The sequence below is a fragment of the Dermochelys coriacea genome, chromosome 1 (assembly GCF_009764565.3).
Source record: "Dermochelys coriacea isolate rDerCor1 chromosome 1, rDerCor1.pri.v4, whole genome shotgun sequence".
NCBI classification, from domain to species: Eukaryota; Metazoa; Chordata; order Testudines; family Dermochelyidae; genus Dermochelys; species Dermochelys coriacea.
The window spans coordinates 178,590,297-178,662,385 of NC_050068.2; the positions used below are offsets into that span (position 1 = coordinate 178,590,297).

A 72,089-nucleotide genomic window follows, 5' to 3' on the forward strand; every position below is an offset into this window, starting at 1 on the left:
TAAATTACTGTGACGTTAAGAAAAGGGCAGAGGGCAAGGGACACCTAGATAGCGGGTAATGAATTGCACCAGGCTTAACCAGTTCACGCGTACCCCGATTCTTTAATGTCATGAAATGTGGCTGATAAGTGTCATGAAAGGTGTCAATGAAAAGCTCATGTGCAATCTAGGTGCAAGCAACCGAAGCACAGTTATGAACATAAACTGAAATCAGAATTATTATGATGCGATTGTCAGCCAAACAGGAATTACCCCACCCTATGAAAGGAATGTGGTTTCACTGCCTGGGGAGTTACTTCCAAACTACTTTGAAAGAATTAGAATGTATATACATATCATATAAACAGGCCCATCAAGCTAACAAGGGATGAAGTCAAGCCTCACACTATCACGGCAAGAGAGGAGATTGACAATCCCATGTCTAATGTTCATTCAGTTATGCTGGAGGAGGCAGGAATTAAAAAAAAAATCATTTTAGCAGAAACAAGTAAAGTGGAAAACACATGGTACGAAACTTCCTTCAAGACAGACTCTATGTTTACTACTTCATTGCTGGAAATAGACTTTTATCTGGAGGTATCTTTCTGAAGAATCAATTTCAAAGATTCATTGGACTATAAAGGAGAGGGGCCAAGAAATCCTGTGTTATCTATCTTTCACCTAGCACGACAAAGGTATGAGCTCTTTAACTTTGGGTGACAGATCATGACCCAGGAATTTGTTGAGCCATCTTGATGGAAACATGTGAGGATTTTGCCTTGAAACAAGTCTAGCTTGTTACATTTTAGTTACTAAAAACCTTTATTTATCTTGTAACCATTTCTGATTTTAATTCTTATAATTGTACTCCTTTAAAATCTGTCTCTTTGGAATTAAACCTGTTTTATTTTTAATCTAAACCAATCCAGTGCTGTGTTTAAACTGAACTATTTTGTAACTCCAGTTTAAACAACAAACTGTTGAATATTGACTCCTTTAAAGGAGCAATGAACCTTAATTTTTTTCTGATTGTCCTAGGACAGTATTAGAATACAGGTTTTGGGGGAAATTAAAGATTGGGGAGAGTATGGAATCATTTTATCAGTTGTTACCCAAAGTTGATTGAAACCAGTGGAAGTCTATGGTATTGTTGGCAGGCTCTGAGATCCATTACATAGTCAGAGTGTAAATTTGCTGCTGATGGTGGGCATCCCAGGAGGAGAGCTACTGTAGAAAGGCATTGTGAGACATTCGGAGTTACAGGGTAAGAGGTGACAGAACTCTTCGCTGGTCTGGATTGCATCCCAGAATGTGACAACATTATCCTTGCTGCCTTTTGCCTGCACTTCTAATAGTGATCATACAGTGAGAATATGTTGTTGTTAAGAGAGTTTGGGATTACAGACTTCATTTTCCGCTAGGACCACATGGATACCATTTCCTTCAGACACTGGAAGGGCCCCTCATATTCTGTAAATATCTTTATTTCTCAGCTCCCTTTAATGTTAATTTCCTAGCATATAAAAGCTGGTGCATGTCAGATAAGATAACTATCAACTTGCAATCAACACACACCACAGGAATGTATAGTCTCGTAGAACATGAACAGAGCAGGTCATTCTGTAATAAGCGAGTGCTGAGGGAGGACGAGTTAACTCAAAATGCTTTGTGTTTGTCAGATTTAATTTGAGTGTTTGACTGTTTGCAGCTTCAGAAACACTTGTCAGAGATGGTCAAGACATGCTGAAAGGTACTGCAGTGAATAATAAAGTTATCCTGCAATAAAAGTACTATAATCTTCAAAATTGCTTTTATAATACTGAAGTGAAATTATGACTTAGACCTGCTCATGGATTCTGTGAAAGCGAATCAACATCACTAACACTTGTGGGTGTTATTATTTTCTCCTGTCTATGCTCAGTTTCGTCTCACTCGCTGGTACATTAAAAAGAAGGTGGCAGTCCATTATCAGCATGGCACTATTAATAAAGCTCTGCTGGATGACAGCGCTGTATAAAAGATGTTCCCTTAGAAAATATTGTTTAAAACAGAAACAGTATATTTTCTCTAATGTCTATGTAGCTCTTTTATGGTTTGTCTACATGGCACATGAGTACGTGGCGAGCCACGATGTGAATCTACAACACATCAGCTTGCCAGCAGTAATGTCCCATGTGGGCATGCTACAGTGCAATTATAATCCCAGAGTGCAGCTTGGTGTACTACACTTTCAAAGAGGAGTAGAGTCAATGCAAACTGAGTTAGTGCACACTGTTATTTGTGTGCGCACAATGTTTCTGCACACTATTTGTGCAGTCCTCCATCTGCTATCCTACACTGCTTTGCCCAGATGTCCCTTCTCCCATTTAAAACCTGGCACAGGGCCAAGGTCATCCCATTTGCTCCTGGAATCAAATATGTCAGCCTTACAGATACTCCATCACACCACGCCTCATGAACCTACTTGCTAGCATGCAGAGATCCTTGATCTCCTTGCCATATGGGGAGAAGCGCTGGTATACCAAACTCTTGTGACCGACCACTGCATTAAGCAATGTTTCAAGGATATCACTAAGCAGATGGCCAAGAAGGGTCACAGCCAGGACACTGACCAGTGCCATGTAAATAGTGACAAGCTCAGGAAAACTCACAAGAAAACTAGAAACAAGTTTGGCAGTGCTCATTGAACCTGTTCATTTTGTGAGGAGCTGGACAGGATTTTTGCCAGCATGCTACTGGCAGATTACAGAGGCGGATTACACTTTTGTGAGGCCCTGGGCCAGAGCGAGTAGGGACCATTCCCCACCCCTTTTACCTGCAGTCCCCATACACATACACACACCCCACTCGCCCCCTGCACTCCTGCCATAGAAATAGAGTCAGGGTGTGAGGGCTTCCCTCACCTGGAACTCCTGCCAGGGAGTGGGGTTTGGGCTCAGGGGCTTCCTCTTTGTCCGCCCAGCGTTCCTGCCAGGGAGTGTGGTGGCTTGCCTCGCTCCGCCTGCCCGGCACTCCTGCTGGGGGGTGGGGGAAGCCCCTGCGCCCACTCCCTGGCAGGCGGCCCTAGTGTGTTAGGGTGCAAGGGTGCCCATTTTTCTGGATCCCCCAATTAGCCAGGGCCCCTGGTCATGGGTCCAGTTGACCCAGTGGCTAATCCACCACTGTACAGACCCAATGACATTGGGGAGAGTTCAGAGTAGCAGCCGTGTTAGTCTGTATTCGCAAAAAGAAAAGGAGTACTGGTGGCACCTTAGAGACTAACAGATTTATTAGAGCATAAGCTTTCGTGAGCTACAGCTCACTTCATGCATCCGATGAAGTGAGCTGTAGCTCACGAAAGCTTATGCTCTAATAAATTTGTTAGTCTCTAAGGTGCCACCAGTACTCCTTTTCTTATTGGGGAGAGTGGTACCCTGCCACTACCACCACTGAGCAGACTGTAGCTCCTGAAAACAAGCACGAGTCACTGCAAAAGGACAATGAAGAGCTCTCCCCACACCAGGATCTCTTTAGAACTTGGGACCCTGAGAGTGGCTGTGTAGGAAGCCATCCCTATTCCCAGCCCCCAGCCCAGCCTGGGACACAAGAGTAAGATCATCTTGTGGGGAGCTCAGCAGATAAATATTCATATTTTCAATTTATGATGACAATGATAATAGAATATCAGGGTTTGAAGGGAACCTCAGGGGTCATCCAGTCCAACCCCCTGCTCAAAGCAGAACCAACTCCCAATTTTTGCCCCAGATCCCTAAGTGGCCCCCTCAAGGATTGAACTCACAACCGTGCATTTAGCAGGCCAATGCTCAAACCACTGAGCTATCCCTCTCCCAGCTAAACTACTGTGGTAACTTCTGCTCCAGGTGCCTGAGGGCCACTGTTATTTTGGGTGGATGTGAATTAGGAACCTTTCCAAGTCACCAGATCCCACTTCCCTAATCCAGTGTTGTCCCCCTTCCTTCCACCCTCCAGCAATATGTTTTCAAAATGCAGCTGGGATGGTTAATCATCTTCAAAGGCCATGTCTACACTAGCAAGCTTACAGCAGCACAGCTGTACTGCTGCAGCTGTACTGCTGTAAGATTGCTCTTGTAGCTGTTCTGTGCCGATGAGAGAGAGCACTCCCATCGATATAATAAAACTACCTCAGTGAGCGGTGGGAGCTATGTCACCGGGAGATGCTCTCCTGCATAGCGCTGCACATACTACCACTTATGCAGGCAAAACTTATGTCACTCAGTGTTCTTTTCACGTCCCTGAGTGACAGAAGTTTTGCTGACAGAAGTGGTAGTGTAGACATGGCCTAATTCATGCTGCTGCAAGGACCATTGACTGTTGAGATGCCTATGCCATCAAGGGCACATACCCACCTAGTAAGTTCCTTTTCCCTCCCCCCTCTGTCCTGCCCAGAAGATGCCTATCCCCATCAATAACAAACCCACCTGTGTGCTTAAAATGGCATCTGCATGGCACAGCCACAACCTCTCCTTCCCTTCTCCTTGCACAGTGGATTCAAATAATGAACCCTTGCCGTTGTGCCAATTTCAAACGTTTACTGAGACAGTCATTACAGAAGAAAATAAGGTTATTTTAGATTTCACAGTTTCCATGAGATATATAAACATAAGGCATTGCATGCAAGTACAGATACTAAGGTTAATGTTCCCAGATGAGGAATATATACCTGTACAGCATGGCAAACAGGGTTTTGTACAGGAAAAGAAGATTACCTTAGGGATTGCATAGCCATGCAGCTTTTAAGTCTCTCAGCTGAGGTATATCAAATACTATTTGCATCATTATTGCAATCAAATAGACAAAGGTGGCATAATGGCTTTTCACAGGCTTACATATTTCATAGAAAAAGACTGGGAGCCCTTAAGGTTTTAAACAATCAGCAGACAACCTGATCTATTTTTCAATTTTCTGCATGTCTGCAGAAGAGATAAAGCAGAATCTAAGGCTAAGAAATTGCTCTGTTTCAGTATAGACATTCAGAAGCCTGGCAGCATGATCATTGCCCCTAGCATAGCAGCACTGCAGCACTTCTGGGGGAGGACCATCTTGGTGACCAATATCACAGAATATCTTGCTAGTCTGTCCTATGCCTTTTTGAATAAATCCCACAAAAACACCAATTTTAAACATGACACAGCTGTGTCATGGGTTTTTACCAAAGAATAGAAGCTTTCATGACACTTCTAAATCAACTTCAGTGCACATTTTCAGGTGCCAGCCTTAAAATGAAAACAAAAGGCATTCCTGACAGCACTGAGTCCTGGCAGTTTACACTTTGCAAGAGAAAACTCTGCCGGCTGCTCATGCCACTAAGTCAGTCTCTGCATCTTAACCTCCCACCTAGCATTAAGATTTTCTCCTTTAATCTCACAAATACCGTGTCAAACAGAGCATGCAACTATAATCCTAGGTAAATATCCTTCTGCAGCTTGTAAACTAGCCATGAAACAGCACCACCTTATTTCAAATTGTCAAACATACACTCCACTGTCATTCTGCAACTAAGGTCATAGTTAAAACAGTTCCTTCCTTCTGACCAAGTACCCTGTGAATGGCTTCATTAGTCAAGAAAGCGTAAGATAAACCTTGTGTCCCAGAATGACCAGGGCACTCTCTATATCATCAATGTCCAAAGCCAGTGCCGAAGATACCACATGTCGACAGCTCAAATAAGGCCCCAAAAACTGCTATGTATTTGAAGTTGCCAGTATTGTGACATGGAGCATTGTTGTGGCTTTGAGCAATTTGAAAAATGACACTTTCTGTCAAAATGGTCTTAGTCTACCCAGAAGGAGAGGAACCATAGGCTGGCGGCAGCAGAAGCATGGGATTTTTGAGGTTTGACACCTCCCCCCACAAGTCCCAGAATTCCACTGTATCCGAAAATGTGCAGCAAGAAAAATCCCAGAATGCACACAACTCTGCAGCAAAGCAAAAGATGGGGGGCAGGGAGGATACCCACCCAGAATGCCATATGTTACTGTGGACCAAGTCCCTGTCCAGTGTAAGCAGTTATGCAAATTGAAACAGGGCCCAGCTGTCCTGTGTGCACTCTGTTACTCCAGCATACATACTGCACACCAGGGAGTGTACATCAACTCATTGTGCAGTAAACTTCCTGAGTACACAAGCCCTGAGGGGTACATTCACCCACTGATGTGTAGTGACAGATTCTGATATCCTTACTCATTATGATGAACACAATATTCCACAACAGCCCCATTGAACTCAAAGTGTCTGCTTGTGGAGTAAGGTGCTACGCAGTGTAAGGAAATGGAGCAGCATCAGGTCCATAGTGACTCATACAGTACAGGCCAATTTGATCCTCCTTCTGTGTGTCCCTTCACTTTTACACGTGAATGTGGATACCAGTCAATTGCTGAAGACCCTCCCCCTTTTATGTTTTTTGGAAAAAAGGTGGTTTTGCCTTTGGTTCCACTAAAACTCATTTGCTAACTGTTTATTTATTGCTCTTTTCTTCCATTTCTTTGTTGAAGGATATTATTTTGCTCTTTTGTCCCAAGATACAGATTATATATGGTCTCTTAGTAGTGCAGATAGTAGATTTTGAAGCTTCATTCCAACATGTTCCCTATTATATCAACAGATTCACTTATAGCCTACCTAAATGTATGCACATTTCTGTCTGCTAAGCTAGGTTGTACTCTTTTCAAAAGTATGTGTTGGATATCTGTTCAGTTGTTCATTACTTTGGTACACTGACAGAGTCTGATGAAAAATCCTGACCCAATAACTCTTCATCCATTTTAGAGGATTCCTTATCTCTAGAAAGGTCTAGCTTCCTTCTCTGACATGCTACATGCTGTATAGCTAAAAGGTTTACTCCAATATTTACCTTTCCAGCATTTTCCTTCAACTGTGAAAGTTATTGCTGCTGATTTTACCCAGGAATTTAATAAACAACTACTCTATCTCTAATGCTACATCTGCTTTGCCAGCTAGCTATTTGGAATGGTTTCAATTCAAAATAACTAGTTATGGAGAGACAGTACCAAGCCACCATTCTGGTTCGGCTATAGTCATAAATCATCATACAACCTGGCATTGATTAATTGTCTTGGCCTAGAACATTTAGGATCTTTATGAGAATCCTGGCTACACCATGCTTATAATATTAAAAGCAGGTGCACTGGGATACATTTTCCACTCACTGGATGGAGGTGGATATGTAAGCAATATGCTTTGTGGGAAAATTTCCAGAGAAATCTATTGAAATTTTAAATTAGTCTTCAATTACTTTTACCAGAGTTTTCTTTCAACTGAATTTCTGTATTAGGTCTCCAAATGTTTGTGAGCATGGTGGGACTGTGGCATAAATCAGACTCACCTGTCAGTAGTGATATGAGGGAAAATAGCTGACATGTCATAATTTAGTATATGATGTATTCTTATAACAGGATGGTAAGTTCTTCAAAGTTTTTTGTGAATGATGTGGACTTCCAGTGGTGATTTTGACTAATATCTGAATTTGGTCCTCCTTGGATTCCAAGGCTGAGTTGCTCTCACAGATGGTAAATATCAACAGAAAATATGCTGTTGATTCTGACAATAAGTTGACAATTAGTCAGCTTTTTATTTCAAGACTGATGTTTCTTGAACACTGTGGCCCCCTTGTCTGAGATTTCCCTTTGTTTTTCCCGACTCAGCTGCTTCTCTTTTTAAATGGCTGCATCTCTCTCTCTCTCTCTAACAACAAAACCACTGGAGCACATTATAGTATTTCTCTACATTTTATTTGTGGTTTAAATTGCCTGAATTTGGTGTTAAACATATTTTCCAATACCTTAATCTGCTAACATATGAATAAAGGTGGTGGAAAATTACCTAAACATATAATACCACTTTGTCATTGAACAGAAAGCATCATTTCATTTACAGACTATAATAAAACATTTAATTACTTTCAATAAAATGCTTGTTTCTTAAATTTTACCATATGCTACTTCTACTAGCATATAACATTCCTGTCTCTCTCTTTTTCATTTTCTGAATCTTTTTCTTTTTAGTTTCCCTCAGGCTCCCTGTTCCTGTCCCATCTTCCAATCTTTCCCTCCATTATCTCAGTTTTCCTTCTCTTTTTCTCCCCAGTTTATCCTTGTTCTCTCCTCCACTCTCTCCCCCCCACCCCTCCATGCTGATGTGCCTTCAGCCCCTGACCACTAGGCAACACTCCCCATGAGCAAAGATCATCACAGGGACATAGTATCGATTTTGTCAGGGACATTATGAGTCAAGTTTATGATAACATACAATGCCAAAATGCTTAAGTGAATGCTGTTAGGTATTAGTTCTGCTCCTGATTTATCTCAAGTAGCAATTGCACAGATTTTTTGAGGGATTACCAATCCCTCAAAAATGAGTAGCAGTTAAAATGGGTGATGTTTGGGACCATAATTTATGCAGACAAAGAAACAGGCAAGTTTTGCATAGAGCAAAGGCAACATCCCGACTAATGAACTTTATGAAGTCAAAATTGGCCTAACACAAATATTCTATCTTGAAATAAATCAAGCTTTAAAAATATATATTTAGATAGTTTTCTGATATAGTGGTGGAATCCTGCAAGGTGCCTGTTTAAGTCAATGGAAGTTGAAGGACCCGAGCTTCTAGTATGAGTGACTATGCAAATGAGTTGCTGTGACTATTCTAATTCCTTTACCAAACCTTTGAGCATCCCAAGTGTGAGCTAGATAATTGCAGAAGCCTGAGCAGACTCAGACATATCTGAATGATTATGCAGTTAATAAGGTTTGTGCCTTCTTTCCAAACAACCAGATTCAAAATGCTTGCTAAACTTTACACTTCCTCCTGCCATGAGATTTCTTGTGCCCTTCAGCCCCTAACCTACCATAGCATATCTCCCCATACTGTTCTTCCCTTACCCCAAGATTTCTCCCCATTTTTTTACCCCCAAAATTTCTCCACTTCCCATCCCCACCCCAGTTCAGCCTGTCAGCAAGGCTATGCCCCTGCCAGGACTGTAACTGCTATTCATACATGTAATGTACTCTGCCCTACCACCTCCCAACCTGTCAAGTTATTAGAGAAACTCCATATCTTATGGGTTTACCTGGCTCTCAAATGGGTCTGCCTGCAGGGGGTATCCCATTGGATTGGATACCCTTCCTTATATTCCATCTTCCTGGGGAAGGACAGCCAATCAGAGCTTCTCCCTGTGCTGCATGACAGTCTGATCCATCAGCACAAGCAGCAGCTAGTATTCTCTCCCGTCTCCCTGCTAAAAAGTTGAAGCGGGAACTGTTGTAGGAGAAGCAGCTTCTGCCAGCTCTGCAATTCCTCATCTTCTCTGTCTCCAGGCCTAGAAGGGGGAAAAGATCTTCAAAGTCCTATTCCCTTTCCTACAACCCTGGCTTCTCAAAGATAACTGGAGCAGGGATCCTATGAACTGTTGGGGGTCAGGAGTGGAAAAAGAGAATGAAATTTTAGCTTGTAGGGTGAAGAGGGAGAAACATACTGAAATGCTGAAAGAGAAAGCAGTTAGAGAAGGAAAAAAGTAACAAAATGCTGGGCTCTCTCTATTTACCTCATATGCTCAATCCCCCTTTCACTCTCTCCTTCTTCATTATCTGTCTTTATATACATTAATGTAAACTTAATAAATTTATACAAATGTATCACCTACTGGATTTTGTTTTCTGGAGGTTGGCAGATACACGTAATTCCTGGTACAAAAGATGCAGTAGTAACCTCAGTGCACAGCTTAAATGACTCGTCCATTTTCCATTTCCTCACACAAGATTGCTGTTTCTGCATGGGATGGAAACTCCATAATCACACAAACAATCTCTAGAGTGTTTCTGGCACTGGAGCACAAATGGTGGGTCACAAGGAAAACTTTGAGAGTTCTATGAAGGATTCAAGTAATCTGCTAAAGTATATATTTCTATAGAAATATTGTTTTAAAGTTACATGAGTGAAATTTGAGATTGGATGGGTTTATGGCTTACATCAGATGTTATGCCAATTCTCAAAAAAAAAATCATGGTATGAATTCATTGCAAATTGCTTGGCAGGCATTTTCTTGTTGACATTAAACTAGTTAAATAATTAGGTGAATTATTTTGTACTGTAGATTAGGGATTGGCAGGCCCATATGCTAAACTAGCCTAGCTAGAGAAGTAGTCATCTGATATTCACAGCATCCCTTAGCAATTACAGCACATTAGCCATCAAACTGAAGGGATCAGATTTTTTATAATGTGTAAGATGACATCTGGCATCCATGCTTGCTCAGTTCTGGGCCTCTCCTAGCTGAACACAGTCAATTACACCAAATTATGCTGTTTGGTTTAGAGAACAGGGATTAAACTGGGCCTCCAAAACTTATTTACATTAAAACCAGAGCATGAACTCATACTGAAATCATGTTTAAAAAACTCTGTGCTTCGCTTATGTTGCTACTATTTCAATAAAATGTCAAGTGTTATTTAGTAAAACAATTTTACTCTGAACCTATAATGCATATAAATATTGAATGTTGTGAATATATGAATATATTCAGTGGGGTGCAAAAATTCACATTCAGAAGGATTAAGTAATGCAGTAAACACTGCTACCTGTTCTACTGCTGTGTTGTCAAGACTGTAACTAATGAAACCATGTTGAAAAGAATCCTCAAGAACTGATTTAGATTTTGTCAATAGAACATTCATAAAGGCTGGCTTCATGAACTAATAAAGCAATTCAGTGGGTGTGTGAAATACGGCATTACCTACTAAATGAAAAAATAAGTGTCTGAGCTATTTCTGACAGTGTGTTTGGTATCATTGTCTGAAAAATTTGTTATGAAATGTGAAAGGATTAAAAATGATCATTACTGAGGCTAGGATTAGTAATAAATAAGCAAAAGCTTTTTTGTGAAAGCCTTAGGTGAACAATGGCACTAGAAAATGAAACACTGGCAAACTGCCCATCTCCTCTGGGAAAAGACCAAAGAGGCAGCAGTTTCTCTTTGTAAGCAATCAGAACACAGAGAGTGTGAGCTTCTTCCTGATGAATTAAAAACATCTCAACAAGGAACATGGTATTTTGTGAAGTACACCAATTTAAGCAACTAAATTCACAGAGAAACATACAGATATTGTACAAAGGTTTGCCTGAGTTTTGGATGCTGCATGCATAGGCCTAAAATTGCTCTCTTTCTCTCTAGCTTTTTTTTTTTTTAATTTCCTTTACAAAACTGCATCTTACAGGAATGAAAGGAGGGAAATGTGACAGCATAGTTTAAAAGTTTATTTTTCTTACATATGTGTGGCTTTGTTTGATTTTGGTGGTGGTGGTTGATTTGTTTTTGTAGTTTTGTAAATCACTGGAACCAGAAATATTCTATGATACAAGCAACAAAATTTCCTGGTGTATCTTTGGAACAGATGTTTGGACTATTCTGAATAATCATCCATCTGTGGGAATATGTTTGTTAAAGATTTTTTTTAAAATCGGAGTATTCAGGACACTGTTCACTAGGAACTTTTAACTTAATATCATATTTTATTCTGGGAAAATACAAGGGAACTTGTGATTTATCATGCGTTGCTTTTTGGAAAAAATGTTTCCATAAAAATTATTTATTTAAATTTTTTAGGATATGGCCACTGATTTTTTTTGTGTGTGTGGCATGTGCAAAGATGACCAATAAAGTATATAAAGCACTCTGACACATCAATACAAACTGCCTAGTTATACTAGAAAGTGTTAATGTTTTAATAGGGAATTCAGCCTTCTAGTCAAGAACATATAAAGTACATACATGAGCACTACTGTCTTGGTCTTGTTCTAGTAGAGCAAAACTATATAAGGTCATGGAAGACACGTAACGGAAGGTTCTCATGCTTCTACTTTAGTATCTAATGCTGATGGTCAAATGTTTCCTTACTTCCACTGTTCTGTTATTACTCAAAGCAAGTCATTGCGTCCATAGTATGAGAGTCTTTGTCTTCCCAGGCCAAGAAGCTGAAGACACATTTCAGTCCTCAAAGGCTGAAGTATTGATGCAAAAGCTACTCGTGCATTATTAACTGCTTTATAGTGTCAGAGCCAGGAAGGGAGATCCTGTTAAAAAGCAGAGACAGTAGAATGGGATCAGTGGGATACTGTAATCAGGATGAGAGGAAACTAAAGTGTAAATGAATGGACCTCCATTCATGGTGGTGAATGGTGATGAAAAAAAGATGACTGCCAATGGAGCTGTTATATAAGCAACTGGAGGGAAACCTAGAGCATTTCAGCCTGAGTCTGGTCAAATGCTTGGTGGTTGGAAAGATGTTTTCAGCCATACTGTGAATTAGAAGAAGTTTGAAAACTTTCAGGTTAAGTTTTATGAAAACTTTTTCACATAATATAAACCATAACAACCTCTCTCCGTCCCTTCCTCCCCCCCCAACATGACACGTTGTCATAAATATAAAGGGAAGGGTAACCACCTTTAAAACCATCCTGGCCAGAGGAAAAAACCCTTTCACCTGTAAAGGGTTGAGAAGCTAAAGATAACTCGCTGACACCTGACCAAAATGACCAATGAGGGGACAAGATACTTTCAAAGCTGGAGGGGGGGACCAAAGGGTTCTCTCTGTCTGTGTTGCTTTTGCCAGGACCAGAGCAAGAATGCAGGTCAGAACTCCTGTAAAGGGCTAATAAGCAATCTAGTTAGATATGTGTTAGATTCTGTTTTGTTTAAATGGCTGATAAAATAAGCTGTGCTGAATGGAATGTATATTCCGGTTTTTGTGTCTTTTTGTAACTTAAGGTTTTGCCTAGAGGGATTCTCTATGTTTTGAATCTGATTACCCTGTAAGGTATTGATCATCCTGATTTTACAGAGGTGATTCTTTTACTTTTTTCTTCAGTTAAAATTCTTCTTTTAAGAACCTGATTGCTTTTTCCTTGTTTTTAAGATCCAAGGGTTTGGGTCTGTGTTCACCTATGCAAATTGGTGAGGATTTTTATCAAGCCTTCCCTAGGAAAGGGGGTGTAGGGTTTGGGAGGATTTTGGGGGGGAAGATGTTTCCAAGCGAGTTCTTTCCCTGTTATATATTTGTTAGACGCTTGGTGGTGGCAGCAATAAAGTCCAGGGGCAAAAGTAAAATAGTTTGTACCTTGGGGAAGTTTTAACCTAAGATGGTAAAAATAAGCTTAGGGGGTTTTTCATGCAGGTCCCCACATCTGTACTCTAGAGTTCAGAGTGGGGAAGGAACCTTGACACACATGTTAAAACGAAGTTGGTACATTTGCAAATGATGACATTTAGAGCATACAAGAATCAGACGTATGTGCTACAACCACTAGGAGTCCTAGAGATTCCAGTGGAGTTCAATTTAATCACAGATGTCCCTCTGATTTTTGACCAAAAAAAAAAATCATTTACAAAACTAAGCCCCCCCCCCATGTGTTGGCAGTAGACAGGGCCTTCAAGTGGGTTCAGCATACTCTTGAAGGCCATTTACACCTCTTAATTCATTTGTGAAGGCAATTAAAAGAAGCAAAATTAAGGCCACTTTAATCTGAATAAGGGTGTTCACATAGGGGTTTAATACAGTTTAATCCACTCACGCCTTTACTCAATTCAGATAAAAGTCCCTGGATGTCCCTGTTGACAAGCCCATTCCACACAAAATGCAATTGAAATTAATGGAGTCCTTCCATTGACTTCAGTGATCTTTGGATTAGGTTCCTAAACACTTCAGCAAGTGGCTTTCATTTTATGTCCTTTCCTGGCACCAATGTTTTGGTGTGGTAGTCTGGTTTCACTCCTTGTGTTCCCCAGCTGGCAATTCTGCAGCCCTGTGTAAAATGAATTTGTGGGAGTGGATTGGACCTGCCTGCTGGTGGTGGCAAGCTGACTTGACAGTGAGGCTGGCCCATTTCATAGGTGGTGGCAGAAGTGAGTTGACTTTGCAGTGTCCACACCCAGCAGGTCAGGATGAGCAGGTTATCACAACAATGAGCCAGATACTTGCACATCACAGCAGAACCTGATGGAATTCTTCTCTCTCTATTCGAGAAGACCAGCAGATGGCAGCCACCCCTTCACACCTCCTGACTACCACTCAATATAGTTGGACCTGGGAGTGGGGTTTCAGGTAAGTGGTATTTGGGAAGGACTAAGAGTTCTGGACTTCCCCTTAAGTTTTGATTACAAACTTGAGGCTGCTCTGAACTAAGGCACTAGCAATCTCCAAGTGATTGTCCAGGAGCTGCGAATAGCCAAAGTATAAGAGTGCTCTGGCCACACCTGTGCCTGCTCTAATGCTCCCTACTTTAGGCTGTTGGGTTCAGAGCTAGCTACACTGGTTCTGGATAAACTGAGAACTCCCTTATGCAAACTGTAGTTCTCACATAGGAGATCTAACCAGTTTCTGGGCCCTTTGGACTGCCGGAGTGACACAAAGGGGCCAGAATGTAATTAGGTTATGGATTTGCTGTGAATTAGTCTTCCCCAGAAACAACATTTGTATTACAACCGGTGCTTCTATATACTCAGACACATAACAGCTGTAACTCTTACTGCAACCCATCAAAATGGTGGAGCTGCATTTACTATCAGACATTTGAAATTTTCTAAAGGAAAATTCTGTGGTCACCTTCAATTATGCTTGAGAAAATTTGTTGAGTTGTTAAATGCCTTTGGTGATTTGGAGAACCCTTGGGAAGATAATTAGTATTGCTTATTGTCCATGTTTGATTCAAATAGAGTTGTGAATTTGTAATGGAGAAGAGTAATGTCTATTTTTGACATTTTATTCTTTATTTTGTGTGAGGGATTGGACCTCTTGGGAAGTCACCTGATGTGCTGAGATACCACTGAGTCTACCTGTTCTGCCAGCATGGGCCCCCTTTTAGCTGTCTTGCTGATCCACACTCTTAAAACCTCCTCTAACACATACACAGGCAGGGCCACACCCAGCTGCAGATCTGCTCTGGGAAGACTCAGACTTGCTCCAGCACTCTGATGTCCACCTCCCTTGGAGTACAGACCCAAAGATATATTATATTCACCTCTTCCCTCAGTGTGGAAGAGGGTATGCACAATTTCTCCTCCCCCCCCCCCACACTGTCCCAGTTAGAAATATAAACCAGAAATAAATGTATTAACTATAACAGGTGTATTTTAAGTAGTTAAGGAGCTAGCAGACAGAACAAGCAACTGGTTACATGTGAGTTCTCACCTAAATGTGGTTCTAATAGTCTTCTTCACAGGCCAGATGCCCATCCAGCCTGGGCCCAGTTCTTTCCCCTTATTCAGTCTTCGTTGTTTCCAGCAGTCTTCGCGGGTAGGGTAGCAGGGGAGAACTGACGATCAGGATTACCTCACTCCCCACCCTTAAATAGGATTTGCATAAGGCAGGAGTCCTTTGTTTCCTAATTTGACCCCCCCCACCTTCTCATGGAAAAGTACAGAATTCAAGATGGGTTCCAGTATCAGGTGATATGCTTTCATGCCTCTTAGGGCCCTTGTAGCCATTCTTCACAGGCTGACCCAAATGTTCACAGGAAGATTAAGCTCTTTTACAGTCCATTGTCCTTGTTGATGGGCCATCCGGCCTGTCTGCTTTTTCCAGGAAAGGGATAGCTCAGTGTTTTGAGCATTGGCCTGCTAAACCCAGGGTCATGAGTTCAATCCTTTAGGGGGCCACTTAAGGATCTGGGGCAAAAATTGGGGATTGGTCCTACTCTGAGCAGGGGGTTGGACTAGGTGACCTCCTGAGGTCCCTTCCAGCCCTGATATTCCATGGTTCTATACCTGAAGTGCTAGCAGTGGGCAGACTAACATAGTTGAACTAGAGATACATAGTCAATATTCCTAATTTCAGATACAGAAATGATACATGCATACAAATGGGATAATTGCATTCAATAAATCATATCCTTTCCAATGATAACTCACATGAGCCATCTTGCATAAAGTATATCTCAGTTATGTCATTCATATCATAAGTATATTTTCATAATGAATATGGAATGACACGTCACATTTTTAATTTAATTCTTTCGATGGTGTTGTGTGTGTAATTTTTACAATGTCTGCCCCTGTGTACATACTACTTATATCTACTACAGATAGAAATGTTAGATTTCTGTCCAAAACAATGTAAAAGAAAAGTGCTGAATTACTATTTAACAAGCTGTCATTTAAGTGATAGATGGTAAACTGGAATTTTGCCATGCTCAAACAAAGTTAATGCTCAAACGAAGAGAGTGTTTAACTATTCAGATGAAATCTCACTCTTGATTAGTTGTTTCAGCTTATCTCCAGCAAAGAAACAGCTAGCATTCAACTGGAGCCGACAACTAGAATTCCATGTAACCATCAACTATATTCACTTAGTGCCATCTCAGTAGATCAAATGATGCTTGAATAGCACTGATCTGTAGCTATCAGCTGCAAACAGTCATAGATGCTGATTTCTTTGGGCAAAAGAGTGTGATAGCTGTGCTATTCTAAGTTGATAGAGTCTACTGCAGAAATTAAAAAAAAATGCCTTTCCTTTTATGGCAAGCACATGCACATTTAACATACAAAGACAGTATGTTCTATATTATTGAGGGAGTTGGTAGTGACCCCTCTATATTGGCTAACTACCATACCTCATTATTAAAAAAAAAAGATTTTCTGAAAGAGAGAGAGGCTCTAACACTTCTATTGTGGCCTTTAACATTTAGCTGAAAGAAAGTCCTTGGGCTAGAGAAGTCCTTGGGCTTGTCTTTGTCTGATGAAATTCTGTTCAGATTTAGCTGAGATATTTTGGAAAATGTTGGCAGCCTGCCACATTACTGAATACAAACAGTCTAAAGAGCCAGGCCCATACTGCCACCAAAGCAGCACCAGCACCGAGTGTACTGGGAACTCCTGGAAGTTACTAAAGAACCTTTAGGAGGTGGGATGGAGGGGATCATCTGACTGCAGTTTCCCATACCCACTCTGGGGACAACACATGGCGTAGAAACCACCCACCTTCCTCAGGTGTGGAAGAAAGAGAGCCATACAACCCTCCCCATTGCCCCAAACCTGTTCCCAGCAACTGGCCTCAGTGACTCACCCCTCCCCAATGGGTTAATAGCTCCCTCCTTTCCTACTACCTGCTAATACAGTTATAGCTCTCTACAGCTAATCTAGTTAGTATTTTAGCTCAAGTGGTACAGTTGGTGTTGAAAATTCAAGGTACTAACTGTGGTGATGATGCTTGGTGGCAGATGGGAGGGGGGATCAGGGTACATGACAATTGTACACAAGAGAATTTGTTTTTACTCCTTTTCCATAAAAAAAAAAAACCTCCAAGAAATTATATGCAAAAGACTATAGTAAAAAAAAAGTTGTAAGTTGCAAAATCAAGCATTTAATTCTGCCTATTGTGCATAATGATAGTAATTAATTTCATGGCTATTTGGGCTTTTTTCCCCATGGACTCCTGCTTCTTTCAGCACAGAGGATGGATGTTGTTCAAGCAACCATACATGTGCCTAACATTTACACCTAAAAATTAATAATACATTAAAATAATGTAATTTTTATTATAGGTAGGGCTGGAAACTCTACCTATCCAACGCTTCCCATTATAAGAATCTGTTTTCAGTTACTTATAATTAATGGTTTGGGCTCACATGCTGTGTGTGTCTGCCCCAGGCTAGAATGTCTGTAGCAAATTTCAGCCAAAACAATTCAGCCCTTTCCTAGAAGGGAGCTAGGGGAAAATATATGATTTTGCCCAAGTTAAAAAATTCTGCTGACCTTTTCTTTGAATAGCGCTAGCATTCTATGCTTTAAGGGAAGAACTTGAAATTTCGCAGAGGGGTGGCCTTTGTCTCAGGGATGCTTCAAATACATTAGAAGGAAGAGGAAGACCAAGGACCAATGAGGAGGGAAAGACAACATCAGAAAACACAGCAACGACGAGTTTTCACCAAAAAGAATGGCAATGATTGGACAACTAACATAGTCAACATCAATGTAATTACAGTAAGATATGAATAACTTAGACAAGTTAGATGTTTTCAGGTGGTCACGGCCTGATAAAAAAATACATTTTAGAATACTTGGGAATTGGCTAAAGAGCTGTCTTAGCCATTACTGATTATCTTTGAGAACTCATGGAGGACAGGATAGATACCAGGGGACTGGCAACAGGCAAATATGGTACTTATCTATAAAAAGGAGAATAAGGACAAGCCAGGGAATTACAGACCAGTCACCTTAATTTTAGTACTTGGAAAGATAATGGAACAAATAATCAAACAATTTGTAAGCACCTAAAAGATAATAAGGTGATAAGTAACTGTCAACATGGATTTGTCAAGAACAAATTTTGTCAAACCAATCTGATATCTTTCTTTAACAGAGAAAAAAACTTGATGGACGAGGGGAAGCATTAGATGTGATATATCTTGACTTTAGAAGGGCTTTTGATACTGACTCACAAAATCTTCTCAGAAGCAAACTAGGGAAAATATAGCCTAGATGACCCTACTATAAGGTGGGTGCACAACTGATTGGAAAAGCGTACTCAAAGTAGTTATCAATGATTCACAGTGAAGCTGGAAACACATTGTGTGGGGTCCCTCAGGGATCTGACCTGAGTCCGGTTCAATTCAGTAGCTGCCTAAATTATTTAGATAATAGCATAGAGAGTACACTTATAAAGTTTGTGGACAATGCCACGCTAGGAGGGGTTTCATGCACTGTAGAGAAATGGTCTGAAATGAATAGGATGAAGTTCAGTAAGGACAAATGCAAAGTACTACATTTAGGAAGGAATAGTCAACAGCACAAACATAAAATGGGAAATGACTGTTGAAAATGATTTGGGGTTATAGAGGACCACAAACTGAATATAAGTCAACAATATAGTACTGTTGGAAAGAAAAAAAAAGGCAATCATCCTGGGATGTATTTGCATGAGTTTTGTAAACAAGACATGAAAAGTATTTCTTCCACTCTAGTCAGCACTGATAAGACCAGTTGGAGTATTGTGTCTAGTTCTGGGCACCACACTTTGGGGAAACATGTGGACAAATTGGAGAAAGTCCAGAGAGGAGCAACAAAAATGATTAAAGTTCTAGAAAACTTGACCTATGAGGAAAGATTGAATAAAAAATGTGTTTGTTTAGTCTGGAGAAGAGAAGACTGGAGGGGGAGGGAATATGATGATAGTCTAAAAGTTCATAAAAAAGTTAGAAAGAAGCGGGTGATAAATTGTTCTCCTTATCCACTGAGGAGAGGACAAGTAATGGGCTTAAATTGCAACGAGAGATTTTGGTTAGACTTTAGAAAAAAATTCCTAACTGTCAGGGTGGTTAAGCTCTGGAATAAATTGCCTAGGAAGGTTGTGAAATCTCTGTCTAACTATCCTTAAAAAACTCCAGTTACAAACACCTGTCAGTGATGGTCTAGATAATACTTGGTCCTGCCTCAGTGTAGGGACAGAGATAGATGACCTATCACAGTTCCTTCCAATCCTACATTTTGATGGTTCTGTGATGCGTCTGTTGCTGTCCCTATGAAAATCCAACCACATTTAGCCATATTATATGAATTTGAAAATTGTCAGTGCTCCGTAGATACTTCCTTAGGTTTTAATAGACAAAATCTATGAGGATTCTATCCTCACTGAGTATGTGCAAGCCTCTCATAGCTCCTAGTGCTAACCAGACTGTCCATGTGCCATCTCTAAAGAGTGACTGAGCATGCTGTAGTCCAGGGCTATAAGGGGCAAGTCAGGCTTTCCTTGTAATGGCTGCTCTGGGGTAGCATGGGGCCAGACACTGGAAGTGAGATCAGGGAGCCTTTTTCTCCTGTGCTCTCAGTGAACCCCCTGCTGGCACCCAGGCAGACTGGAGGAGTAAGCTGTCTGATTTAAATGCAGGGGGAAAAAAGCCAGATTAAGTCGGAGGACAAGGATTAGGGATGCCACAAGGTAGGGGAAAGGGAAGACAGATTTTACAGGGAGCTGGGAAATGAGGGGAAAACTGAGAGTGACTTGGCAAAGAGAATGGGAGAAAGAGCCAATGGGGTGTGTGTATGTGGGGGGGGGGGAAACTGGGGAAAGGAGCAGAAGAGGGGGCACACAGGAGATGGAGATTGGATGAGGAATATAAGGAAGGAGACTAGGACTGGGAGCCAGTAGTGGGAAGGGAAGGACAGATCAGATGAGGAGCTGGGAGGAGGGAACTGGGGCTGACTGGGCAAGGAAATTGAAACTGGGATGAGAAGCCTTAGGACTGGACACTGGGACTGGATAGACAAGGAGAATGGGACTAGAACAACGTGCTAGTGACGGGGAAGAGACAGGACAGGGACAGGCACATGGGCTGGGCAAAGGGAGTCAGACTTTATGTTAGCAGGCAGATGTGATCACTGTAGCACACCACCTTCTGGAACCTGGAATGGAACCCATAATCCTTGAGTCTCACCATTCCTCAACTGTCAGCAAAAACCTGTAAAACTCACTGGCAAAGTATGTATTTCATCTCCCTCTATTAGGGGTTCACATATAGGATAACAATCTACTATTGCTATCAATTACTCAATTAGCTCAAGTGGCTGAGATCGGTGCAGTGGATCTAACAGTTCCAAACATGCGGATGAACCACACGAATGTCAATATGATGCCACATGGTGGATTTTTTTTCCCAACCTTACTCTTCTAAAAGCCAAAGAAATCACATACATACAAACTGCATTAAAAAGGCTTCACCATGGTTGCAAATCAAGCACTCAGAAGTTAGAATATGCTAGGATTAAGGGGTTGGCTGTGCTACCTTAATTTTGGCTCCTTATGCATATGCATTGTGATAGCGTCTTTAATTATTCCATCACATGCTATTTTTTCCACTGGAACCCTGACTCACTGGGTACACCGGAGGGACTTCCTCTGGCGATGATTCAGAGTTGTGTACTGAAGGAGACTGTTGACTGTAGGACCACTTTGTCTTCGTGGCAGAAGTTGAAAGGTGTTTAGTGAACAAGATAGGGAATTGCAGAAGGGGAAAAGACAGTCTCATGGTTAAGCCAATTGAAAGTTGCTTTGGAGAAATGGATTCTATCCCTACCTCTGCCACAGAGATGTGATGCAAGAAAGTCACTTAAACCACTCTTCTTAGACAGTCTCTAATTATATAGCCCTCATTTGCTGGGTGCCCACCTTAATACACCGGGATCTGATTTGCAGAAATACTAAGCAATGACAGTTGCAACTGAAGTCAATGGCAGCTGTGCTTTGAACGTACAAAGGGCTAAGTACTCTGATAAATCAAGGTTTCAAATTGGGCAACCAAAATTAATGGAAACTTTTTACCTTACTCTCTCTGTTCCTTAGTTCCTCATCTGTAAAATGGGAAGAATACTACCCCCTCACCTCACAGAGGTGTTGTGAAGTTAGTTATTTTATGTTTGTGAAGAACTTCGATACTGTAAAGATAAGCACATTGAATTATTAATTTTCACACAGATTTTTCTAATCGTTTGATCAGAGTTTGAATAGTGTGCAGTAAATGAGACCTGGGGCCACACAATGAACAAGGAAGAGAAAACAAAATATGGAATAGCTGCTCATTAAGTGAGCGCCCTCTATTCTGGGTAGTGAATGAGGTAGGGGTCCTCATTCCAGACAAAAAAATAGCATGTGATCATGTAATTAACCACTGTATCATAATGAGTGCACTCAAGGGGGCAAAATCAAGGTTGTACAGACAACATAAACACTGGCATTTTTGATATTTCAGTGCTAGACTTTGTAACCTTAATGTTCTTTTAACATATTTTTTTGCATGTGATATATGTTACATGTGTATAGACTATAGTATGTGAAAGTGTTTATGTTCATGTTAGCTAAAATGTGTTCTCATATGATTCAATAGTTATATGCTGCTTATACAGCATTAACAATATTACATACAGATGCCATATTTTCAGCTAGTATAAATGGACCACTGAAATCAATGTGGTTACATAATGGTGAGATGCATTCTTATCCTTTAGGGTATTCAGAGAATATCTTTTCTAAAGGCCAATACTTAATATGCAGAGTTGGCAACATTTAAATCTTTCTGCAGTACTTTTCTCTTAGAATCTGATTGACAACAACAAAACCTGGCAGAAGCCATCTATATTTTTCTCATTCAAGCCCAACCAGTTGTATCATTTGGGCTGCACTTGATTAGCAAGGACACAGGTTCAAGGTACTACCAATTGTCTTTGTATGTTTCTAATCATGCAGACACTTATTTTTCTTTTATGTCCCCAAGGTTTATAACTCTTAGAGTGGTTATGTCCTATGTGCCACAGATGGTGGTTCCCTTATAAGTATTGTTTTAACATCTGATCTTGCAAGATTGCATGACCTTCTGGAGGGTCAGACACACAAAGTACACTGAGCATGTTTTCTCTTAAATTTTCTTTCTGTGAACACAACCCTAAAACCTTCAGTCATGTGAGTAAATCTATTGATTTCAGTGGGATTAACTATGAGAGTGAGCATTATTTGCAAGAATCAGAGTTGCAAGACTAGGCCCTATTTCTGCTGAATACTGAGGGCTGGATTGTGAAGTTACTGTAAGATCTGAGTAAGCGGCTGTCTGTGGATGCACTGCCCCTGCAGACCAGGGTGTTGCAATTCTGTCCCTGACTCTCCCCACTCCAGAAGGTAAATAAACTGCATTATCTCTTTACCTGGGGAACCTGACTTCCCCCCTCTACACTGGCTCATCTGTGTTGGCTGGCACATTGGAGAGGTTCTTCTCCATCCTCCTCTGTGACCCATGATGGAGGTAGCCTGTGCAGGGCAATATGGGAACACCTTGCATGGGCACATATTGTATGTTATAGAAACACAGAAATGCAGGGCTGGAAGGGACCATGAAAGGCTTTCTAGTCAAGCCTCCTGCACTGAGAAAGGATCAAATACACTTAGACCATCCCAACAGATGTTTGTTTAATCTGTTATTAAAAACCTCCAGTCATGGCAAATCCACAGCCTCCTTTGCAAGCTGATTCCAGAGCTTAACTAGCCTTATGGTTAGAACATTTTTCCTAATATCTAACCTAAATCTCCCTTGCTGCAGATTAAGCCCACTACTTCTTGTTCTACTTTCAGTGGACACGGAAAATAACGCTTCCTCTTTCTCAGACTGTAACATATGCAGCCTGCTGTAGAGTACAGTGTAGACATTTACTATGCCAGTGGGGTGGGCTCTTCTGTCAGTATAGGTAGGTACTGTGATAGACACATGCCAGTTGGATACAACAAAGTAGTTGAAGGTAGATATACTGGCCACTAGATTAGCAGTTTTCTGTTGTCTGACTGACCAGAGCAGGGGCTGCTCCAGGCTAATGATAACACCTGACTCCAATTAACCTGCAAAGAGTCAGGTGAGGCCATTAAGGTAATGTGACCACCTAACTCTAATTAAGGCCCTTCTGTTACTATAAAAGGGCTCAGTCCAGTCAAGCTGAGGAGAGGAAGTACAGCTGAAGGGCTGGTTAATGAAGACACACTCTCCCTCTTGGTAGGGGAGCACCAAGGTAAGGGTGAAGAAGAGAGAAGCGGGAGAGCTGTGAGAAAGTGGCCCAGGGAAATGTAGCAACTCTGCAAGTGAAAGATTGGCTGACCCATTAGGGTCCCTGGGCTGGAACCCAGGGTAGAGAGTGGGCCTGGGTTCCCCCCAACCTGCCACTACAGAAACACCTCCTGGGAGGGGAAGATAGGCCCCTGTCAGGACAGGAGGCTAAACTGTTCTGAAATAAGCCCCTAGGGACAACAGAGACTGTGGGAATTCTCTCACCAACCTCCTTGCTGGCTTATGATGAAAAGGGCTCAGTAGACTGTAACCCTGGCCCTAGAGAGAGAAGTGCTATGTGGAGGGTTGCAGTGAGCCACTGTGGCTAGCATAAACTGCCTAGAAGTGTGGGACCCACGGGGACAAGGTCAGAGCTCTGCTTCAGTACCTATACCGGTACCTGAAGAATGATAGCTAAATCATCCTTCTTCTGTCTTTCCAGTGCATCTACACCAGGGGTTAGATTGGCTTAACTACATCACTCAGGTTGTGGATTTTTCATATCCCTGAGTGATATAGCTGTGTTGATCTAACTTTATAGGTTTCATCTGATGAAGTGAGCTGTAGCTCATGAAAGCTTATGCTCAAATAACTTTATAGGGTAGATCATCACTAAATATGCCTGATGCTTGTAACCTTTCCTAATAGGTCATTTATCATTTTTGTTGCATTCCTCTGGACTCTCTGCAGTTTGTTCACATCAGTCTTAAAGTGTGGCCTCCAGAACTGGACATAGTACTCCAGCTGATGCTTCACCAGTGCTGAGTAGAATGGGACAATTACCTCCCCGGTCTTGCTGTGACAGAATGCAGTGAGTTAACAGGTGAGCCTGCACTCTGATCATATTGACACCCATTAGTTCCCCTGGACAAAGCTGACTGGTGTAAATTAAAGGCAATTAGCTAATCAGGCCAATGGGCTGGGTGAGCTAATAAGACAATTAGCCATTAAGCTCACAGATGTTAAAGAGGCACAAGTCAGAAGGGTGAGGGGGAGAGGAACATAGGCTAGTATCACAGAGGCTTCAGGGGAGGGAGACTTCTGTTCCCCTCAAGTCCTGTGTGGAGAGGAGAAAGCACAGAAATATTGTAAATAGTACTGTTGCAGAGGATTGTGAAAATGTTGGTGGAGGGGACTCAAATGACAAAGAGTATACACAGCCAGTACAGTCTGAGCTGGTTTTTTGTGGGTCTAGGAGGCAGGAGCGGAGCCTGCCCTGCTATATGTGGAGGTTTGTCTGGGATCATGATTTCCCCATCTGTGGTGACTGAGGACCAGATGGGGAGAGATGGTGAGGATTTGGCATTAGGGTTATGGATCCAACTCTACAGTGGTTAGTGGAGCAGCAAAAAGAGATGGAAAACCATGCCTTTGTTCCAGGAATCCTACCAGATGGAAAGCCAGTCCTTCCTTGTGTGGCAGGCTGAACAGCAGAAGAGCCTGTAAGAGCTGATGAAGGAGCAAGTGTAGGTGAAGCAGCACCTGATCCAGGGTCTAATGAATCCTGTGATGGGGAACTGCAGAAGGACACAGAGGGCCTAATGGGTGACCCTGATCTGTCTTTATTCTCTTTATAGAGAATAGCAATGGACACTGGATGGGATAAGAATTGTGGCCCCTCCAGGTGGCACCCTATTTGTCATGGAAAGCCCAGGCCTATAGTGCCCTGAGTGAAAAGTAGGCCCGAGACTATGATGTGGTAAAGGCAGCCATTCTGAACAGGGAAGACCTTTTGGTCAATAAATACCAACATAAATGTTGGGCTGCCAGATGTATTGGAGGGGTATGGCTCAGGGTGTTTGCACAAAAACTTATTAACTGACCCGCTGACTTAGGTCAAACACCCGAAGTGTGGAGGAAATAATAGATATGATAATAAAAGAGCAATTTCTCCAGACCGTCCCTGAAAGCACATGTTTCATTTTGGCGGCACCAGGCAATGACCCCAGAGGAGGTGCTAAAGTTTGTAGATGCATTTGTGGATGCAGACTTTCCCAAGAATGAAGTCCAGACACTTCAGGGCCTGGACTCAAGGAAGAAGGGGTGTAATTTTGCCACAGCAAGGACAATCAGGGGGAGAGGGGAAGGAAAAGATGAAGGGGATTCTTTTAGGGTGTGGTTGCTAACAATGTAGGCATCCAGGGCATATAACGCAGGACTACCCAGTTATGGAATGTAGATTCACAGAATTTTGTGGGTGGACTGTGACTACCAGAGATGGGTGGAAGAAGAGCATGCCTATCATCCCTGTAAAAGTTGGGGGAAGAGGCTTTAGAGGTGACTAGTGAATGCTGCTTCAGGCAGATCATCAGTCTGAAGGTATTTTGTGAATCCTAATTGGATCCTGCTAGGTAGGAACTTAAAGCATGACTGCATCCACAGTGAAAGGAGAGTCTGCCTAATGACAGAGACTCCCCCGCCCTCAGAGATTAAGTGGAAGTGGGTAGGGGTGATGGATGAACTGCCTCATATGGTCATTATAGGAACTGACTAGAGTCCCTTCCCTTGTAAGAGAGAAATGGAAGTCAGAAGGCAGGAAGGAGGGCTAATAAGAAATCGGGTAAAGGAGTTTGACATAGAAAAATCAGAAAATCCTAGACCTAAGGAAAAGAAGCCAAGAGGAAAATAAGACCTTCCTCAGGAAGGAAAAAGGCAACCCACGATAAGAAGTAGGGGGGAAAGTAGCCCTAATTTGCTGATGAAAGTCGGGCTGTCCCAAGGAACCTCTCTGCTGGAACAGCGGGAGAAGGAATCTCGGGACCAGTTTATGGGGGACTCACACTCCCTAGTAGAGGGAGGAAAAGGAGGGACAGCCACAGGCCCCACCCCAAACTAATTAAGGAGAGTGGAGATGAAGGCTGCCCTTGGTGTGAGGATCTATGAACAAGAACGGAGTTATGGAGGTGACCACTACCTATGAAATGTGACTTCTGCGAGTGGATAATGGGCAACCACCCTGGAGGCAAAGGTGAGCAGAAGGAGTCCAGTGCCTCCCCCACAGAAAGGAGGGCATGGTAGAGGAGAAACTTTGCTGATTGACAATGTGAGGGAGGTGTGTGATGTGATCCTGCACTCTGATCACTCTGACACCCATTACTTTCCCCAGGAGAAAGCTAATTGAGAACTAAAAGTAATTAGCTAATTGAGGCTGCAGGCTGGGTGAGTTAACTAGCCAACTGGCCTCTCAGCTCAAGGCTGATAAAAAGGCACAGGAAGGAAGTGCTAGGGAAAGAGGAACAAGGCTAGCCCAGTAGCAGCCAAACAGCCAGACCTCCCTCCCTCCCCCTGCTCCTAGGACTAAGGTCCCGAGGAGCAGGTGAAATGCACTGGGGATATTGTAAATAGCACTGTTGCAAGGGATTGTGAAGGTGTTGGTAGAGGGAACTCAAATAAATGGCTCAGCGTAGACATAGACAGTGGAGTCTAAGCCTGTTTTTTGAGCCTGGGGCTGGAAGGCAGAACCAGAGCCTGCCCCACTACACTTACATATGACATTCCTGTTTAATGCACCCTAGAATGATTTTAGCCTTTTTCATAACTGAATCACATGGTTGGCTCATATAATTTATGATCCACTATGACCCCCAGATGCTCTTCAGCTGTACTACTGCCTAGCTAGTTATTCCCCATTTTGTTGTGCATTAAGGTTTTTTCATTCCTAAATGAAGCATTTTGCACTTGTCTTTATTGAATTTCATTTTGTTGATTTCAGACCAGTTTTCAAATTTGTTCAGGTTTTTTGGAATTTGTATCCCATCCTCCAAACTTCTAGCAATTCCTCCCAGCTTGTATCCTCCACAAATTGTAGAAACATACTCTCCATGACACTATCCAAGTCATTAATGAAAACATTGAATAGTACCGGACCAAAGACAGACCCCTGCGTGATCCCACTAGATGCACCCCCTCGTCTGACAGTGAGCCCTTGATAGCTACTGTAAGAGTACAGTCTGTCACCCACTCTTGCATCCATCTGATCTGACCCTGAAGCTTCCTATGGTTCACATAGCAACAGGCCCGAAGTGGAGCATTGGATCAGCATACTTTCCCCATATTCAGAACACTTTCAGTTACAAATCCGGATCTGAATCAGGCAGCTTGAGCTCATCTCTAGATGAAAGACTTCCCCCTAATGTATTTTAGGCTTCTGTTATCTCCCTCAGTGAAATCATAATGATGCCACACTTCCAGCAGCACAATCATTTTCATAGCAACAGTGTGGTGTCACAAAACACAGGATTATAACTTCATTGTACTGTAAGATCAGCAGAAGAGAGATAATAGACTCTGAGGAACAAAGCTCAAATGTCATAAAATTCAAGAAAATACAGAAAAATACTGATCAAATAAACTTTCTATTTATATAAATGATTTACTAAAGGAGGGCACTGAGATGCTGTGCTAATAGTTCCTCTGTAAATACAATAGATCATAATGGATTATATAGACAGCTAACAGAACCTATTTCATGAAAGGATTTTGTCTTTTCATGAAAGGATTTGACATGTGCTGCTTCCTGCAGTGCAATCTTGTACAATGACATTCATATCACACAATGAAAAAAGGGTTCAGTTTAGCTGTGGAAACTTTGTTTCTAACTTTACTTAGGTGTGTGCTAGATTTTCAGAGTTATACCTGAGTTAGGTGCCTCAGAATAGGATTGAAGCAGATCTGTAAATTATAGTTAGGGAGTCTGTTTAAAATCAAGTTTAATTTTCCTGTGTGTTTGTACAAGGTGTAGCTCAATGGTTCCTGATCTTGACTGGGACCTTTGTATGTTATCACAATACAAGTTAATAATAATAATTATTGTTTGTTATTTAGGGCCAGATTCTGATACCATTACTCACATTGAAGAATACCTTATTCTACAACGACTTTCTACAAGTCCCATTGAAGTCAATCGTTTGTTTTTTTTAATAAATTGTGTACCTACTTCTAGAGGTATTATGTTGCTCAACTCTCATCATAGTTGTCATAGTTGCTCAACTCTCACCACCCTGGAGCCAGATGGATTTCCTGTTGCATCCTTTCTTTCTGGTATTGCAGGATAGCTCAAGGGCAGGGAATGGGGAGTGAATGCTTGTCAAGGAGATTTTGAGGGGTCAGAGAAACCAAGGTCTATGTCTACACTAGCACTTTTGTCGGTCAGGGGTGTGAAGAAGCACCCACCTAACTGACATAAGTTTCACTGACAAAAGTGCCGATATGGACAGTGCTATGTCAGTGGGAGATGCTCTCCCACTGACATAGCTACCATCATTCATCAGCCACCACAGCTGATTGAAGAGCTCTCTCCCGTTGCCATAGAACGGCTACACCGGAGACCTTACAGTGGCACAGTTGTCGCTGTATGATCTCTACTGTAGACATAGGAGTGAGAGCCTAGGGGCTAAGGGAAGATAGCCTTTTGGAGGGCTTTGCATCTCTTCTCAAGGCATGTCAGTGCCTTGCACCACAGACCTCCTTTAAAGCCCGTGGAAGAGAATGGAAACTCTTCTGTTGACTTTAGAGGCTTTGGGCCCCCATGTTCCTGCAGCACAGATGTAGTAGGTAAGGGCTGAGGCCAGCATGAGTAAGCTCAGCACAGCCTGGTGAGCAGGAGTGGTGGTAAGAGGCATGCTCCTGTGGAAACCCAAGAATCAGCTGTGCATAACTCAGTGCAAGATGAGGGTCCAGATACAGATCTACTTATTACCCTGTGTTGGACCCAAGTTTCTCTCACCTCTTTATTCAGAAACTAGTGCAACACTCACTGGCTGCATCAAACTGGTTCTTTTTTAGTTGTAAAGTGTTACAACTTTTACTGCAGGATTTTAAACATTTTTGTCTGGTTATTTTCATCTCTTTGCTCTTTCAAAGTGATCTAAAAGTTACACATTATCAAATTATGTGGTATGGACATAGTGCCAGCCTGACCATTCTATGATGCATTCGTCATACACCTAATTCCATGGTTTTAAGAAGTGTCAGAATTATCTGGCCCCAGTTTTTCATTGTGACACTTCAGCACAGCAAAGGGCTGAGAAACCCAGCTGATTCAGTCCTCCAAGTCCTGTGTGGAATCAAACCAGCATAAAGGCTCTGCCTAACCCCTGTCCCAACATAAGGGCTTTAGAGCAGAGTTGACCCAGGAAAAAGGGATGTGAACGTAGTGTATTGCATCCAGCTATTCCTAGCTGCTGGAATAGCCCTGGAAGTGCCAGCAAGCAAGTCAAAACAGCCATGAGTCTGATTTAACAGACATTGTGGACCAGGTTGGCTTGGGCCTGAAATTACCTTTACTATTTCTCTCCAGCTATGTTTCTGTGAGGAGTATAGTTCAGCCAAAATAGAGAATCAGATTCTCAGCATCTCTAACGTTCTCCTATCAGCCACGCTGGCTGCTGCAGCTCTAGGGATTAGCAGACCTCAGAACTGAATGCTATTTTATTTTCTTGATCTCTGTACGCTGTTTCTTTGACTTCCTTTAGTTGCTGCATTCTAAATGGGGCACTGTCAAACTGAAATTCACTGTAACAGAGTACAAGGGCTCTCCCTAGCCTAGACTGTATAGGGTTGATGCAGCAGCAGCCAATTATCCCTGCCTATTAGAGGGAGCAGAGGAAATATTAGAGGAGCCGCCTGGAGGCAGGGGGAGGGTGGTTGGAGTGAGTTTGAGTTCTGTACATAGATCTATGTGGACACTGTTGGTTGTAGGTGCGGTCTTTGTTTTTCTACTACTCATTTTCTTCTTTTGGGGCTCTTTATAAGGCCTCATAAAGGTGAGGCTAAGAAGGGACCACAGCTGATTGAAAGCTGACTGTATTTTGCAGACTAAGAAATCAGTGGAACCGCACACACTTGTATTTAAGGCAATGCCCTTTGAGTTCTTAATGATACCTTAGCGTTTTTTCAAATGAAAAGTGTATTCAAAATTCACCCTCTTTACTTTTGATACTTTTCTCTCATGTTGGACATACAATAAACTAGTAAGTTTCCCTTGTCTTGAATCTAGTCATTGCTTCCTAAATTTCCCTTTTGTCATGGCATACGCTGGCAAAATGGTGTAGCATTGCAAACAGCATAAGAGAATGTCAATCCTATTTGGGCATCTTACTTGTTTAGACAGCCACTATGTTTATACTGGAATTTCTTTATTCATGGAAACATTTCTGGTAGTACTAAATGTTGGAAATGAAGCCTTAGTTGGGAGCCAAATCTGACCTGGCATTATCTCCTTAGGTGGTCCAGGCAATTTATTAAAGGCATATTCTGCTATATTTACTTTTAGAGCAGTTTCCTCTATTAATAGGCACTGCATTTTTCCATTTTAACTTGTATTTTGTGTGAGGATGTAGAGTTGTGATCTATTGTCATTAGACATTACTTCAAATTTTCTCATTTCTACAAGACATTAAGTTGCCAGGATATGATTTACTTTAGTAAGTGGTTTTTGTGTCATTGACATTTGAGAGTTTGTGAGTTATTTAAATTTCCATTTTCCTGGCAGTCTTTCTCTTTTAAAACAAAGAAAGAACTGGATGCTGGAATTGAATACCATACAGAAAGCATTAGGAATATGAAATTGCCCTGTTAAGCAAACACAACAGCAGCACATAACTCCACATGAGACCAAAGCAACCACCTGGAAAAGGAGAAGAGGGGAGCTCAGGTTTATTGGCACAGACTGAAAATATTTTTGTCAACATAACATTTGACTGCAGAGACAAGGACACAGAAGTGACAAATGAAAAGATGCAAATATAATCCTAGTCTAGAATATAAAATGTTTGTTTTACTCTTTCAGGCATTTGACATCTGATCCTGCTTTCATTGAAGTCAATAGCAAAACTTCCACTGACTGAATGGCAGCTGGACCCTGCTGTTAAACAGTTTGAGAAATATAACTATGTTCCCAAGGACACATGGGGGGGGGGGTGTATGTATATTGGCAGATACTGGGTAAATCAAGACTGCTATTGTTATCTACTGTTCAGTGTGTATTGTGTCCCTTTCTAGTGGCTGGTCCAAAGATATTCACTACAGCAATCCTTTAAATTGCTTACTCCATTAGGATGGAGGGTCATACTTTTAGCATAAGGTCACAAGTTCAATCCCCAGTGAAGACCAGTGAGTGGTCATTAATGTTACAATGCATTGAAATACTGTGAAGGAAAATGCAATGATTTAGATTATCTGGAGGGGATAAGGTAAATTGTTTTAACTGAGGTTATATGGTGTCATGAAATACAGCCAGACAAAACTGATGGCGTTTGGCATTTTATTTCACACTGATCAAATTTTTGAGGAAAATGAAAAAAAAATTAAATATTTCAGATCTATTTTTTTCCACTTAAACTCAAATCTGAGCATGTCCTAAATGGGTTCTTCCCCCCTCAAGTTCACTGTGGTTCATTTTGGGTGTAGCGGTAGCAGTCCTTCCCCAGCCAGCCAAGGAGATATTTCTGAACATCTTCCTGATCACATGCAGGGCTTAGTTGGCTTTATAAAATAGTAGGGCTGGGCGCTTTGGAATTTCTCTCTCCAAGCCCCCTGGGGTTTCCATGCCCTTACCACCATATCATCATGGAGAGAAGCTCGGTGACTTCAACCAACAGATCAGGAAGAAAGGAGTCAACAGCAGTGGTGGCTCAAGTCAATGGTGAGGTCTGGGTGCTGGAGGTGTGTATTGTTAGATGGAGGTTACTGAGTAGGCTAGGGCCTTTTCTATCCACAGCTGGGACAAGACTGATGGAACTTACATTCCACTCACATGTGACTGGCATGAGCTCTCGGTGTCCTACTGCAGGGTCCAGTTCAGGAGAATGCTGGAGGGGTGGGCACAGACCACAAACAGGCCAGTGGGCATTTAACACACTATGATTTCTGAGATGCTGGGAACATTGGCACTACCCTTATCAAAAATTTGTCAAAATGGTGAAGTGCTGCTTTTCAGGTCCACTTTCACAGTAGCTTTCTTTGGGACTTTCTGGATGTAGGATCTTGGATCATGCTGGGTCCCTGTTACTAGTTAGCAATGAACTTTTTTGTTTAGCTATCTTATTTTAAATACTTTTCTGAAGAATTTAACGCCAAACTTAAATTCAGTAGTCTTCATTATCTGTGCAAGGGGTAATTTAGTTGCTAACTAGAGTTTTTTTGGGATGTGTTAATTTTTTTCAATATTGATAAGTAAGCATTGTCGACAATGCTTACTTATCAATATTGTCCTAGAGTGCAATGGCCCCCCAACTCTTCTCTGACAACCTTTTCTAGATTAATTTGTTTTCTGATGCCCCAAATGCATAATGAAGTTTAATGGCGTCTTCCACTTCTATTTTACATCCTACTTGCACAGTAGTAATTTACTCTAAGGGAAAACTGTTTCCATAGCTAATCCCCACATTTTATGATACTGTAAAATATGTAGATAATTTCTAATTTAATTACCAATAGGCACTCAGTGTTTCTTTTCACACTGCACAATATGAGATGCTGAGAATGCATCTGGAATAATGAATGTCATTATTATTTTTCAGTGAAGACTTGTCCAATTGTTTTTTATCCTGTCTCCTCTATGCATGGCATTTTATCAGATGTTGGGATATTTAAAACAGTGGTCCTGCATATATAGAATAACAATTTCAATGTCATTAGTATGGCTATTCACGATTTGTATTCTTTTAAAACATTGTGGCATTTTGATTTCTTAGAAACAGTTGGAATTAGAGTACAGAGTAAAAATCAATTTCTAACTTTCTTTTTTAGCTGGAGGGAACAAAATCCAAGAAAGTTTAGTGCATATTTTTGAAGTTTTCCCTCAAAGGCTTTCTTCACATCGAAGAGAAATATGTATGAAGAGATATATTACCTACAGGCTTATTATAAAATCCTGACTGTGCAGTAAAGATGCAGCTGCTAGCAGTTCACCACCTAACTTTCCTTAAATTCTATTGGTGGATCATCTTAAAAGCCAAAGTTTTAGCAGCAGTTGTAAAATTGCCTGCATTTACATGCCAGTCTTTTTTTTAAAAAAAAATTTAATTGCATAAAGCATATAGTTTTATTTATGCAACTATTGTTCCCCCCCTCTAAAATTGCATGAAATTAGTCTGTGGTCTATTAAGCAAGTTGTGCCTTGCTCTTGTGATGCTATCCACTCATGTGGGCTCCTGTACCTGTGCAGAACCCCATTCACTGCAGTAAGACTGCATGTGGGTAAATAGGTCTGCCCATACAGTCCAAATTGCAGGATTAAAATACATAGGTCCTGATTCAGCAAAGGAATTTCAACAGATGCTTAAGACCATCCATATTCACCATTCCCACTGACTGTAATGAGAGTTGAGAACATCCTTATATTTAATCATGTACTAAAGTGCTTGTTGAATAAGGATGGACTTAAGAAGATCCTTAAAGTTAAGTGAACTTAAGTCCTTTTCTGAATTAGAGCATAACTTTTTAAAATGATTTTTATATCTTATAACATCCTTTTTGTTTGCCTCTAGTTTACATTGATAAAACCTTTAATGTTTAAAGTTTCAAGAAATGTTTCTTAATGTCTCTGCCTGTATTCCTCATTTTATTTATTCTTTGGAAAAATTATTTATGATCAGATGTAGTGAAAACTCATGACAGATTTCCCAACAATTTCTCTTTTTATGTGCTGAACTGACAGAAGGACTGTGCTGCTCACCCAGTTGAAAGTAATTTGGAAACATCTCATTCTGTTACTTGCACTGGGTCTGAGTCTCTGACTGCAGTGGCAGCCCCTGCAAACAATGAGCTGCATGCCCATTTTGTATGAATTGGGGAAATGAATTGCCTAGGGATCAAAAACTTGGACATATTTTTTGTCTCAAGCAATAAGTTTGGTTCCTGTACTAGACTTTGCTCATTTAGTGCTGTCACACAGTAAAGCTAAAATGTGACTGTAGTTATATGGTGAGTTTTCTCTCTCCTTTATATGTTGTATATACTATGCAGGCATACGTAAACAGGCTGCAGAGAGCTGCTGTGATATAGCCCCTCATCCTAGACCTAAAGAGAATCATTTGATGGGGGAAAGAGAATATTCTTATTGTATGTGGGCACTCAGTTTTTCATCTTTTTTTTTTTTTTAAAGAAATAACAGCCTAATTATCTTTGGATTAAACACATTCACTATAGACCACAATTTACTAGAAAATCTACTCCCAACTTAATTCCTGTGATTAATCCTTTATGGGTTTTCTTTTGTTAGTCAATACAACAGACTAATGATTATTAATACCTCCTGGGAGAGGGAGATTATATAACTCTAGAGCTGCATGACGGCCATACACTAGATGTTTGTTGGTCTGCCATGCAGCTGGCAAAAAAAGACATACTACTTGTTAGAGCTATTAACTGATTCTTTAAAATAACAATACAAAAGTATTTAATCCTTGTCCAGTTCTATTGACAGAACCAGGTAGGTATAGCATACGACACACTACTTACTTTGGCCCTTATACAAATTCAGTTTCAAATGTTATCATGTTTTCTGTTTTGAATATTAATTTGCTAGACTGTGTTATACTGAAGAGGAATCACTTTTCTTATTTTGGAAATAAGTGATACCTAGACAAGTCTACAGCAGTGCAGTACATTGGGCAACAAACATATTTATTATAGTGGCACAGCAGCATCATTAAAATTAAGGTTGCATCAAGACATCTAGTTAAAGGATTACTTTTTTAAGTCCTCTAAAATCAACATGCTTAGTTGGAGTTCTTTGAAATCTGGTATGCATCAGGATGGTACATTTAGTGACCCAAATTTGGAGTCATTTGACCCAGGGCTTACGGAGTGTGGAAAAATAAATAAATAGTTAAAAAATATGTTTATGGAAAGGTCTGTTTCTTTGTTGTTCAGTACTAGAGATCAAAGTATTTATAGAATGAAGGTCAAAATGATTTCAATAGGTTGAGTTTTACCTGCAGTAGAGTATGCAAGTAACTGAATCTTTTGGGGATCCAGACTGAGAATGATATTTTAAAAAATGTATTTTTTTTTTTTACACGGCACATGCTCCAATACAGGAAAAATGACTAGAGTTCCTATTTGCAATAGAATTATCTAAGGAGAAGTTAATCACAAGCTGCCATCTAAGACAAAAGGAGGTTTGGACTGAGAGGCTGCTACAATCTGTGAGTCATAGATGACAGTTTTATTTTGGAAGGAAGTATTCCAAGCTTTTTGGGGGGGAGGGGAAAAACTGTGAATGCTCCCTGGGAGGGAAGGGCTTTTAGGGTGTGGAGGAGTGAGAGAATCAGGGGTTTGGAGCTGCAGTGAGGAGTGAAGGGAATATAGGGAAGGGCATAGATGTTGGGTGCTCAGGCGAGGGAGGCATGGCATCCCCTTCTCTGCCATTGCTTCACAACCCCACAGCTCTGCCATTAGACCCAAGCCTTTCTGCATCACACAGCTCTGCCTGTGCACCTCAACACTGCATGAAAGCTATTAATAAAGTGTAAGAAGATGTTAATTGGGAAATTGGATGGTTCATGACAAATGCATACTGTGTGGCAGAGAAACATTACAAGCTCTGTTTTTTAGAGATAGGGTATGCCTATTGGACCAGGGTCAGAGGAACTTTCTCTCAAACATAAAATTGTCCATATTTTGGAACAGAAACTGTCTGTGATTTCTGTTGCTGGCTCTGCCATCTTCTCCACCCTCCAACCATTGTAAAACCCAACCAGGTACACACTGTACTGTAAAGTAGTTGTCCTGCACTCCAGACACCATGTGAGAGTTGGTCTATAGAAGATGGCAAGTAATGGCAATAGAAACGTGTATACCAGTGAGTGAAAACTTCAGGAAGATGTTCCCTGCATGGTAATGGGTGGGGAGGGTAATGGAGGAGCTGGGTACAGTAATGGCAAAGGACCAGGTTGGACAGGTGAGTGCATTAAATGGGTCAGGGGCATGGTTGGGGAAGTGTGTGAAAGCAGAGCTGGTGGGGCGCAGAGGGTGTGTGTGTATTGAAGCATGGTGGCTGGCTCAGTATGCTAATTGTGGGACATAACAAGTACAACTGCCTTAATGACTAACTTCTATGAACAACTTAGCTTTTCCTGTTAAAAAATACTAAGAAATTCAATGGCAAAACACTATGGTAAGAGTTAAGGTGAGAGGTACGTAGTCTTCTTGCAAAAGGTTGAGTTGAGGAAAACAAACCTCTAAACCTGGAAGTGCAGAGTTAAGGTTGCCCATGTAACCATAACTCTGCTCTTTTCAGAAATGCCCCAATACTCCCCTTTAGCACACCTACCTTTACTCTGCCAATTCCACAGTTGCTGAAACATTCAAGCCCTTCACCTCCTTTTACAACCCATTCATTCTCACCCACAGGATTCTACTGCACACTATTACAGGACAAAGGGGAAAAGAAGATTTCCCATGCCACCTTCCCTAAACCCTCTTGGAGCAATGGGCGCACATTCATTTCCTGGTTTTCAGAAGTCTGAGTCTTTCTCAACTCAACATTCTACCAGGGCATGGCACACCACCAAACAACTTTAATTCTATATTAACTTATTTTTTTGTCCCTTGAATTTTAATAGCGTAACAAATTTTTGCCATGATATTATGTGAACTACTGTTTTTCCTATGCAGCCCCAGTCTCACAAGATGTACACAGTGGGGCTTTGCAAAAGGTGCAAGAGCTTGTGTGCATTGATCTAAATGAAGGATCAAGGACTATCATTGAAAGTGGAAGGTTATACTATAGTTTATAGGAAAACTCTGATACAGTAGGACATGGAGGAATGCAATGCAGATGCCACAGTCTAGGGGAGAATGTGTGAATACACAAATTGAACAAAGCTGCTTAATTTGTATTTATGAAGAAAGTATAGAATCATTTGGGCCAGAGAGAAGAGATGCCATGAGAAAACAAGTAGGCAGTAGAGCTGTTTGGGGATTCCCCAGCAAAGAAACCTGATTTTAGCTGACTCTTTCTTTCTGATATTTTTGGGATTTTTGTCAACAAAGTGAAGATCTTCAATTTAAAACTGAAAAAAAAATTCATCTTCTGACAGATGAAAACACAAATAAATCCAGCTTTTTTTCAGTTTTTCCATTTAGTTAAAATGCTATTTGTCATATGAAAAGTTTTGGATGGGAAATATTTTTCCCAGCTCTAATAGACAATCATTAAGTCCCTAAGCTCTTTCAATTTAGCCATATTAGTGTATCTGGCATTACTTATTATTTCTCTTGTGAGACAAGGAAGGGGTCAGGAAGAAATACCTCTCATATCTGAGAAGTGAAGGGAATGAACTGCTGAATAAGGAGGAAAATAGTGCAAGTGAATCACACTGATCAAGATGTGTGCTAATTGCCAATTGCCTGGTCATACCACAATTATCCTTGTCCTCCCTTCCTCCTCTCTGCCTTGTCTTTCTTAAATCCTCTTATGTCTCTTCTTTAAAATAGATTGTGATCTTTCTGGGTATAGACACCCTGTCTTCCTATGCATTTGTCAGAATCTAGCACAATGGGACCCTGACCTTGATTATAACCTCTGGGCACAATTGTATCATAAATTAATAATAATGAAGAAGATATAAATACAAAAACTCACAGGAGGTGCATGTTAATGAACAATCACCCACAGAAAACTTTGAACAGTTTCAGAGTAGCAGCTATGTTAGCGTGTATCCACAAAAAGAACAGGAGTATTTGTGACTAACACATTTATTAGAGCATAAGCTTCCATGGGCTACAGCCCACTTAATCGGTTGCACAGAATGGAACATATAGTAAGAAGATGTGTATATACAGATAAGTTGGAAGTTGCCATACAAACTGAGATGCTAATTAGTTAAGATGAGCTATTATCAGGAGGAGGGGGGAAAAAAACTTTTGTAGTGATAATCAAGATGGCCCATTTAGACACTTCACAAGAAGGTGTGAGGATACTTAACTTAGGAAAATAGATTCAATATGTGTAAATGACCCAGCCACTCCCAGTCTCTATTCAAACCCAAGTTAATGGTATCTTGTTTGCATATTAATTCAAGCTCAGCAGTTTCTCCTTGGAATCTGTTTTTGAAGCTTTTTCTGTTGCAGAATCACCTTAAACCGGGTGGCTGACCTTTGACTTTGTCCTCACCCACAACTATTTCACATTTGGGGACAATATATACCTTCAAGTTAGCGTCACTGCTATGGGTACCCACATATGCTAACATTTTTATGGCTGACTTAGAACAATGCTTCCTTAGCTCTAGTCCACTAACACCCCTACTCTACTTGCACTACATTGATGACATCTTCATCATCAGGACCCATGGAAAAGAAGCCCTTGAGGAATTCCATCATGATTTCAACAATTTCCATCCCACCATCAACCTCAGCCTAGACCAAGCCACACAAGTGGTCCATTTCCTGGACACTACTGTGCTAATAAGCGATGGTCACATAAACACCACCTTATACCAGAAACCTACTGACCACTATACTAACCTCTATGCCTCCAGCTTCCATACAGGACATGCCATATGATCCATTGTCTACAGCCAAGCTCTAAGATACAACCGCATTTTCTCAGATCCCTCAAACAGAGACAAACACCTACAAGATCTCTATGAAGCATTCTTAAAACTACAATACCCACCTGCTGAAGTGAAAAAACAGATTGACAGAGCCAGAAGAGTACCCAGAAGTCACCTACTACAGGACAGGCCCAACAAAGAAAATAACAGAACGCCACTAGCTGTCACCTTCAGCCCCCAACTAAAACCTCTCCAGTGCATCATCAAAGATTTACAACCAATCCTGAAAAATGATCCCTCACTCTCACAGATCTTGGGAGACAGACCAGTCCTTGCTTATAGACAGCCCCTCAACCTGAAGCAAATACTCTCCAGCAACTACCACACAACAAAAACATTAACCCAGGAACCTATCTTTGCAACAAAGCCTGATGCCAACTGTGTCCACAGATTTATTCAAGTGACATCATCATAGGACCTAATCACATTAGCCACGCCATCAGGGGCCCGTTCACCTGCACATCTACCAATGTGATATATGCCATCATGTGCCAGCAATGCCCCTCTGCCACGTACATTGGCCAAACCGGACAGTCTCTATGCAAAAGAATAAATGGACACATCTGACATCAGGAATCATAACATTCAAAAACCAGTAAGAGAACTCTTCAACTTCTCTGGCAACTCAGTAAAAGATTTAAGGGTGGCAATTTTGCAACAGAAAAGCTTCAAAAACAGACTCGAAGGAGAAACTGCTGAGCTTGAATTAATATGCAAACTAGATACCATTAACTTGGGTTTGAATAGAGACTGGGAGTGGCTGGGTCATTACACAGATTCATAGATACTAAGGTCAGAAGGGACCATTCTGATCATCTAGTCCGACCTCCTGCACAGCGCACGCCACAGAATCTCACCCACCCACTCCTATGAAAAACCTCACCCATGTCTGAGCTATTGAAGTCCTTAAATCATGGTTCAAAGACTTCAAGGAGCAGAGAAGCCTCCCTCAAGTCAACCATGCCCCATGCTACAGAGGAAGGCAAAAAACCTCCAGGGCCTCTCCAATCTGCCACATTTGGGGTCGGGAAGGAATTTTCCTCCAGGGCAATCAGCTAAACCCTGAGCATATGGGCAAGATTCACCAGCCAGATACCCAGGAAAGAATTTTCTATAGTAACTCAGATCCCATCCATCTAATATCCCATCTCAGGGGATTTGGCCTATTTACCCTGAATATTTAAAGATCAATTACTTACCAAAATTCCATTATCCCATCATACCATCTCCTCCATAAACTTATCGAGTAGAATCTTAAAACCAGATCTTTTGCCCCCACTGCTTCCCTTGGAAGGTTATTCCAAAACTTCACTCCTCCGATGGTTAAAAACCTTCATCTGATTTCAAGTCTAAACTTCCTGGTGGCCAGTTTATACCCATTTGTTCTTGTGTCCACATTGGAGCTGAGCTGAAATAATTCCTCTCCCTCTCCTATATTTATCGAGAGCAATCATATCTCCCCTCAACCTTCTTTTAGTTAGGCTAAACAAGCCAAGCTCCTGAAGTCTCCTTTCATAAGACAAGTTTTCCATTCCTCAGATCATCCTAGTAGCCCTTCTCTGTACCTGCTCCAGTTTGAATTCATCCTTTTTAAACATGGGAGACCAGAACTGCACACAGTATTCTAGGTGAGGTCTCACCAGTGCCTTGTATAACGGTACTAAAACCTCCTTATCCCTACTGGAAATGCCTCTCCTGATGCATCCCAAAACCGCATTAGCTTTTTTCAAAGCCATATCACACTGGCAGTCATAGTCATCCTATGATCAACCAATACTCCAAGGTCCTTCTCCTCTTCCGTTACTTCTAATTGATGCGTCCCCAACTTATAACTAAAATTCTTGTTGTTAATCCCTAAATGCATAACCTTACACTTCTCACTATTAAATTTCATCCTATTACTATTACTCCAGTTTACAAGGTCATCCAGATCCTCCTGTATAATATCCCGATCCTTCTCCGAATTGGCAATACCTCCCAGCTTTGTATCATCTGCAAACTTTATTAGCACACTCCCACTTTTTGTGCCAAGGTCAGTAACAAAAAGATTAAATAAGATTGGTCCCAAAACCGATCCCTGAGGAACTCCACTGGTAACCTCCCTCCAACCTGACAGTTCTCCTTTCAGTAGGACCCGTTGAAGTCTCTCCTTTAACCAATTCCTTATCCACCTTTTGATGTTCATATTGATCCCCATCTTCTCCAATTTAACTAATAATTCCCCATATGGCACGGTATCAAACGCCTTACTGAAATCTAGGTAAATTAGATCCACTGCATTTCCTTTATCTAAAAAATCTGTTACTTTTTCAAAAAAGGAGATTAGGTTGGTCTGGCACCATCTACCTTTTGTAAAACCATGTTGTATTTTGTCCCATTTACCATTGACTTCAATGTCCTTAACTAATTTCTCCTTCAAAATTTTTTCCAGGACCTTGCATACTACAGATGTCAAACTAACTGGCCTGTAGTTACCCGGATCACTTTTTTTTTCCTTTCTTAAAAATAGGAACTATATTAGCAATTCTCCAATCATTCGGTACTATTCCTGAGTTTACAGATTCATTAAAAATTCTTGCTAATGGGCTTGCAATTTCAGGTGCCAATTTCTTTTAATATTCTTGGATGAAGATTATCTGGGCCCCCCGATTTAGTCCCATTAAGCTATTTCAGTTTCACTTCTACCTCTGATATGGTAATATCTACCTCTATATCCTCCTTCCCATTTGTCATGCTACCATTATCCCCAAGATCCTCTTTAGCCTTATTAAAGACTGAGGCAAAGTATTTGTTTAGATATTGGGCCACGCCTAGATTATCTTTAACCTCCACTCCATCCTCAGTGTTAAGCGGCCCCACTTCTTCCTTCTTAGTTTTCTTCTTATTTATATGGCTATAGAACCTTTTACTATTGGTTTTAATTCCCTTTGCAAGGTCCAACTCTACTCGACTTTTAGCCTGTCTCACTTTATCCCTACATGTTCTGACCTCAATTAGGTAGCTTTCCTTGCTGATCCCTCCCATCTTCCACTCCCTGTATGCTTTCTGCTTCTTCTTAATCACCTCTCTAAGATGTAGTAAGATAAGTATCATCACACCTTCTTGTCAACTGTCTAAATGGGCATCTTGATTATCACTACAAAAGTTTTTTTTCCTCCTGCTGATAATAGCTCATATTAACTAATTAGTCTCTCACAGTTTGTATGGCAACTTCCACCTTCTCTGTGTGTGTGTGTGCGTGCACGCATGCGTGTGCCATTCTATGCATCTGATGAAGTGGGCTGTAGCCCACAAAAGCTTCTGCTCTAATAAATTCGTTAGTCTCTAGGTGCCACAAGTACTCCTTTTCTTTTTGAAAACTTTGAAGTAGATTTTTGCTTTAGAGTCTGAAATTGACAAGAACTCAGTCAAGACTTCCAAAGATTGGGTTAATTGATCTGTCTCCTTTCTTTGGATGACCTGTCACACTTTGAAAAATAAGCAGTATGACTGCTAATTAAGGTCTCAATTCTGCAAAACACTTCACATGTTTAACCTAAGCACTTGCTTAAATCCACTGAAGCCAATATGTTTTAAGCATATGTGTAAAGTTAAGCATGTACTTAAGTATTTGCTGACCAGGAATAGACTGCTGATTCAGGGCCTAATTACTGTAAAAAAAAAGAGGAGCCACAAGTCATCTGATGTATTATTACAGGTACAGATATCGGGTATATCCCAGTGTTGTAGTGTTATTTCTTGTATACCACAATGAAACACTCTGCCAATCCGATCCTATGTAGTCTTACTCTGTACTTGTTTGGACCTAACACTAGTATATATTGAAAGAATTTGTGAATGAGTGCATAAGTATGGAAAGATAGAGTATTTTAATGTTTTTGTGTAGAGTGCAGGGACAGTTTCCACATTTCTGGGATATGATTGGCAGAAAGTGATCTCATGATATTTCAGACTTTAAAAACTATATAATTTTGCATGCTTTAATGTGCTGTCAAAATTTTATTACTGTCTTGTTGTGTGCAAAATACTTATTACTTTTAGTTATGACTCTTTAAATAGCAATTTTTTAGCCTTAAAGAATCAGACCAGCAGATGCCCTGCCGTAAACAGGAATAAAAATTAGTTTGGGATCTGATCAAGCAGCATGAACGTTAATATTTACCATACAGTAGTTAATGTGATTGTGTGCTATTAATGGACATTAGCAGTTCCTGTCTCTGATAATATTAATAGATATCTAGTCCTTCAAAGAGTCTATGAATAGATTTGATACTCCTTTCTGATATTTCCTAAACACTTCACATGAATTTATGTTCTTGTGTTTAGGTGATTCACTAACCAAGAAGGCAGAGAGTTAGAATCTGACTCAGACTATACACCCATGCATAGGAGTAATAAAAAGACATATGACCACCTCCTTACCCATCTATGTAGACTATTCATTTGCTTACTTCCACACTGGAACAGGTGAGTGGGGGCAGGCAGTGAATTGATGGAGTCTTGGTTCCACACAGTCTGCTCAGAAGAGCTAAACCAGTGCTTGAGGCTGCAGGGAGTATTTGGCCACAGAAAATGGACACGCATACGTCTCCCTAAAGCAAGGAGAAAATGTTTTTTCAGTCACCATGCCATCCAGGGCTCCTCCAGGGTTCGTGCAGCTTATGTACTCACGTTTGCTCAAGCCAGGCCTTACATCAGAATCTAGTTCATAGAAAGAAAATCAGAGGGTACGTTTCTCCCAAATCATTAATAGAGTTCTTCCCTCTCATTCGCAAAAGCGATAACAAAGTAGAATAATAGTTTTGATACTCCTCTCGTGATTGTCCCTGTTTCAGCAAGGTCTCAGCATTTCCTTCCCACGAGTAGATGGGGAGCAACTTAACTAGCGTAAAACTAGACCAAGTTATTTTCATTCTGACATTGAAAATGCAAGGAACTCTTTCCATTAAAAAATCAAAACCTAACAGTAAAAAAGCCCTTAAAATGCAAATCCTATTGTACTGACACTTTAATTATTGACCCAAAGTATAGCCCAAGTTTGCTAAAAGCTTTGCAAATCTTTCAGCTACCCTAGGCCTCATATCAACAGACTCTGGGCTGACTTATGCTTTGGGTTAGTAATCATGTGAAACTTGATGGTTTTCATGGTTTTGATTTTAAAAAATCCAAACAAACAGAACTAATTGATTAGTTGATCTTCCCTTTTTAGAAACTGATTTTTCTCATTTGGATTCTCTTGAACCTGAAATGCTGAGTAAAAGTCACAGGGTACAAATCCATATGAACTAAAATCAAGGAGGAAAAACCTTTTTGCATAGAAATGCTGGCTTTTTCACAGCTCTCCTTTTAAAGACCATTTTCCAATTAAAGTTGATATCCGGAGCCTGAGGCAAATACAAAAGAAAAATTGGAAAGCAGGCATAATCAATGTTTGTTCTCTTTCTCACAGTGGTCAATCATTTTAAAAATTGAATATATGCTGTAATTGACAATTTCCTCTCACATGTCTACAAACTTGAAATTGTTATGAAGATGTTTAGGTCTCCTCATACCTTCATTTTGCTCTTTATTCTTACAGTGTAATGATGCATATAATGTGGCAATGTTCAATGCAGATGGATTCATCATTAAAAGGATAGTATAATATTATGATAGCACAAAGTGGTTTTTTTTATGACAACCAAGGTGTGAAATCATCATGTTAAAGATGATTTATAATCTTTTTTTGTAAGAATTGCCCATCAGACCCCCTTTCATTAAAAGGGGTAGAGAAAGTAAAGGAAAAAGAGGAGGGATAAAAATATATTTTTACCCCTTTACATTGCCTGCTAGTTCACCTCTATCTTTTGTTCAGAAGTGACTAAGGTACATGTATAAATCATATTTGGAGCCCCATTTCCATAATTCTTTTAGGACATTCTCTTTTGTTCCTGTGTTCAGGAGTGGGTGGGTTGGTTGGTTGGTTCTGGGTTTTTTTGGTAGATGATGTTCTCTAGGAATATGGCTTTCTAATCATGTTTAAATCTTAATCTAGTATTGTTTCATGCCATGGGTGAATAGTAAAGATGGTGATTCATAGGCACACCATCACTAATGTTGTGTTCCACACACATCTTATTTGTATTATCACTTAGAGATGTCAGCTGAGATTGGGACCCCATCGTGCTACACTATGCAAACACATAAGTCAGTCCCTGCCCAAAAGAGTTTACCATCTAAATAGACAAGGGAGCAAGATTGCGCAAGTCCAGTCACCTCTCTATACCTAGGTCACAGAGCAGGTCTCCTGATGCCCTGTTGCCTATCATCTAAACCACACAGCTTTCTACAACACACTCTGCACATCTCACTGGAAATCTGCACTGGTTGATTTCAGCTGGTTAGTGATAAGTATCAAGATGTTGCCTGTGTTGTTTGACCCATTGCACATTTCTCTTGTTCTTGGAAATGCAATCTAATGTTACGACTCGAACATATAAAATGGCTGATAGATCATGGAGAATTTAAGCTGTTGGTTGGTACAATGCTTTTTAGACAAAGTTTTGAAACAAAATAAATTTACATTTAAGAAGACAGCCAGAGTAAAATAATTAGTGGCATTCCAAAGAGTGCTGAATTTGGAGCACATAACAAGTGGGATTTGGTGGTTGATGTTCCTGAAGTAATTGCTCCCAGAGGACCCATATCTCTGAATTCAGATAGAACATCTGCCAAAAATGATCTACCAATCACTAGATTCATGTTTTGAGCTGTTTGTAGATATTCAACTCCACCCCCTCCGCCTTCTGAAAAAGTTTCTGCTATATTCATCATTCTGTGAAAAACTTTCATAATTTTCCAAACCAAGCAAAGCTTGACTGGCTTAAAGTGCCATCACAAAGCTGAACTCAGGCTACATTTGTATTCATCCAAAATTCTGGTGGTCTGAACCCCTGCAATCTTAAAGAAATAAACTTTATGAATCCCCCTGTGAATTAAACATTTCCACATTTCTCACAACACCTATGAATCATAGAAGATTAGGGTTGGAAGAGACCTCAGTAGGTCATCTGGTCCAACCCCCTGTTCAAAACTGAGTCAGTTATGTAAAAATTACAGGAGCAGAGCATCATTTCATATAAAGTGGTGTAGCTCCACTGACTTCAGTGGAAGATGTGTTTTATACTAGCTGAGTTTCTGGTCCACATTTCTTCTGAAACTTATAAGAGATTCTATATTTTCAGTCTTCTATTGCAACCATCTTGGACTTTTCTTAAAGTACTCTCCCTCCCCCCATATGCACACACACCAATTTCAGAATGTTTAGAAACTTTGGCTGTAAATTGGCCTCTGATCAGTTCTGAAGCCTGCAAGATGTTAGAGTGGGTTACAGAGGTCATGATTACATCTTTGAAGATGCCTCTGGGCACTACGGATGAGTAAACGCAGCCTCAGAAAACAATTATGATATAAAATGCATTTTAACGAGATTATTTTTGCTTTCTTCATAGACTTTGTATATGTGGATTTTTATTCTGTGTTTAGAACATCCTTTATCTCCTTCATGAATGTTTGGTTTTGTACTCTATCTTGGTCTCTTTTTGTTTTCTTTTTAACAGAATAGCCAGGGGTGTTTCTCTGTCAACAGTGCTTGAGTGCTGGCCCATCATGACTGGGCACCAGCATCCTGGACTCCCATAGGAAAGTCTGAGCCATCTGTGCCTAGCCTTGTGGTTGGATGATTTTAAGCTAACCCTGATGGATGGATGGATGGTTGGTTGGTTTCTGCTAAATACAGTTTTCTGTTTATTATGGAATGTGTGCTGGAGAGTCTGACACTAGAATTTGGCACATGCCTTTGGGTTAACTTCGCCAAAGTGATTTATAGCTATTTATTCATAGCTAGCATCCAGTAGCTTAAAATACTGTCCGAGTCAAATCCCATTAGGGGAACACTATGTGGTAACTTCAGGGTTCATCTACACTACAGACATGACTGAGCTGCAATAGTGGAAAGTGATTACACTATAGTTGCCCCTGGGGCCCATAACAGCATAATTAGGAAGCAGGAATTTGATATTTCTTTTTCATTGTCATTCTGGTTTCCTGAGTTTTCAAAGATGGAGAGAATTTTTAATAAACAGTACAGAATAATCACTCACTGGAAGCAGACCAAACTCTGCATCAGATACTGATATCACTCATAATGATTAGCACCTTACTTCTCAAGTAGTCCTATTGCAATCAACTCATGGAGTAAAGAGCTATTCTACCTGAGAAAGCAAATCATTATCTGGCCTTATTTGGATTTGAAATTTCCAGCTATGATGGCACCTCTCATACAGTGGGATTGACTGCATTGATTTTGTATCTGAAATTCCAGGTGGGGAAGGGGAAGAAGAAGTAGGGAGCGAAAATGTATTATCTACCTGGAAAGCTACTGTACGCAGCTGACTCTCTCTCTTTTTTTTTTTTTTTTTTTTTGAGTGGCCAAGATTGTATCCATATTTTTTCACACTCTCCATTATCTATATTCTGAAAAGACATTCTGTGTATTCATGGATTTCCTTTCTCCCGCAACACATAGAGACCAATTCTAGCCCCTCTTCTGGCAGCTGGAATGCCAGCTTGTCTGCTTACCTGGGGATTCCCCTTTCATAAGGGGACTCCTTGGATTAAGATTTACAGCAAGCTCCACTCCTACAACCTCAGTATTCAGGATGTTACCAGAACATATGTGAGTTCTGACTGTCCCTGACTACTCTGAACCTATAGGTAAACCAAGTTTAAGTAACCTTCCCCACCATCTTTGGTTCTTCACCAAGTGCAAGTTGGCTTTGCCTAAGAACCTGGCTAGTAATGTTCATCTGGTATGTCAGACTTGGTCATGTCTTAACCATTTATTACCAATGTAATAATACTATGATCCCAACTACTTTTACCCCTCTAATTTGCTCTACTAGTCAACATGAAGCTTTGTAATTTACCATTTTCAGACATATAGGCTTTTTGCAACAATGAAACTTATGGTTTACACAAACAGAAGAAAGGGTAGAAACATTAGGACAGGATGTAAACAGTTTAACAACAAAAAGAGTATATGAAACAAGAAGAAAATCTCACCAGTAATCTCCCTCCCCTTCTGTTACGCCTGCAAACTTTACTGATCCACTATACAGCTTATATTCAGCCATTGCCACTAGTATGGGGGATGTTTATTTCCATATGATGTGTAAAAAGATATAAATATTTAGAAGGAAAATATGTAGAAATGTAGTATCTGAAAGGCTAAAATACGTATTCTTATTAAGAAGGTCTTGTATATCCCCAGTATGTGACATGGATGTCTTTTAAAAAAGATTTTCCCTGTTTAAAAAATAAAAATTATGATTTACCATTGTAGGCCCCATTTAGGAAAGCACTTGAGCATGTATTGAACTGTAAACACGTTTAAGTGCCGTTCTGAGTAGGAATATTTTCCTGCATCGCGAGGCTTTATTTAATGCATATTTCCAAGACTATATTAAATAGAAAAACTCCAATGGGGAAAGAATACAAGTGATTCCTAAATAATATGATTTATGGCAGTTAGTCCCACACTGTGGTCCATGAAGACATCAGTCGTTCACAGAGTGGATCATTTAGAGCAGTGGATTGTGGTGTTGGGCAGTAGGTTGGTTTCTCTCTCTCTCTTTTTTTTTTTTAACCCCCCTCAGCACCCCTCCTCCCCCGCCCACATCTGTCTGGCATGTGCACTTGTTCTCTGTCAAAGTGATCCAAGAATAAGAGAGAGAGCATTAACACGGATGGGGTATATATGTGTGGCATTCACCTTAAATTGTGGCTGATTCTTTCAAGGTTTATAAAAAAGCAGTTATACATTGTGCGTGTGTCAGAGAGGGGACAGAATAATTTGAATGGATACAGAAGGTCACCACATGAATGAAGGTATTATCAAATAATTGCAAATCTCTTACAGGAATTTTTCACCTTTCTCAGAAGTGTAATGTATAGCTATAATCAAGAAATTTGAAGAGGACTTGCAGTTAATTATGTGCCTCCACCTAGATACTAAGGTGGCAGATACTTTAGAAATGCTTGTCGATAGACAGGAAACCAGAGTAGTTGGTAATCTGTAAATATAATAACTTGAATATGTTTTCATACTTTGAATGAGATTTTTTTAAAAAAAGAAATCTCAAATAGACTAACAACCATTCTATTTTCTAATGATGCTGAATGGCTTTAAGACACTGTTTTTAATTGAAAGTGCAAAATTATGCAATAGTTTAATGTTAAATTGATCAAAATGATTTTTAAACCACAAAATAGATTAATAATGTGTGTATTTGAAGAGCCTGTTGTTTTGATCTGTAATTAGTACAAAACCATGAGCTGTGATTTTGTTCTAGTTAGTTGTTATGCTTTCTAGCTGATGACTGGCTGGAAAGCTCTTTCCCCAAGAAGTCCACCAGTGAGGTGTTGCAGTGATAAATCTCACTTTTGTCAATGAAATCTGTTTAGGGAGGAAAGATTTATGTTAAGCTGCTTTGTGATCGTATTCCCATATGAAACTATAACCAGGTTTCTCTCTGCACCTACTTTTCACATTAGAGTAGTTGTTGCTATCATAACCCCCCTTCATTTTGCTCGTCTATTGTCTGTTTTCACACTCCTCCTTGCTTTGTAATCACTCACCCACACTCATTTATCACTGGCTTACCCAGTCCTGCTTACACTATCTCCCCTTTTTGTCATGGTGCACTGGTACATTACAAATACAATTAAACCTTTTATGATACTGTGGCTTTTGGCTAACGCATCCCAGCTTCAAGGTTGAAAGACTTCTGATATTACCACTGATATCAGTTCTCTCCCATTTATCGGCAATGTCTGGACTAATGCAGAAGTGGTGCATTAATTAAAGGAAGCATCCAGTAAGGCTGCTGTTTTTGCTAGTCTGACACTGAATTGGAGCCTGATGCCTGCTCATGTTTTAAGGGCCATTCATCACACATGTCATCCAGAAGCAGCCAGCTGTCTGAGCAAAGCCTCATTTGCATTTCATCAACTACAGTCTCCCTCTTCTTCCCCCTTACCCTTTGTATGGAGCTTTGGTTTTTAAAAGAGCATAGTCTTCAAAAGCAGCTTAGCTAAAATTAATATTCCATTTAGAAAGATGATTTTACTTTAGTTCTAAGACTGTGGCATTAGTGTTGGGGGGGGGGGGAAATATGTCATATAAACACACCCACACATCTGTGCCTATCCAAAATATGTAATATATTATGGAATAAGGCAAAGATTTTGTGATGGATGGACTGATGGATGGATACATCCACTGGTTCTCTGCATTAGATTGTTGGAAGTAAAATGTTTCATTTGAAAAGATTATTTATGGATGTGCAGTTCTAAAATTGAGGAAGCTACAAAAGTTCCTACATTATGGATTTTGATTTCCTCCTTTGCTTAGACCAACTGCCCATTTCAAGTCATATTAGAATGCTCCGAGAAGACCTAAGAATATCATCAAAAGCTTTGGGTACAGTGTATTTGCTGAACCAGTGTGTCCCAAACTGCTTGGAAAAAGACAGTTTTCTTAAGTTTAAGAATAATTCCCATTTTTATTCAGTCCTAATGAAATAAGTGGGTTGTGGTAGCTTCACCGAGTGCAGCACAATCTCCAAAGTGCCTAATTCTCCCAACATGTGAAATATGCTGAATGTAGAACTATGTCCGCATATGTATAATATAGAAAGACATTTTTGGATAGGTCTGCGTGGATGGTAACCTTTTTTCGTTTTTCCCAAGTGTATGCCCGGTTTTGGTGTTGTAAAACAAAAGCCAGGGCTGGCTTGGATCCCAGACCCATTGAGCCAGGGGGGAGCTGGAGCCGGTTGTTAAAGTTAGAAGCCCTTTTAGACCGGTTGTTCCGCAAGGACAGCCGGTTCTAAAAGGGCTTCTAAATGTAACTGGCCCAAAGTGGCTCCTTAGGCGCCGACTCCAGCCCTGGAGCACCCACGGGGAAAATTTGGCGGGGGCAGGGCACGCCCCGGCCCCAGCTCACCTCACCTCCGCTCCGCCTCCTCCCTTGACTGCGCCGCCTCGCTCTGCTTCTCCGTCCCCGCCCCAGGCGTCCCGCGAATCGGCTGTTCGCACGGGAAGCCGGGGCGGGCTGAGAAGCAGGCGGCGGCTTCCCGCTCAGGCCCCGGGAGGGGGAGGTGGACTCGGGCGTGAGGAGGGCCACCCGCGCCGCAGCAGGTAACCCGGGGGGGGGGGGGGGGGCGTGCAGGGGAACCGCCCCCCGCCCCAGCTCACCTCCGCCACCCTCGGCCTGAGCGGGAAGCCGCCGCCTCCTTCTCAGTCCTCCCCGGCTTCCTGCCGAACAGCTGATTCCCGGGGGGGGGCGCGTTCAGAGGAGGAGGCGGAGGTGAGCCGGGCTCGGGTGTGGGGTGGGCAACTGCCAATGGGTGCCCCGCACCCACCAATTTTCCCCGTGGGTGCTCCAGCCCCGGAGCACCCAGGGAGTCGGCGCCTAAGGTGCCACTTTTGATGTGATCAGTGGGGGAGTGGCTGCTCCCCCTGCTCCCTTCCTAGTGACGCTCCCCCACCCCTAGGAGCCAGGGGGACCTGCCGGATGCTTCCTGGGAGCTGCCCCAGGTAAGCACCGCTGGGACTCCCCACCTCGCCCCCTGGCAGGTGCCTCTGGCTCTGGCCACTACAATGGCCCACAAGATCCTCCTGCCCAGTTCTGGGGGCAGTCAGGAGACGGGGGGTGGATGGGTCCTGGGGGGGGTCAAGGAATGCAGGAGGGTTGGATGGGGCAGGAGTCCTGGGGAGTGGGGGTGGGCAATGACCCCCCCCCCCCCCCCGTGGGGTGAGGAGGGAACCCGTTAAGATTTTGGCAGCTCATCACTGCATTTATCTGAGGACTCATAATGCAGTTAAGGGGTGAGTCAGGGATGTTTCAGATAAATGCTTCTAGTTTTAACCCATATGGAGAATATATTGCCAAACATTTGGCCAAATTTGCTACTGGTGTAACTAGGTGCAACTTTTCTGATGTCAACAGATTATGTTCCTTATGCCAGTAGTAAATGTGGCCCATTATATATTATATTTCACACAGTGTATATTTATTATATGCCAAGCTTGGCAAAACTCAGAAATATTTATCTGAATCTAGCACATAGATTGAATCCAAAGTTTGCAAGGTTCAGAAGCCTGAATAGAGAGTGTCTATATAGGTATTCAGTTCTGTGTGTGACTACATATTGATTAACGACCCAGTTCAGCAAAGCGCTTAAATACATACTTACCATTAGCCACAAGCCTAAATCTTGGTCACTTCAACAGGATTTAAGAATGCACTTCAAGTTAAACTGGAACTTAAGTGTTTTGCTGAACAGGGATATATTGCGGTATTGTGACTGGAGGGAAAATGTGTCTGTATAAACGCATGTATATTTTTGCTGTATGAATTTTAACTTTTGTATCTTTATGCATACGAATGAATAACTTTTGTACTTAACTTAAATATTCCAAAATTAGTGATTTTTTTACTTGGAACCAAATCCTAACCCTTCTTTAGGAGCAAAAGTCTCATGAGCCCACCTGATTTATCCTGAAAATTAACATGTGACAAGTCCACTGCAACTCTGTGGTTGAAATCTGTGAGCTGCTCGGGTACACATATGACTTCCCCTTTGCCATAAACCTGGCTTGTATGGATCTTATCCTCCCTCATTTAATATAGTCCTGTTGCCTGCAGTTGCCTAACCTGTTTGGAGTTACCTCAGGAAGTAAGCAGAGAAATGAACAATGAGTGATTCCATGTGAATAGAAGATCTGGAGATGGTCATGTCCCCTGAATGTCTATGATGCCATGTGCTCCTCATCATGGCTGATTGTTCTCTTTGTGCTATATATTGTATTGGAACTGAATTGTAAGCTCCTTGCAACAAGAACATTGTTTTTGTACATGATCCCCAGATGATTTTCTTTTTGTCCTGGGTTGTCATCTTCTGAGAACCATCTTCATCTTTGAACGGCCAGGTAAATCCTGTGTATCTGCATCTTTCCCATCAGGGAAGGTGTGGAGGGAGAGAGGAAGGGTAGTTGTTCATATAGGTTCATCGGCAAATTTTTGCCCATGGTCCCCAAAAGATAGCTTCAACAAGGTTGGTAACCAAAGGTAGAAAGTTAGTGGATCACAATCACTTCTGTGTGTATGTGAACATGCAACTATTCTTGTTTACATCACAAAGTGCAGTGAAGCCAGAAGAAAAACTTATTTTCCTTATTTATAATTTTTCCTTTCAATTCCCAGAATAATATTTCATTGGAATGTTAAGAACTAAGGAATAATCTGAGATTCAATATTGTATTACATGTGTTGGTGACTTCCTTATTAGCCATTAGCCTTTTTTAATTTTTTTTTCTTTTCTTTGTAGGACCTAATAGCCAATTTTCCTTCAACTTCCTTAAGGACTCTGCAAAGTCATTATTTGACTTATTATTGTTTACAGTTAGAATTTATGATGTACTAGTATTTGTTACTCTAAGCACACTTCTAGTATGGATACTTTATTATTGATGCATAGTTAATTTACCACTTTGGGAATAATGTAGTCTGTAATTATCTAAGCATATACAATGATAATTTCAATACTACTTTGTGTAAGTAATACATTTGCAAAATTATGTGGAAACATAATAAAGATTTTATATTGATTTCATACTGCTATTTTCATAATATTGTGGGCTCTATCCTGAATGCCTTTGTAACATGTACTTGCTATATATTTTCTGTAAATTCAGAGCCTAGTCTTTTCATTCTTTCTTATTTGTCTCACATTCAGCACTTTTGTCTGAATGTCTTTTTATTGTCCAATACTGCCCTGTCAGGTTTATCAATTAAAATCTTCTCAATCCCTGAAATTGTAAAGTTTCTCCCTGAATCTGACACATATAGATACCTTGTGTACATTCTAGTCCTTCTGGATTCTTTTTTCAGTATATTAATATAATTCCTTATGAACATATAGGGATTATTGCCTAAATCAAATAACTCTTTAAAGTCTTCAAAAGTAACTCCCTCTTTGTCCAGTTTATCCCATGTGCAATAATTAACCCTTCTTTCTCAATCTTGGGAAAAAATCTTATCTCTATCTCCAGCTGGAAAATAGGGATTATTTGTAAATGTAATTAGAGAAGATTGGTACCTAATAAAATTAGAATATGTGAAGACCATCTTCTGTGGACTCAGTGGCCACTGAACAATACACAAGCTTCTGAATATTTACAAGCATGGGCTCAAATTTATGATGGAGACTGAAAGCAGTGATTTTGGCCTTTTATAAATTGGAGACACATGGAGCTTGGCAAACGTGTAAAACAGTGTCAGCATCATGAGGATTTTACAGTCGAACCCCAAATACTATATGCAGGATTAGACTTCAAATGAAAAACATTGTGGAGACAGCCTTTTGGGAGGCTTGACAAAAGCAGGCGGTAAGAGGTTGAGGAAAGATTTAAATAAGGAAAGGAGGGGGAACTTGTTACAGCATGTGGGAAGCTGTTTCAAGCATAAGACAGCCTAAAAGAATATGAAAAGTTTTTGGAGGGAGAGAGGGTGAAGGAGACTATATCCAGAGTCTATTGAGTTGACTGGAAAGATTTCAATCCAAATTAAGTCCCTTATTGGAGCAGTTAGAAAAGAAGTGTGGATACTGGTAGGGAGCTATGAGGTGCATAAAAGGGAATAAAATCAGATATTGGCATGGGTTGAGCTGAGCACAACATTTGAGGACAAAGATAAATAAATTAATGTTAAGAACAAAAAAGAGAGAGACAGTCTGATGGGGTTTGAAGAAGGGCTAAGATTGTTGAAACACCTAGAGAGAGAAATTACATCAGCAGGGAATTACAAGGGATTTTTGTTAGAACAGAGGAGAGAACAGAGATGTACAGAGGCTGGAAAAGAAGAGGAGATCACAATAGTTACACACAGAGAGATCACCCAAATATGTAGAAGAATATGATCAATATGGTTGGAGAGGAAAGGATGGATCTTATAGGTGTTATAGAGGAAATAGTACTAGGATGTAATGAGAACCTGAGTTTGTGGGGACAATGAACAAAGTAGGTCACAATAAGATGACCTAACAGTTTTGGTGGTAGTTTGTCATGGTTGCTGATGTCACATGATGAAGTGATATTGCATCGTGTTGTGAGACAGCATGGTGAAGAGACTGAGGATAAAGGAATAAATGTATATGCAGGGAGTCTGTTTCCTTGTGCAAGTCCAGATCTAGCAAAGCAAAGTGTGTATATGCATTTGTAGCATGGAACCATGTAAGGAAACAGCTTCTATGCTACTAAGCACACCACATTATTTTGCCTGATAAGTAGAGCTGGGTGTGAAATGGCTTTCCAGTCCTGCAAATATTTTTGAAAATTGTTCCCATTCTGCATTCATCAAAAAGCCAGACACTCTAAGCAGCAAATAGCCCTGTGATTCAGGCACTTATCTAGGCTGTATGAGCTCCATGTTCAAGGCCCTGCCTTGCCTTATTCAGAGTAGGACTAGTTAGTCTCTGTCTCTTAGGCATTCCTGTTCAAGTGTTCCACTTTGTACAAATGATTAAATATTCATCTCAAACTTTTTTTTGAGACCAGTTGAAAATTGCTGAGGGTCTCGACGGACCACTTAACGATCTTTCCAAATGTACCGTTAGCTAACTATTGTAAAGTGCTTTGGATAAAAGTGCTATATAAAAAAAACCTTAATAATAATTAACTTTTTTGTTCTATAAATAAAAACACACAACTCATATTTTAATATCAGTAGTCTTACCTTTCTAATGGGATGGATGTGCCCTCTTTCTCCTGCCGCGGCAGCCCCCGAGCTGGAGCTGGGAAGAAGGGAGTCTTTCCCCTGCTACAGCAGCCAGAGAGATGGGGCTGGGAAGGAGGGGGGGGGGGTCTCTCCCTGGCAGCTGCAGCCCTGGAGCTAGGGAAAGTCACCTCTTTCTCTGGCCACCACAGCCCTGCACATCCCAAATTCCCGCCAATCCCCTCTTCTCACCCCACTGGCCCCTATCTCCTATTCCCCCATCTCACCTTACATGTGCGTCTTCTCCAGGGTTCAGAAACCTAATTCGTGGAGCCATGCCTGCGCAGCTCCACTAATTAGGTGGGTGGCCCTTCATTCTCTTGTGTGCAGCTGCCCAGGCATGTACCTTTAGAGGGAACTATCTGTGGAGAACCTGAATGGAGCTCAATGGTCCGTGAACCACAGTTTGAGAACCTCTGAGATAGCGAGATGGTATGTCTACTACTGCAAAAAAAAGTGTACTAACTAACATTAAAATAGTCATGAAGACAGAGCAACTCAGCTTCAAAAGCCCATAGGGGAGCCTATGCTTGGACTCAAGCTGCTATCCTGAGTTAAAAGCCAACTTGCCAACTCTTAACTGCTATTTTGATCCAGGTTAGCGAATCTGAAATAAGAACACACAATTGTTTACAGTGTAGATCTAGCTAGAGACTGACACTATAGCCTAATAGGCAGATCAATCACCTGGGATGTAGGTGCTTAAATCTCAGTTTTCAGATCTACTGCAATCCGGAAAATTCCCACCAAACCCTGTAGGTGTCTGAACTCACTTGGCGCCTAAATTTCTGCTGTAAAAGTTTCCTTAGAGCCTACATTTCTTCCTCTGAGTATGTGCACAGCTGCCTTCCTTTAGACATCTGGACACCTATTTCTTGCCTACCCCCCCCACCCCAAAGCAATTCACAAATCCGGGGAAGATAGTCAGGCAAAAGCCATCTCAGGACCTGATCCACTAAGCATCCTCAGAGGCCACCTACTGCATTGTGCTCCATTCAAAATATATCTGGTGGAGGTGCCCATCTTATAACTTTTAGCCCAGTGATGAAATCATTCACCTGGGATGTGGGAAACCAGGTTCAATTCCCCTCCTTTGCTAGAGAAGGAAACATTAATTTGAACAGGGGACTCCAGAGGTTGCTCTAACCACCAAGATATGGGATATTTCTGATTTAGGGCTCCCTCAGTCTCTCCTGCTGCAACTGTTCCACTTTGCATAAATAATTAGGGGGTCCAGTCCACCTATTCTGCCTCCCAGATTGGTGCCCTAACCACTGGATTCTTGTCATTCTCTCTCTTGCTGACTCTCTAGCTCTGGCCCACTGACCCTATGTAGTTAGCTACAGTGGATCAGCTTCAAAAGGTGAGATTTGGGGAGCCCCCGCCCCATCAGAATATATCATAAGTGATGTTAGATGCCTTCATAACTCATTCTCACCAAAACTACCTTAGGTACCTCAGCCACCTTACTCCAGGAGAGGAGTTCCCAGTTGTGGATCGCTGTCAGAAATAGGTGCTTCCCTGAAACCTGGCCTTAGGAGCCCAGCTCTGTGAGAGGGGTGGGGCTTAGCATATACCCTGCTCAATGGTATCTTCCATTGGCTAGCTTAGGCAGGGAGCCACCTAGAGTGCTGGCTTTTGTGGATGGTATTGTAATTCTCCCCAAGCACTGTTTAGGACGCCTAGGTGCCTAATTCAGAATCTGTGTTGTTTCCTGTGATTTTCTAAGTGCCTAAAAATTAGCCATTGTGACACTTTGGTGGCTTCCTGCTCAGCTTTCTGGCTTTTGTGAATTCCATTCCCACTTCCCTTTGTAGATCTAGGCCTAGCCCCTTGTATCTTCAGTGGGCTTTGGATCAGGCCTTCTGGAGCATGTTGCACAATGCACCTCTTTCCATAGATATTTCTTCAATAAAGTAAGATACAAAATAGCTAGTGAGCTTATTACTTTCCCTAAATGTTTCTCAGAGTGTCCCATAAATTGTCCAAAGTTGGTCGAATAAATTGTTATTACCCACCTTGTGTCTCAGGTCACTACCCTCCTGCTCCATTGTCTGTCTGTTATCAGTGGCAGTGCTTGTTTTATTTAAACTGGAAGTTCTTTGGGGTATCCTGGACATCAGCGATACCAGCTTTAATGGTTGCATTGTATATTTAGATATCGTGATAATTTGAGAGAAAGAAGAGAGTAGTAGAACTCCTGGTGGCAGTCCAAGTGAACTCTACATTGTACATAAGGCTTCGAATCTCTGCAATGTGAATCTGTTGAAAAGTAGATCTGATAGCAAAATAGGAAGCAGAATACTTAGCTGTGCTATCTAATGGGGGAATTTGTTTTGCTACTTTAAACTTAAAAGGGAACATTTTTAAAATAAAGATGAGCATGTGATGGATCCTTTGCAGTGAGCTCTTGGTTACAAAAGTGCTAATTAGCAGTATTGATTTTTGAGAAGCAGCATTGTCAAGTTAAGTACTAACAAAGCTGGCAGCAAGGAGCTCAAGAATTCTAGTTCTAGTGCTGACACTAACATCCTGTGTGGCCTTGGGATCCCACTTTACTGCTGTTTTTATTTTCCAATCTGTGAAATAGTGTTATCTCTAAAGAGTAGTGTGAGGATAAATTATTTAATGCCCTATATAAGCAAAATATTTTGGCATCTTGCAGTGTTTTAATTTGCTTGCATTGGTATATCCTGGAGGAATTAGCTCTCACTAGGGTTGCCAGGTGTCCGGTTTTCAATGGGAATGTCCAGTCAAAAAGGGAATCTGGCAGCGTCTGGTCAGCCACAATAACCATTGGGAGTCAGGAAGAGCAGCAGCTGTGGCTGGAGCCATACGGAGAAACTGCTCTCTGCTTATCTGCTGATGCCTGACAGAGAGCAGTGGGATGGCTTCTGGACCGGGCTCCAAGAGGTATGTACTGCTGTCCGGGGGTGGGGGAAGGGGAGTCCTTGTCTGCCCTCCCTTCTTTCCTGCCAGGTCCCATTGCCCCAGCACTGGTCCCTCGCTATGGGGACTGACCCCTTCCCCCAATCCCTTGCTCCAGGGACTGGCCCCTGCCTTCTAGCACTTTGCCCCCATCCTCTTGTTCTGGGGACCAACCCCTCCCTCTGTCTCTCTGGGCCCTGATTGGGCAGGCGGGCAGGCTCCATGTCAGTGCCTCCCAGACTGGCTCTGCAGGCAGCAGGTGATTTCTGGGGGAGTGAGAAAGGGGGGACTAGAGAGCGAGTGATGGAGGGAGGGGAGAGGAGTGAGCCGAGTGCAGGTCTCGGGGAAGAGGTGGGTCGGGGCTGGGGCAAGGCTATTCGGTTTTCAGCAATTAGAAAGCTGGCAACCCTACTCTGCACCTAAGAATGATTTCCATCAGAGAGATTTGGGTACATAAAATAGATTTTACTGGTGATGCACTCAGTTGGGAAAAAAACAATAGTTGCACTACAGCTAAGAAAAAGACATTTCTCCTGGATCTATCAACCTGTGCAGTTTCTGAAAAGAATTTATAAGAATACTTGTAATTAGATGGCTTTCAGTAATACAATAAGAGCTAAGTAAAATTTTTCAGACTTTTGCACATTCATATGACAGTTGAAGCCAAGAACATTTGCAGTCTTTGCTATAAAACAGTGACTGGGGCAAGCCTGGGGCCTATGTTGATGCGTCAGCTCTTAAGTCTCAACTGCAATGAGTGCATTCATTATGCCATTCACTGCTAATTTCCCATTCACTGTCAGTTTGAGAAACAGTGCTATTTCTGAGCAAGAAAAAGGGCTTGCTGCTCCTTCTATCCCCTAATGAATGCACTATTATAGAGATAAAAGATGGACAAAACATGTAATACATGTCGCGCCTGGGTTCCTGAAATTTGTTACAAACTATTAGCATTTGGAAGCAGGCAAGTGAAAGGAGATTTCACTATATAGTAGAACAAAGACACTGTAACTGTTGAAGAAGCATTAGCTTGGCTATACATCACATTGAGATACCTTACTGTGAAGTCTAAATCACTGTCCATTATAATCTGGGCATAGTAACTGTCTTCTTCTTTAAAACACACTTTTTCTCATCCAAGTCATTATAGAATAATAAAAGAGAAATGCATTAATAGTTCTTTTAGAGCTGTAAATATTTAAATATCAAATTAAAAAAAAGGAATTGCACCCAATTAAAATACAAGGTAGATCAAGAGATATACACAATTCTAAAAAAGAACTCATATGATCATTATTTTTTATCCCTTCACCATCGCCACGCTCTTGCTCCATTGTCAGTCTATCATTATCACTGGTGGTACTTGTCTTATTTAGCCTGGAAGTCCTTTGGGGTTGGACTGTTCTGTTAAATCTCTGTAAAGCACCGTGTATTTACAAGACTGTATAAATAGCATAAAATAATGATAAAGAGTGAAAATGTCCTGAACAAATATGAGGCACTGATCAAAATAGCTAAAATTCCAGAGGCACAAGTGAATAAAGTGCAGCTCACAAAAATGCAGCACACACACATAAAGGGTAGTGGTCATCAAAGCAGGAATTCATCCTGGAACAATACTCATTAGATTTTAAAAAATCTGCTGACTTTCTAGAACTCCTACAGCAAATGACGTGAAATGAACAATTCCTTCCTGGCCCAAAGAGCTTTGCAACCAGCATTCTCCATGATGTGCTGTTTGTTCATAGACTCAAATATCTACCAATAGAAATATACATTTTAAAATCTTGTCCTGATCTTTGTTTTGAAATTTAAGCATTTCTCATTTGTCTTCACTCATCCACAGTCTTTAGTGCCATCAGTGTCTTGTTCCTGTAGGATCATCTGCAGGAGATCCTCATTGTTGCTGCCCCCTTCAGTCCTATTAAAGTTTTGTTTCTCTGTTTTTAGAATTTTCTCTTTGTGCTTGATCTATGCCTCAAGAAAGACATATTAAACTAAACTAGAACTTTAAAAAAGGCTTGCTTGTGGCCACCATTTTGAATTCTTTCTGGTTGCATTTGACTATTTGAGCTTCAAAACAGTTTCAGAGTAGCAGCCATGTTAGTCTGCGTTCGCAAAAAGAAAAGGAGTACTTGTGGCACCTTAGAGACTAACAAATTTATTTGAGCATAAGCTTTCGTGAGTTATAGCTCACTTCATTGGATGCATTCAGTGGAAAATACAGTGGGGAGATTTATATACACAGAGAACATGAAACAATGGGTGTTACCAGTATGATATGGTTCTCTGTGTATATAAATCTCCCCACTGTTTTTTCCACTGAATGCATCCGATGAAGTGAAGGGTAGCTCACAAAAGCTTATGCTCAAATAAATTTGTTAGTCTCTAAGGTGCCACAAGTCCTCCTTTTCTTTTTGTCAAAACAGTTTAAACTTTATACTTATCAAAGGCTTGTCTCAAAGATTCTCTAACCAAAGAAGCAGGGGCATTTCTGACCCTGTAATCTAATGGGTAGGAAAGAGGAACAGTTCTTCAAGCTGAAGGGGTCTAAGACCCTCCCTGAACAATGGCTCCAAAATAAGCACTCACTCTTGTCAACTGTGAAGCCCCTAAATTCTCCCTCGCTGTCACCCAACCTGTCTGGGAAGCAAGGAGATATTCCTACTCTTATGTCATCCTCCAGTATCCCAAGTACCATTGATTAGGGTTGGCAGAGAAAAGTAAAGGACTCTGCCCCTGCATAAGGTGCAGATTTGGGCAACTGTGAAGCCCCCAGGGTAGATGGTACCTCTGAGGGAGCTTCTGATCCCTCAAGGAAATAGCATTAGAGCCTATCCGTAGTGTAGAGCTGTTGAGGACTCAGACCCACATCCCCAAAAGTATTTAAGCTCCTAACTTCCATTGAAGTCAATGGAAGCTAGTAGCCTAAACACCTTTCCGGATCTCGGCCTCAGTGCCATGGTTGTGGGTTGAGCCAGGATTTGTCCACTGACGTCAGTGGTAGTTCCTGCCAGTGCTAGAGCTATAAAGCCTGTAGGATTTGACCCCGTGTGAGTAATTCATATTTGGTGAGTAATGCAAAAATGGAAGCAGGAGTGTGCTTACTAACCACTGCCAGCACGTGGTAGTGGAGATAAGTGATTGCCTGAGTGACGTATACATTAGGCATTGTTTAAATGTGCGCAGATCACTTTTGGAAATAATTCTAATCTAGATCACTCTGCAGGAATAGACCTTTTTAGCAACCTTCCCCAAAAGATAAACACATTTTAAAAGTTTTTTTGTATCCACTAATTTGTGGTATAACTGGTTATCACCCAAATATCCAGCTATCTTGAATGTGCACAGTGCCCACCTATAAACTCGCAATATATGTAGATGGCAAACTGCACCCACAAAATATGTGAATATAAAATTGTCTGCAGATAGCATCTGCAATCCGAAAACATGAAAGTAAACTGAATTTCAAATCTATTTAAAAAGTGTATTTTCCCATATTTAAATTGCAATAAATTATTCTTTAAAAGACATAGCCTTTGGCTAATCAAATGGTATGAACTGTGTGCCTATGCTAAGGTTTTGAAGATACATGATTCAGAGTCTGCTAAGTGCCAGCCCTGGTCAATGGTACAAGAGTAGCCTTAGGAGACCAAATGGCTATGACAGCTGGCTGTCACAACTCCTTTTGCTAGCTATGCCCCTTGATCTGAAACAGGGAGAGAGTGACTATGCTGGCCTGATACCACCTGAGGAGCCTCAATGCTGGAGGAATCAAAGCCCCTGGTAGTCAATTAAGCCAGCTTTAAGGCTACTTTGTACCTTAGGAGTAGCACAAAGCAGTCTTAATAAGCTGGTGTATCTGACCCTTTTACTCTTATGTGACAGTAGAGTGTGGTGATTTTATCAAATAATCCCAAAATAGTATTCAATAGTGCAAGCCAGTATTTGGATATGAGTCCTGATGTGTGCTTTTTGATCAGTTTATTAAATCTGTTGGTGTTAAGTTTCATTTTTGTTAGTATCAGTTTCTTGCTTTATTTTGTATTTGATACCTATTCACAGAAACAAAAATAAATCCTTAAACCCTGAAATTTAGACATATCTTGCTGGACAAAATGGAATCAAACTTTAGCCCTGTTTCAAAAGAGTGTTCTCATAAGTAGGGAGAACGTATAACTGGGAACCAAAGGAATAGACTTGTTCTGGAAGTTCTGTATCTTCTTGCTTTTAAAATCATAATCTGCTGGGTGAAGGATATCTTGTGTCATCAGAAAAGCTATACATCTGTTTGGAAGTGTCCACAAAAATCGTAGGCTCGTGCTAGATGGTAATATGCAAACAATGTTGGATCAATTTATCCAAGATGTGTTCTCCTTCCTTGCGGTTCAACAGGACCTACTTGATAGCATAAAGGTTATAATATAAGTACAGCTGGAAAAATTCAGGTTTTTTTTTGGTTTGTTAGCAATTAAAAAATGTTTCAGGTTGAATGAAACATTTTGTTTTGATTTCGGAGCATTTAAAAACAAGTTTTAATTATTTGATTTTAAAGGTAATTAAAAGTAAAAGTAATTTTGAATTGAAAAATCAAAAATGTTTCATTAGAAAATGTCAAAAGAAATTTTCAGAATTTCTTTTAACTTTTATTTCAACCAAATCAATTAAGTAAAAGCCACATAGATTCACAAAATATTTGTGTCTCAGATTCTGTATTTTCCACCAAAATAATTTGATTGAAAAATTCACCCAGCTCTAGTTGCAAGCTTCACAATTTGTCCAGTAGCATTGCCAATCTTCCAGGATTGTCCTGGAATCTCCAAAAATTAAAGATTAATCTTTAATTAAAGATTATGTCATGTGATGAAACCTCCAGGAATACAGCAATCCAAAACTGGCAACCCTACTGGCTAGTCATATGGAATGTTGGGTGGTCTGAGTCTCTCTTCAATACAGTTATTATTATTCCAGCTACTTGACTGGAACTTGTATATTCCAAATCATTTGTTTCTAGATTTGGTGCTGACATTTCTGGTGATTCTCTTGCTTTCTCTGTAAATACAGCTTATCAGTGCTTTTCAGTAAGTTCCTATATCAGATGTCCACTGAGGTTTTCATGGTTACAATAAACATATGCTTCATTTCTTTATATCTCCTAAATATTTATATCTCTCAGCTTCATGACCAGGGCAGGAAGGGAGTCATAGGCTTTGGAAGGTACACTTAGTTAGATACATAGATACGTATGACAGTAAGTTTTTACCACCTTAACATTTATTATTCTCGTCAATTTGTCTTATTACTTAACATAAATCCAAGCAATTCTTATTTATGTTCCATATAAGCAGTAGAAAAGATACAAAGTAGTCAATCATAAACAAAGCCCAAATAAATCTGGTATTACTTTTGTTCATATTCACCATTTTATCATAATATCCATCAATACCAACTATTTAATTACAAGGTATATAAATGTATTTTCTCTGAATAATTAGCTTATTTTTATAGCAGTGAGTTCTGGTTATATGACAATTAGTGCAACCTATACATATCTTGGTTTTACATGAGGTTAACTTTCTTCTAATTGTGGGGAAGAACCATCATAGCTAATAAGGAAAAAAATACAGATTTATACCAACAGCCCACAATAATCATTTCAAGAAAATCAGAGCCACTTGGGAGTGGTCTAATGCTGACTTGGTGCTCTACTTCTTGACTAAAGAAATGAGAGGAACCACTAAAATGGTGACACAAATTGATGTTAATGAATTAGTGGATTCATAAAAGACGCCCAATTTTAGTGGCAAAAGCACACCAATTTATAATGCAGTATACATGAAGTTTAAAAGGCATACTGATAAGTGGCTGCATTCGAAAATCCATTTCTGTGCCCTTTGTGTGCTTATCTAACCCTGGGCCGCAGACAATCCGAGCTTTTCACTAACCTGTTGGCACGCCACCATCAGCAATAAAATGTTGAGCTCCTTATATTCCCATAGCTGTCTTAATTAGCAAACCCTTGTGGGTTGCTACTTTGGAGCTGCATCAGCAGCGAAACACACCGTGCTTTGGGGCCTGTGCAGGTAGAAAAAAGGCTCAGTCTCTTAGGGCTCATGGGAAGTCCATCTGTGTGCCCTAAAGCAAATGCTTGGTTGCAATGGCTAAATACCTAGCATCTTCCAAGGACCCATTATTCTAGCCACTAATCCTGATAATTGTTGCCTTGATTAAGTGAAATCATAAATAACATCCTTGATGGATATATAATGGGCATTCCTGGTTATAAGAAAATCCTTTGCCTTTGAGATGAACTATTTTTTGGTCAGTTAGAACACAATGGTAACATGAAAAGTTATGTTTGAGGTTATTGGCAATCAGAGTTTTTAATATTTATCTTAGCACTTTTGAAGCACATCCATAATGAAATTGGAGGCATTGTTCGTAGAGAAATGAATATATAGTGAATAAATAACAACATATTGAGTTGTCCCTATATGTGAATATCACCAGGGTAATGTTAGATACACCATATTGATGTAACATGATTAACCTACTAATTACCTATTAAAGGAATGAATTGGTTTGTAAGTAGTGGTTAAAGTAATACCTGTAGGCAGTTAATCATGAAATACGCATTTAAAAAGGAGATTTTGCAGAGCAATAGACAAAAATGTCAGCAGCTTGAAAGACAAAGAAATAGAATTCCGTTGTCCAGTCTGAGTTCCTTCTCACGTTTGTGAATTTCCAAATGTGTTGTCTTTTCCCCTAAAAAAGAATTTAGTTGAGACACTTAAGTATATTTTGTTAGACCTAAGGTTTTTTTAATGCACACTGTTACACTGTAACTTGAACTTATGCAACAAAGATGGTGCCAAGTTTTCTAACAAGTAAGTACTCATTCTTCCTTAAGCAGAAAGACACTAATAGAAAAAATCTTTGTGTTAGTAGATTGATGTGTTGAAAGATATGCAATTAAATTCCATAAATGTATCAGACTAAAAACAGTGTTTCTGAAAGTAGAAATGAAGAAGATTACTAGGGCTATAAAACAAGTCTTCTGTCTCACTACACAATTCATAATAAAACAGGTAATAATATCTTCTTTTTCTGGAATGTGATGAGACATAGCAAAGAATTACTGTGTTTTCAGCTGCCACATACGTTTTCCATATTTTACCATCATATTTATAAGATCTATCATCATATTTTACTTTGGACTTTTCCCAAAGAAATACACGCGTACTTACAAAACTTTCCTTTTAGAGATGAGATAAACATTCAGTCATAATGTGGTTGAGTCAGCAGACAGCACTGTCTGAATATCCTGATACTTTGTATTGAATGTTTAATAATATTTTATATATCCCAGCCCATTTCTGAAAGGCCCTTATTTTCTTATTCCAAACTGGGGGGGGGGAAGGAGAGTTAATTGGCACATTACAGGAATCCCACTAATGTACTGCCTGCCAAGCATCTTTTTTAATTAATAGCAAGATATTTACAGTGAGAAGACAGTGCCAGAAGGAACACTGGGATCATGATAATCTAAAATCTTTATTTCTAACTAAAGGAACCTGCAACCTGATAACTCTGAGTCCTGGACATTACTCAACCAAGAGCAAAAACAACAATACTGCAATTAATATGCCACCCACTGGTGTTGACGATTAATGTTGCAATGGCTTGGTCCACCATACAGGCACAAACTAATTCTGCATAGCAGAACAGACTTCTTTCAGCTAATGTGCTCATCAGGAAGGCAATTTATACTGCCTCAGACTTCACCACCCTCTTGTAGGTTTAAGAGGTGAGCATTTTAATTATTTTGTAGACATGAATAAAAAAACAACCTTCATTTTTATTTCTCTTTCTTTCAAAAATGAGAGTGTGTGAGAATGAGTATATCAGACAGCCAGAAAAAGCCACCACCAATACATGGCACTATTCCATGGAGGGTGATCCCTGTGATCATTCAGTCAATGGTGGTCAAGAAAATACAGATTAAAGGCATTTGGGTGCAAATAGGCACAGAGGTATTTACTTACAACAGATATCCACAAAAATCCCCAAAGATAACTAATGTGCAAACATGTATAGTGAATAGAAGAAAAATATTTGGGCAGGGGAAGAACAAAAATATAGTGAAAATACAAACAGCCCAATCATCCACTGGTATATATTGCTACAGTGTCATTGCAATCACTTACACTGACTTATACCACTCAAGATCTAACCCAAAGTAAATAAGGCTTTTAGATTAAATTGGTCATAGGAGTAAACACCATCCCCCTTTGCTAGGATAAAGTCTGATAATTTGAAGTTTTACAACTCAGCAGTGACCCAGTTAGCTCCCAGTCCTGCAGGTGGAGGTCTTCTGAAGGCAGTGATCATGTATGGGTGGAGAAGTACACCCATGAGAAGATCATTGCAGGACTAGGGCATTGGAGTTTAAGTGGGAATCATATTCCATAAATTTCACTGGGTTCCAGTTAGTTCTTGGGTGGAGTTCAAGGTTCTGATTTTAATATAAAAAAGCCATACAGGGTTTGGGTCCTGGGTACCTCAAAGACAGGCTTTCTGTGCAGTTGTGATCAGCTAGGACACTGTTACTAATAGCCCAATATTTGAATACGAGGGCCCGGATTTTCAAAAGCACATATGCCAAAATGTCTGCACATCAGACTTTGATGCATGCACACAAATGTGTATGCATTTCTGATGATTACTGCTTAGGGGAAGCTGGAGGCTTGAGAGTTCTGCGTGGAGAGGCTCTTATCTCTGGAATTTTCTTCTATGGTTGATGCAATGCAACATGAATTTGTTGACTTTCAAGGCTATCTATTGCCTCAGGACTTACCTTAGTAAATGTTGGGTTGCAGATGTCCATCTGTCCTGGACTTGGGAATTCTTTTGAGGGAGAATGAGGGTAACAGTAACAAGAAAGTGTTGCTATGCAGACTGGTGATGTGCAAAATTTGCAGGTATGAAGTGGGGTTTTTTTTGTTAGTTTTTCATTACATAAATAAACCAGGGACATAAATTACCTTGACAGTCTCTGCTGGCTACCTGCCTAGCCATATGCTTGAGAAATGTATACAATCCATAAGGAAGAAATATAGTATAAAACAATTTACCTTTCTAGTGAGTTAAATCTCTATTAATTTTCATCCAGTGTCGAGAAAAAAGTTACAGTATCTGTGTTGCGCAGGAAGTTTGGACCCCAAATGTATTCAGAAAATAAGAACAATTCTTTAGTGTTTTAGGAAAAAAACCAAGAACCCTTTATCTAAGGCCTGGTGTACACTGGGGTGGGGGCGGAATGATCTAAGTTACACAACTTCAGCTACGTGAATAACGTAGCTGAAGTTGACATACTTAGACCTACTCACCGTGGTGTCTTCACTACAGTGAGTTGACTGCTGCCACTCCCCTGTTGACTCCACCTGTGCCTCTCGTGGCGCTGGAGTACAGGAGTCGATGGGAGAGCGCTCGGGGGTTGATTTATCGCATCTAGACTAGCCGCAATAAATTGACCCTTGCTGGATCAATCTCTGCCCACCCATCTGGTGCGTAGTGTAGACATACTCTAAGTAAAGAATTAGCAGGAGTCTCATTCAGTGTGAGCCTATATGAAATTTTCATACATCAGCATTGATATGGAGTGGTCAGCGCATATACATTCACTGCATTTTCCACATTGCTTGTGATTCTTCTGGTCAGCTGACCTTGGGCAAATTTGGCAGCGTCTGCTGCCGAGTTTGCTAGGTGAGCCTGGAGTGGCTGGCTTTTGATGATAATGCTGCTTTGATTGGCATGATGAGATGATAGGCATCAAGGATTCTTCTCTTCTCTTTATATATCCTAGTAATTCTCCTAGACTTACAAGGAACAGGCACTGCCTTTGTCTTGGCCAAGTGTGGTGCCTAGCAGGGTTGCTGCTGACCCAAATGATGAAACTTGCAATGGCAGCAACATCAAGCATGCTAAAGAAAAGAATGATTGGCCACCTATTTGTCTTGCACCTGAAGGTTTACATTCTTGCAAGATAATCCATGTTGCTGACTTGATTTTAGTGTCATTGTAGTGCAGTATTATGTTGGGTTTCTTTTTGTCTCCTTCTACAACCCTGTCATGATGCATCATCAATAGCATTATTACCAATATTTCCTCATTTTGAACATAGTAAATGAGAGTGAGTGGCCCAGAAAACCCAAACACTGATGACCTCCTTTTATCTGCTGCAATTTTGGATGCCTCTCATGGGGTATATCAGGCTTGTTTTGTTGGATTGTTCCAACATAGATCAAATTTTCACTGAGTAGCTCTTCAGCAAGCTGACTACTGGTGAAGAAGCCTAGCAAGGCACCCTCCAATAATCAAGAGTGGATCCTATGGGAAGCAAGCTGCCCAACAAATTGGACAAGAGGTAGTCCAGGACAGCAGATTTTGATTCCTTGCTAGGAGGCCCCCATCCATTCAGGCGTTGATGTACACAGGTGCTGGGCTGGGACTCAGAGGAGAGGTCCCCCTACCCTCCTGGCCTTAAAGACTGAGGCTCCTCAACCAAATGGGACTGAGATCCACACGCTTTAACCACTAGGCTGCCCAGCCCTCCACCACCTGTTACAGTCACTATCATCTAATATGTTGTCATCCCATGACCACTACCTTTCAGAGTTGCAAATCATTTTAAGGTCAGAAGAAAAATACCATCCCTGTCTGTTCACCATATTGACCCCCTCAAGTCTCCTGAATCTGCAGTGTTCAGAGCACAATACTTAGATACAGGGCTGGCTCCAGGCACCAGAGAACCAAGCTGGTGGCTGAGGCAGCAAATGTAAAGTGGCGGCAGGACGTCAGGCTCTGTGGGACGGCAATCTGCCCTCGGCAGTGGTGGGAATTCGGGGACCGCTCCATCACAGTGTGTTTCGCGCTCAGTGGCAATTTGGTGGTGGGGACATGACTCTTCTTCCGTCACCAGTGGCAATTCCATGGCTGCACCATCACTCCACCTCCGTGTTCAGTGGCAAGGTTTTTAGTTTTGTTTTTTTTGCCGTTTGGGGCGGCAAAAACACTGGAGCCGGCCCTGCCTAGATAGAAAACACTATAGAAGAGTGTTAGGCAAAGAGAGCCAACATCAGTCCATTCTGTGTTGTGGACATCTAACAAGCCTGGATTTGAAAAGACCAACCTCCTTGAAATATTTGTACCTCACTTACTTTTTTGATAAAGAAAAAATGTTGTTCATGCTAAATTAAAAAATAATTCACTGAATGTTTGTCTGTGCCTAGATGACTAGGTCCTAAAGCAGCATAGTTGGAGGGTGATTAGTTCATGAGTTTTTGCAACATATATGCTCATAGGTATAACATTACCCCACAAGTGTAGGTGAAGGTTAATGTTCATTTGTGTAAATGTAAATCTCATCTCTTCCTGAACTAGCGACTGGCAATTTGAAGCAGGGAGGGAATTTTCTAGGGATAGTTAAAGTAGCACATTAAGGGAAAAATCTTGGCCCTATTGAAATCAGTGGGAGATTTGCTTCTGACTTTAATAGGACTAGGATTTCACCCTCTGCTTTTGGGGAAAAAGACTCTTAGCCTTAATTGGTTTAGCTTAAAATGCTTTCTTGGAATAACTTCACTGATGAAACAGGGCCATTCAGTCAGCACCATAACTATAGAAAATGGCTCCATTTTCCAAACTTTCCATTTCCCTTCATCACCCCATTGTGCATTTTGAGCTACCATGATGATTGGCTTTGTTGTTTCCTTGATTTTCACAGTTTTCTTGAATTCTTGATTCTTGACAGGACCATCCATTTACTTTCTACCAGTAATGCTCATACTTTCTTTGCTGTTTCTGGAATGGATCTCTTCATTATACAGTTTTCTACCATCTTATCCTGTCAAGAACTCCTAGTCTATGAAACTATCTCCTCATGCAGGAAGATTCAGAGGATTGCTGTTACACAGCTTTAAAAATGGCATATGATATAAAAACAATAGCGTGACCTTCAGTACGTTATTTTTCTATCATGCTGCATATCATGACATTATTGTGATGAGTTTCTGCCATATGTGTGGTGATAAGTCTTTTCTAAAATGGAGAAAGACTTGCACTTTGCTCAACATGAATAATACTTTAAAAAAATCTCTCTCTCTTTTTTTTCCATGTCTATGGAGATCGATGGTGGAGATACTAGAGAAATTTTCCTCTCCTAAAGGACTGTTAAATGAAGACGCATATTATTAAATGTATATACTGTTCTGTAGTTAATTGTGAATGTATTATATTTATTTATTAGAACATGCATGAAGGCTGGGGTGATCTGAGATGCTGCTGAGTTATTTTAGAATTCAAAGATTTAATGTAGGCAACTATGAATATTCTTTTTTCTGCTGTTGAATTTCTCTCAGTTGTATTTGGAACATTAATCTTAACAAGATAAAAAATATATTCTCTTTTCCTATTTGAATTGGGAATTTGCTTACATCTCTATTGTTACCATGTCATTCATAGGGATAGTGAAGGTAGGAAACTATTGTAGTGTCCTAAATGTTTTACTTCTAGCTAGACTGAAAATCTCACTGTGATTTTTTTCAGTTCTTACTTTTTTTCCCAGGGTAATTTAAAACATTTAACCTCTTCTTAAAATGCATTAAAAGTAATTTGGACTTAAAGTTAACGTCAGATGGATTTTAATGTGAAATCTCTTTAGAAAAAAAACAATTGGAATTCATATCTTAAATTAATATTGGTGTAATTAGAATTCCTAGAAGAAGTAGAAAGCTAGAGAGAGAGAAAAAAGAACCACACTTTCTGTAATTTAGAGCTTTAGGATCTGGTTCTTTATTTACACAAGTTTAACACCTCCTGATTTCCATAGATGTGAGAAGGAAAATAGGACCTTACATTTGAAAATACTTTAGAAGCATCTTGAATCACATTATACCAAATAACTGATCTGATTAAAAACATTTCACACACACACACACACACACACACATGCTCAAAAGACTGGAGGCAACTTTAGCCCTTCCAGTTCCCTAACATGTTGCATTTAGAATGAATATTCTCTGATCAAAGAATTTAGCAGCTAACTTTTTGCAAATGTAACTAAAGGAACCCATATGGTT

At 40.7% G+C, this 72,089-nt stretch overlaps 2 long non-coding RNA genes across 2 annotated transcripts; both read left to right on the top strand.

Annotated features, from left to right (window-relative positions):
• Positions 1–15,718: 15,718 nt before the first annotated feature.
• LOC119845801 lies at positions 15,719–35,351 on the top strand. The gene is made up of 5 exons (XR_005289723.2): positions 15,719–15,763; positions 16,155–16,156; positions 23,276–23,545; positions 24,271–24,403; positions 31,370–35,351. It is a non-coding gene; the product is annotated as an uncharacterized LOC119845801 (long non-coding RNA).
• A 16,619-nt stretch (positions 35,352–51,970) lies between these two features.
• LOC119841221 lies at positions 51,971–53,863 on the top strand. Its single transcript, XR_005288447.2, has 2 exons — positions 51,971–53,180; positions 53,579–53,863. It is a non-coding gene; the product is annotated as an uncharacterized LOC119841221 (long non-coding RNA).
• The last annotated feature ends 18,226 nt before the right edge of the window (positions 53,864–72,089 follow it).